The sequence below is a fragment of the Triticum urartu genome, chromosome 7A (genome assembly GCF_056163025.1).
Source record: "Triticum urartu cultivar PI428250 chromosome 7A, HENAU_Tu73, whole genome shotgun sequence".
NCBI lineage: Eukaryota > Viridiplantae > Streptophyta > Magnoliopsida > Poales > Poaceae > Triticum > Triticum urartu.
The window spans coordinates 47,845,059-47,915,891 of NC_141879.1; the positions used below are offsets into that span (position 1 = coordinate 47,845,059).

The 70,833-nt window shown below is 45.1% G+C and overlaps 5 protein-coding genes and 2 pseudogenes across 6 annotated transcripts; 2 read left to right on the top strand and 5 right to left on the bottom strand.

The window, feature by feature from the left end:
• Positions 1–11,837: 11,837 nt before the first annotated feature.
• On the bottom strand, positions 11,838–19,237 carry LOC125525624 (putative disease resistance protein RGA3). The gene is made up of 4 exons (XM_048690633.2): positions 19,096–19,237; positions 18,697–19,025; positions 15,921–18,026; positions 11,838–11,972 (listed from the first exon to the last, which is right to left on the bottom strand). Exons 2-3 carry the CDS (start codon positions 18,977–18,979, stop codon positions 16,945–16,947), a joined length of 1,365 nt encoding a protein of 454 aa, XP_048546590.1. The 5' UTR covers positions 18,980–19,025; positions 19,096–19,237; the 3' UTR covers positions 11,838–11,972; positions 15,921–16,944.
• Positions 19,238–20,149: 912 nt separating this feature from the next.
• Positions 20,150–22,966, bottom strand: LOC147957563 (uncharacterized; annotated as a pseudogene).
• On the bottom strand, positions 22,722–24,017 carry LOC147957564 (uncharacterized). Its single transcript, XM_087531769.1, has 3 exons — positions 23,802–24,017; positions 23,048–23,390; positions 22,722–22,729 (listed from the first exon to the last, which is right to left on the bottom strand). Exons 1-3 carry the CDS (start codon positions 24,015–24,017, stop codon positions 22,722–22,724), a joined length of 567 nt encoding a protein of 188 aa, XP_087387895.1.
• Positions 24,018–43,334: 19,317 nt separating this feature from the next.
• On the bottom strand, positions 43,335–45,500 carry LOC125524471 (GDSL esterase/lipase At1g29660-like). The gene is made up of 5 exons (XM_048689523.2): positions 45,157–45,500; positions 44,841–45,026; positions 44,598–44,710; positions 44,045–44,525; positions 43,335–43,666 (listed from the first exon to the last, which is right to left on the bottom strand). Exons 1-5 carry the CDS (start codon positions 45,458–45,460, stop codon positions 43,467–43,469), a joined length of 1,284 nt encoding a protein of 427 aa, XP_048545480.1. The 5' UTR covers positions 45,461–45,500; the 3' UTR covers positions 43,335–43,466.
• A 1,833-nt stretch (positions 45,501–47,333) lies between these two features.
• Positions 47,334–51,975, top strand: LOC147957565 (uncharacterized). Its single transcript, XM_087531770.1, has 5 exons — positions 47,334–48,513; positions 48,938–49,178; positions 50,663–50,830; positions 51,035–51,218; positions 51,931–51,975. Exons 1-5 carry the CDS (start codon positions 47,334–47,336, stop codon positions 51,973–51,975), a joined length of 1,818 nt encoding a protein of 605 aa, XP_087387896.1.
• Positions 51,976–54,276: 2,301 nt separating this feature from the next.
• Positions 54,277–54,928, top strand: LOC147957566 (uncharacterized). The gene is made up of 2 exons (XM_087537678.1): positions 54,277–54,463; positions 54,582–54,928. Exons 1-2 carry the CDS (start codon positions 54,284–54,286, stop codon positions 54,921–54,923), a joined length of 522 nt encoding a protein of 173 aa, XP_087393804.1. The 5' UTR covers positions 54,277–54,283; the 3' UTR covers positions 54,924–54,928.
• A 7,643-nt stretch (positions 54,929–62,571) lies between these two features.
• On the bottom strand, positions 62,572–67,365 carry LOC125523386 (GDSL esterase/lipase At1g29670-like; annotated as a pseudogene). The gene is made up of 4 exons (XR_015611699.1): positions 67,020–67,365; positions 66,737–66,905; positions 66,489–66,601; positions 62,572–66,414 (listed from the first exon to the last, which is right to left on the bottom strand). The product of XR_015611699.1 is annotated as a GDSL esterase/lipase At1g29670-like (transcript).
• Positions 67,366–70,833: the final 3,468 nt, after the last annotated feature.

Below are 70,833 nucleotides of genomic sequence, written 5' to 3' on the forward strand. Positions count from 1 at the left end.
TCCTTTTTTGGGAGATGGAACAAAACATCCTGATGAGCATCTAATATATGTGGATGAAGTTTGTGGATTATTTAAGCTTGCAGGTGTACCCAGAGATGTTGTTAAGAAGAAGGTCTTCCCTTTATCTTTGAGGGGAGATGCATCGACATGGTATAGGCTATGTGATGATATGGAGTCTTGGAACTACAAACGATTGAAACTGGAATTTCATCAAAAGTTTTATCCTATGCATCTTGTTCATCGTGATCGCAATTATATATATAATTTTTGGCCTCGCGAAGGAGAAAGCATCGCTCAAGCTTGGGGGAGGCTTAAATCAATGTTATATTCATGCCCCAATCATGAGCTCTCAAGAGAAATGATTATTCAAAATTTTTATGCTCGGCTTTCTGATAACAATCGCACTATGCTTGATACTTCTTGTGCTGGCTTTTTTATGATGAAGACTATTGAATTCAAATGAGATTTATTGGAAAGAATTAAACGCAACTCCGAAGATTGGGACCTCGACAATGGTAAGGAGTCAGGTATGACACCTAGTTTTGATTGTGTTAAATCTTTTATGGATACCGATATTTTTCATAAATTTAGCACTAAATATGGACTTGACTCTGATATAGTAGCTTCTTTCTGTAAATCTTTTGCTGCTTATGTTGATCTCCCCAAGTAGAAGTGGTTTAAATATCATCCTCCCATAGAAGTAAAAATAACTGCACCTATTAAAGTTGAAGAAAAGACTATTACTTATAATGATCCTATTGTTCCTACTTCTTATGTTGAGAAACCGCCTTTCCCTGTTAGAATCAAGGATCATGCTAAAGCTTCAACTGTGGTTCGTAAAAGCAATATTAAAACATATACACCTCCTGAGCAAGTTAAAGTTGAACCTAATATTGCTATTGTTAAAGATCTCTTGTCTGATAATATAGATGGGCATGTTATTTATTCCTGTGATGAAACTGCTAGAATTGCCAAACCCCGTGATACAGATAAACCTAGACCTGTGGTAGGTATGCCTGTTATTTCTGTTAAAATAGGAGATCATTGTTATCATGGCTTATGTGATATGGGTGCTAGTGCTAGTGCAATACCTATTGACTTATACAAAGAAATTAGGCATGACATTGCACCTGTTGAGTTAGAAGATATTGATGTCACAATTAAACTTGCTAATAGAGATACTATTTCACCAATGGGAATTGTTAGAGATGTTGAAGTCTTGTGTGGGAAAAATAAATATCCTGCTAATTTTCTTGTTCTTGGTTCCCCACAAGATAGCTTCTGTCCCATTATATTTGGTAGACCCTTCTTAAATACTGTTAATGCTACCATAGATTGCAAAAGAGATATTATTACTGTCGGTTTAGATGATATGACTCATGAATTTAATTTTTCTAAATTTAGTAGACAACACCGTGAAGAAGAATTACCTATTAAAGATGAAATTATTGGTCTTGCTTCTATTGCCGTACCTCCTAGTGATCCTTTAGAACAATATTTGCTAGACCATGAAAATGATATGTTTATGAATGAAAGAAGGGAATTAGATGAAGTATTCTTTAAACATGAACCTATTCTGAAACACAATTTACCTGTTGAAATCCTAGGAGATCCTCCTCCACCCAAGGGTGATCCCGTGTTTGAGCTTAAACCGTTACCGGATACCCTTAAATATGCTTATCTTGATGAGAAAAAGATATATCATGTTATTATTAGTGCTAACCTTTCAGAACATGAAGAAGAGAGATTATTGAAAACTCTGAAGAAGCACCGTGCTGCTATTGGGTATACTCTTGATGATCTTAAGGGCATTAGTCCCACTCTATGTCAACATAAAATTAATTTGGAAGATGCTAAACCAGTTCATGATCATCAACGCCGACTGAATCCTAAAATGAAAGAAGTGGTAAGAAAGGAGGTACTAAAGCTCCTTGAGGCAGGTATAATTTATCCCGTTGCTGATAGTCAGTGGGTAAGCCATGTCCATTATGTCCCTAAGAAGAGAGGTATTACTGTTGTTCCTAATGATAAAGATGAATTGATCCCTCAAAGAATTATTACAGGTTATAGGATGGTAATTGATTTCCGCAAATTAAATAAGGGTACTAAAAAGGATCATTACCCCTTACCTTTTATCGATCAAATGCTAGAAAGATTATCCAAGCATACACATTTTTGCTTTCTAGATGGTTATTCTGCTTTCTCTCAAATACCTGTGTCAGCCAAAGATCAATCAAAAACTACTTTTACATGCCCTTTTGGTACTTTTGCTTATAGACGTATGCCTTTTGGTTTATGTAATGCACCTGCTACCTTTTAAAGATGCATGATGGCTATATTCTCTGACTTTTGTGAAAAGATTTGTGAGGTTTTCATGGACGACTTTTCTGTCTATGGATCTTCTTTTGATGAATGCTTGAGCAACCTTGATCGAGTTTTGCAGAGATGTGAAGAAATTAATCTTGTCCTGAATTGGGAAAAGTGCCACTTTATGGTTAATGAAGGTATTGTCTTGGGGCATAAAGTTTCTGAAAGAGGTATTGAAGTTGACAGAGCCAAGGTTGATGCTATTGAAAAGATGTCATGTCCCAAGGACATCAAAGATATCAGAAGTTTCCTTGGTCATGCCGGTTTTTATAGGAGGTTCATTAAGGACTTCGCAAAAATCTCTCGGCTTCTGACTAATTTATTACAAAAAGATATACCATTTGAATTTGATGATGATTGTGTAGAAGCATTTGAAATACTTAAGAAAACATTGATCTTTGCACATATTGTTCAACCACCTGATTGGAATTTACCCTTTGAAATTATGTGTGATGCTAGTGATTATGCTGTAGGTGCTGTTCTAGGACAAAGAGTTGATAAGAAACTAAATGTTATTCAATATGCTAGTAAAACTCTAGACAATGCTCAAAGAAATTATGCTACTACTGAAAAAGAATTTTTAGCAGTTGTATTTGCCTGTGATAAGTTTAGACCTTATATTGTTGATTCTAAAGTAACTATTCACACTGATCATGCTGCTATTAAATATCTTATGAAAAAGAAAGATGCTAAACCTAGACTTATTAGATGGGTTCTCTTGCTTCAAGAATTTGATTTACATATTATTGATAGAAAAGGAACCGAGAACCCCGTTGCAGACAACTTGTCTAGGTTAGAAAATGTGCTTGATGACCCACTACCTATTGATGATAGCTTTCCTGATGAGCAATTAAATGTCATAAATGCTTCTCATACTGCTCCATGGTATGCTGATTATGCTAATTACATTGTTGCTAAGTTTATACCACCTAGTTTCACATACCAGCAAAAGAAAAAGTTCTTCTATGATTTGAGGCATTACTTTTGGGATGACCCACATCTTTATAAAGAAGTAGATGGTGTTATTAGACGTTGTGTACCTGAGCATGAACAGGAACAGATCCTACGCAAGTGTCATTCCGAAGCTTATGGAGAGCACCATGTTGGAGATAGAACTGCACATAAGGTACTACAATCTGGTTTTTATTGGCCTACTCTCTTCAAAGATGCCCGTAAGTTTGTCTTATCTTGTGATGAATGCCAAAGAATTGGTAATATTAGTAGACGTCAAGAAATGGCTATGAATTATTCACTTGTTATTGAACCATTTGATATTTGGGGCTTTGACTATATGAGACATTTTCCTTCCTCTAATGGTTATACACATATTTTAGTTACTGTTGATTATGTTACTAAGTGGGTAGAAGCTATTCCAACTAGTAGTGCTAATCATAACACTTCTATTAAAATGCTTAAAGAAGTTATCTTTCCAAGGTTTGGAGTCCCTAGATATTTAATGACTGATGGTGGTTCACATTTTATTCATGGTGCTTTTTGTAAAATGCTTATTTAATGACCAACGCGGACCAAGTCATCCCCACGTACCTACGTGCTAGACGTCGTCCACCACCACGAGCCAGATCCAAGCCGCACGCCCAAGACGTCCACGATCTTTCACTCTTACTTATCGAAAGGACTACGATAGATCCCCTATACTTGTGGGTCATCAAGACTCTTTTCTGGCGCCGTTGCCGGGGAGTGAAGCGCCTTTGGTAGGTGGAATTTGGTAAGGAAAAATTTATATAGTGTGCTGAAATTTACTGCCACTTGTTACTATGGAAAGTAATCCTCTGAGGGGCTTGTTCGGAGTATCTTCACCCCGACCAGTAGAGCAAAGAGTTGCTCCTCAACCTACTGAACCTACTGAAAATGAAAATGCTTGCTTCGAAATTCCTTTGGGTATGGTAGAAAAACTGCTAGCTAATCCTTTTTTGGGAGATGGAACAAAACATCCTGATGAGCATCTAATATATGTGGATGAAGTTTGTGGATTATTTAAGCTTGCAGGTGTACCCAGAGATGTTGTTAAGAAGAAGGTCTTCCCTTTATCTTTGAGGGGAGATGCATCGACATGGTATAGGCTATGTGATGATATGGAGTCTTGGAACTACAAACGATTGAAACTGGAATTTCATCAAAAGTTTTATCCTATGCATCTTGTTCATCGTGATCGCAATTATATATATAATTTTTGGCCTCGCGAAGGAGAAAGCATCGCTCAAGCTTGGGGGAGGCTTAAATCAATGTTATATTCATGCCCCAATCATGAGCTCTCAAGAGAAATGATTATTCAAAATTTTTATGCTCGGCTTTCTGATAACAATCGCACTATGCTTGATACTTCTTGTGCTGGCTTTTTTATGATGAAGACTATTGAATTCAAATGAGATTTATTGGAAAGAATTAAACGCAACTCCGAAGATTGGGACCTCGACAATGGTAAGGAGTCAGGTATGACACCTAGTTTTGATTGTGTTAAATCTTTTATGGATACCGATATTTTTCATAAATTTAGCACTAAATATGGACTTGACTCTGATATAGTAGCTTCTTTCTGTAAATCTTTTGCTGCTTATGTTGATCTCCCCAAGTAGAAGTGGTTTAAATATCATCCTCCCATAGAAGTAAAAATAACTGCACCTATTAAAGTTGAAGAAAAGACTATTACTTATAATGATCCTATTGTTCCTACTTCTTATGTTGAGAAACCGCCTTTCCCTGTTAGAATCAAGGATCATGCTAAAGCTTCAACTGTGGTTCGTAAAAGCAATATTAAAACATATACACCTCCTGAGCAAGTTAAAGTTGAACCTAATATTGCTATTGTTAAAGATCTCTTGTCTGATAATATAGATGGGCATGTTATTTATTCCTGTGATGAAACTGCTAGAATTGCCAAACCCCGTGATACAGATAAACCTAGACCTGTGGTAGGTATGCCTGTTATTTCTGTTAAAATAGGAGATCATTGTTATCATGGCTTATGTGATATGGGTGCTAGTGCTAGTGCAATACCTATTGACTTATACAAAGAAATTAGGCATGACATTGCACCTGTTGAGTTAGAAGATATTGATGTCACAATTAAACTTGCTAATAGAGATACTATTTCACCAATGGGAATTGTTAGAGATGTTGAAGTCTTGTGTGGGAAAAATAAATATCCTGCTAATTTTCTTGTTCTTGGTTCCCCACAAGATAGCTTCTGTCCCATTATATTTGGTAGACCCTTCTTAAATACTGTTAATGCTACCATAGATTGCAAAAGAGATATTATTACTGTCGGTTTAGATGATATGACTCATGAATTTAATTTTTCTAAATTTAGTAGACAACACCGTGAAGAAGAATTACCTATTAAAGATGAAATTATTGGTCTTGCTTCTATTGCCGTACCTCCTAGTGATCCTTTAGAACAATATTTGCTAGACCATGAAAATGATATGTTTATGAATGAAAGAAGGGAATTAGATGAAGTATTCTTTAAACATGAACCTATTCTGAAACACAATTTACCTGTTGAAATCCTAGGAGATCCTCCTCCACCCAAGGGTGATCCCGTGTTTGAGCTTAAACCGTTACCGGATACCCTTAAATATGCTTATCTTGATGAGAAAAAGATATATCATGTTATTATTAGTGCTAACCTTTCAGAACATGAAGAAGAGAGATTATTGAAAACTCTGAAGAAGCACCGTGCTGCTATTGGGTATACTCTTGATGATCTTAAGGGCATTAGTCCCACTCTATGTCAACATAAAATTAATTTGGAAGATGCTAAACCAGTTCATGATCATCAACGCCGACTGAATCCTAAAATGAAAGAAGTGGTAAGAAAGGAGGTACTAAAGCTCCTTGAGGCAGGTATAATTTATCCCGTTGCTGATAGTCAGTGGGTAAGCCATGTCCATTATGTCCCTAAGAAGAGAGGTATTACTGTTGTTCCTAATGATAAAGATGAATTGATCCCTCAAAGAATTATTACAGGTTATAGGATGGTAATTGATTTCCGCAAATTAAATAAGGGTACTAAAAAGGATCATTACCCCTTACCTTTTATCGATCAAATGCTAGAAAGATTATCCAAGCATACACATTTTTGCTTTCTAGATGGTTATTCTGCTTTCTCTCAAATACCTGTGTCAGCCAAAGATCAATCAAAAACTACTTTTACATGCCCTTTTGGTACTTTTGCTTATAGACGTATGCCTTTTGGTTTATGTAATGCACCTGCTACCTTTTAAAGATGCATGATGGCTATATTCTCTGACTTTTGTGAAAAGATTTGTGAGGTTTTCATGGACGACTTTTCTGTCTATGGATCTTCTTTTGATGAATGCTTGAGCAACCTTGATCGAGTTTTGCAGAGATGTGAAGAAATTAATCTTGTCCTGAATTGGGAAAAGTGCCACTTTATGGTTAATGAAGGTATTGTCTTGGGGCATAAAGTTTCTGAAAGAGGTATTGAAGTTGACAGAGCCAAGGTTGATGCTATTGAAAAGATGTCATGTCCCAAGGACATCAAAGATATCAGAAGTTTCCTTGGTCATGCCGGTTTTTATAGGAGGTTCATTAAGGACTTCGCAAAAATCTCTCGGCTTCTGACTAATTTATTACAAAAAGATATACCATTTGAATTTGATGATGATTGTGTAGAAGCATTTGAAATACTTAAGAAAACATTGATCTTTGCACATATTGTTCAACCACCTGATTGGAATTTACCCTTTGAAATTATGTGTGATGCTAGTGATTATGCTGTAGGTGCTGTTCTAGGACAAAGAGTTGATAAGAAACTAAATGTTATTCAATATGCTAGTAAAACTCTAGACAATGCTCAAAGAAATTATGCTACTACTGAAAAAGAATTTTTAGCAGTTGTATTTGCCTGTGATAAGTTTAGACCTTATATTGTTGATTCTAAAGTAACTATTCACACTGATCATGCTGCTATTAAATATCTTATGAAAAAGAAAGATGCTAAACCTAGACTTATTAGATGGGTTCTCTTGCTTCAAGAATTTGATTTACATATTATTGATAGAAAAGGAACCGAGAACCCCGTTGCAGACAACTTGTCTAGGTTAGAAAATGTGCTTGATGACCCACTACCTATTGATGATAGCTTTCCTGATGAGCAATTAAATGTCATAAATGCTTCTCATACTGCTCCATGGTATGCTGATTATGCTAATTACATTGTTGCTAAGTTTATACCACCTAGTTTCACATACCAGCAAAAGAAAAAGTTCTTCTATGATTTGAGGCATTACTTTTGGGATGACCCACATCTTTATAAAGAAGTAGATGGTGTTATTAGACGTTGTGTACCTGAGCATGAACAGGAACAGATCCTACGCAAGTGTCATTCCGAAGCTTATGGAGAGCACCATGTTGGAGATAGAACTGCACATAAGGTACTACAATCTGGTTTTTATTGGCCTACTCTCTTCAAAGATGCCCGTAAGTTTGTCTTATCTTGTGATGAATGCCAAAGAATTGGTAATATTAGTAGACGTCAAGAAATGGCTATGAATTATTCACTTGTTATTGAACCATTTGATATTTGGGGCTTTGACTATATGAGACATTTTCCTTCCTCTAATGGTTATACACATATTTTAGTTACTGTTGATTACGTTACTAAGTGGGTAGAAGCTATTCCAACTAGTAGTGCTAATCATAACACTTCTATTAAAATGCTTAAAGAAGTTATCTTTCCAAGGTTTGGAGTCCCTAGATATTTAATGACTGATGGTGGTTCACATTTTATTCATGGTGCTTTTTGTAAAATGCTTATTTAATGACCAACGCGGACCAAGTCATCCCCACGTACCTACGTGCTAGACGTCGTCCACCACCACGAGCCAGATCCAAGCCGCACGCCCAAGACGTCCACGACCAGGATCGCGTCGCTGCCAAACCGAAATAGCTGCACCGCCCCATCGCCAACGAATAGCCCGGGAAATGCCACCACCAACCGCCACCCGGACCAAACCCATCCTCACCTATCCGGAGCGAAAGCTGCGATCCATCTCGGGCCCAGAGCTGGACCGCACAAGCACGAACCCTAGGTCACAACCATTCTTCGTCGCGCGAGCACCCCCGCGCCACCTGCCCGGACCTAGGAGAGCGGAGAATGTCACCATCGCCCACACCCCACAAAAAACAGCAACCATAGCCGCTCGAGCCACCGAGGCCGCGCCGCTGATCGGTGCCACCACCAATATCCAGACGAGCCTGAGCGGGGCAACGCCACCACAACCGCGAGTACCACCCTGCTCAGCTTGTCCCTGGATAAGTCCATGCCACACATCCAACAAGGCCGGAGCAGCGCCTGTAGCCGTAGATCCACCCGGGACCCACAACTGCGCCGCCCCGCCCAAGCCAGTGAAGCGCCACCGGTACCCCACCGCCGATGACCCCGCAGCCACCACGGCAAGAACGCCCGCCCGTGCCACTGCCCCGCCAAGCAACTCACCGCCGCCATGCCCTGCGCCAGCATCTCGCCCCTGCCGATCCACCGCATCTCACACTGGTGCTTCACGCCAGGGAGCATGGAGGAGCCCCGATGCCGCCGCCGCCCGGGGGAAGCGGAGGAAGGGGGAGGCCTGCGGGTGTGGATGCTAGGGTTCGCCCTCGCGAGCGGGCGAATCCATTTGATCCTCTCCCTCGCCCTCGTCATTGCTAGTCCCCCTCCCTACACACACCCTCAAGGAAGCTAGCGACGGTGGGCCCTGCTTCTTTCTCGCACGAGGGTGGTCTATTGGCGATCTGGGCAGCCCACGACGGCTGGTAGTGATGGCTTGCATGTAGCCGCTCGGGCGTTGTGTTGGCCGTGTGGTGGGCCACTTGGGAGGCACCGGGGTAGTGTGGCGGTTGCTGCTCGCGCGGGGGCTTGGGTGGCTAACATTAGAGAAAATTCTTTATTTGACACTACTTTAAAATGTGTTTCTCTATTTGACACTGAAAAAATTTTTCTTCCCTATTTAACACGGGGTCTAAATTTTATGCCTTTCATGACACTTTTGTCCATTTTTTCATCTAACATTGTTAAATTGCATGTAAAAAGACACTTTTGCCCCTCGTATAATATGAACCGGTCATCTGGAATACGTCGATGAGCTGTCGACTACAGTACATGCCCCGTCCCTGTGGTCGAGCTCCTCGGCCGCACGTCCTGGCAAGAGGCAACCTGGGCAAGGCGTCGCGCACGTCTTTGCCAGATAGCAAGACACGCCTGACCAAAATGGACTCAAGCGGATTCCACTCCATACACAAGGACCAGCCCGTGGACTCGGTCAACACGCGCGCATGCAGGGTGCAAGTGCAATGGCGCCGCGCTCCGCATGCCTCCGCCTACTCGACAGCCTTTCTATTTAGATTCGGTAGCGAGCTGCCCCACTCGTTGTACCGGTATGTATATGTCACTTCACAGATGTGATTAATACAAGCAAAGTTACACCATGCAACTCAGAGCACTTGTAGATGCACGTACACCAGAGCTAGCATAAGCGGTTGATTGATTTTTCTTGAAAGTTGGCTGACACAGCTACCAAACCGAGCCGGTTGGATACATACATACATACAATATTAACATTTATCAATTTTTTTATCACATATCATATGAGGAGAAAAAACGTCTTTTCAGATGTCATTTAACACAGTTAAGGCTTAAAATTGACAAAAGTGTCATAAAGGGCATAAAATTTAGACGCATTGTTAGATAGGGAAGAAATTTTTTTGCAGTGTTAAATAGGGCAAAAAGTTTTAAGACAGTGTTAAATAAGGAATTCTCTCCTAACATTAGGGTGGCTCCCGATCCGTTGCTCCACTTCTAGAGGTGGCCTGCTAGCGTCGGGAGGGGTGCAACTAATCTCTTCCCTTGAGGGACGGCACGGAGGTGGCACAGCTAATCTTGTCCCCTATGAGGTGGCACAGAGGCGGCGATGGGTGTAGCGGCGCTGTACACATGGTGGTGGGGGAGCTTGATCTAGGCCCAATCTAGTGGTTCGATCTGGGCATGCAGACGACTGTTCCCAATGGTGGTTCATCGACTTTCATGGCGGTTGCGGGGCTAAGTTGTGGTGTGATATCCTTCGGTGTGTGCTTGTCTCCACAATTATGTGTGGCTCGTTCGGTGGGCTCTCATGTTTGATGGCCTTGGTCTGAAACTATGAGTGCAACGCGTTCTCAGCTTGCTCTCTCTTGGCAGTGGTTGGGCTCTTTCCCCAGGGCTCGGGTTGGTGGAGTAGCTTAGGGATCTGCGCGAAAGCCTTGGTTCGATGGCGGTCAAAGGATACCGACGACGATGGCGTGGTGATGTAATTCCTTGGAGATGTCGCTAAAGAGTGCCTCCTCTTTGCTAGGCCTTGGCATGCATGTTGGTTCGACAATTGCCATGAGGGTTGTTGGTGTGGCCGACCTTTTCCCAAAGTATCGCAAGGTTGTTGTGGCTCGCTCTGGCATAAGCTTAAGTCTTTGACGGATGTCGATGCCTGCGACGACGACACCCTTGGGCGCCTTTATCCTTCTTGAAGGCGTCCGGGAAGAGCCTATCCACTCATTTCATGTTGCTGGCATGTTGGTGGTGAAGCTTTGATCTGGCCGGTATCGACATTGTTGTTTCTTTGTTTTTTTTCTTCTCTTCTTTTTTTCAGGTTTTGCACGATTGTCCCTTTTCGATTGTGTTGTTTTCGGTGATATTTCCCTCGTAAACATTGTCATTTTGTATTTTTGTTTTGCTCTGTTAATGAATTTGACAGACATCCTGCCTTTCTCCTCGAAAATCATAGAGCATGAAATCACCGAGTGTTCAACTTTGAGGGTATTTTAACAGAATTCAAGAGCATTAGGGGTTGAAAATCTGATCTGCAGTACCTCCATGGTTTAGTAATGACTTTGGAAGTTCGAAAGCTGATCATGTAGTCAAGTAGACAACATGTACATTTTGTTCTAGTTACTTCTCTTTTGACGCATGTATATGGTCCTAATAATCATACATGTATTTTGCAACCAATTTGGGTAATATAAATTCGTTGAAGCCTGGTAGGTCATCATCGCTTCTTGAGATGGGCACTGCCAGTGCAAGAAGCACCCATGCCACCGCCATCTAACCGATGGTCGTGGAGCCTACCCAGCCTCTCATTGGCTCCCTGGATGGTATTGCTCTCTCTCAGCCGGCTGTTGAGGCCCAAACGTACGTCGCTCGTGGACGACTACTTTCTGTCAAGAGCACAGACGTAGTCACTTTTTTCTTGGAAAGGGGGGCTTTTCCGGCCTCTGCATCAGACAGATGCATACGGCCACATTTATAAATAAATAAAGTAGTTCAACAATGTCTTGCAAAGTGCTGCAACAAAGGATACTGGCTCACACAGAGCAAGCAAAATAAAACAAGGCCCAAAAGCCACAACCGGCTGGCATAGTAAACAGAGATAGGTAAACTACGCGCCTATCCTATTACATGACCGCCATCCAAACCGGTTGAATAAATCCCGCGCTACCATCTCCCACCGGACAGATCCAGTAACCAAACACGCCCTGGCCTCTGTCGGAGTGAGTAATGACCACGTACGGATTAGCGCAGTAGCCCGGAAGAGAACCTGCAAAAAATGAATAGTTGTTGTTCTGTTAAAAGCCAAGTCATTTCTGCAGTTCCAAATTGCCCATAACAACGCATATGCTCCCACACGAATTTGTCTAGCTGTTTCGGCCTCTATACCAACCAGCCACGTTCCAAACAACGACCTGACCGAATTCGGAGGAGTAATGTTAAAGGCAATCTGCACCGAGCGCCACAACACCCTCGCCATCGAGCACTCAAAGAAAAGATGCTTGATAGTTTCATCCCGATCACAGAAACTACACCTAGTAGATCCTGTCCAGTTGCGCTTAATCAAATTATCTTTCGTTAGAATGACTTGTTTATGCATAAACCACATAAAAACTTTAATTTTGAGAGGAACCTTAACTTTCCAGACGTGTTTGGAACTAGGAATTACACTAGAATTGATGACATCAATGTACATCGACTTGACTGTGAATTCACCAGATTTAGTAAGCTTCCAATACAACTGATCGGGCTGATGAGTAAGCTGAACCTCCATGACTCTACTCACCAGATGAATCCAAGCCTCCCACCGGTCACCCACAAGCACCCTCCTAAATTGGATGTTAAGAGGAGCAGATTGCAGACTCGTTGCGACCAGAACATCCCGTCGCTGCACAATGCGATAAAACGCCGGATACTGGAGTGCCAGTGGTGCATCACCTAGCCAGGTATCTTCCCAGAATCGAGTGTTATTGCCATCACCGACAACAAACTTTGTTCTGTTAAAGAAAGTAGCTTTGACCCTCATTAACCCCTTCCAGAAGGGCGAATCAGTGGGTCGAGCCATCACCTGCGACAAGGTTTTAGAGTACAGATACTTATTACGAAGAATCTGCGCCCAAGTTGCCTCAGTCTCGGCATATAACTTATAAAGCCACTTACTTAGAAGGCATCTATTCTTAACTTCAAGGTTCTCAACCCCAAGACCCCCTTGGTCTTTTGGTCGGCAGATGACATCCCATTTGGCTAGGCGATACTTTCTCTTAGTTTCATCGCTCTGCCAGAAGAAACGAGACCGATAGAAGTCCAGTCTTTTCCTAACTCCAACTGGAACCTCAAAAAAGGATAAGAGAAACATAGGCAAACTCGTGAGCACCGAATTAATAAGAATCAATCGGCCTCCATACGACATAAGTTTGCCCTTCCAGCAGCTCAGTTTCTTCTCAAACCGATCCTCGATACACTTCCATTCACTATTAGTTAACTTACGATGGTGAATGGGGATACCAAGGTAAGTGAACGGAAGAGTCCCCAAATCGCAACCAAACAGTTGCTTGTAAGCATCTTGTTCCTCTTTGGCTCTACCAAAACAGAACAACTCACTTTTATTGAAGTTGATCTTCAGACCGGACAATTGCTCAAATAGGCACAATACCAGCTTCATATTTCTCGCCTTAACCAAGTCGTGCTCCATAAAAATGATTGTATCATCGGCGTACTGCAGAATGGACACACCACCATCTACAAGATGAGGCACCAAGCCACCTACTTGTCCTGCCTCCTTTGCCCTTCCTATCAAGATTGCCAACATATCAACAACAATGTTGAAGAGGATAGGAGACATTGGATCACCTTGCCTCAGGCCCTTGTGTGTTTGGAAATAATGACCTATATCGTCATTCACTTTAATTCCAACACTCCCTTTTTGCATGAAAGATTCAACTTGGCGCCTCCAAGCTTCGTCAAAACCCTTCATACGTAAGGCTTGTTGTAGAAAGGGCCATTTGACTTTATCGTACGCCTTCTCAAAATCCACCTTAAAAACCACTCCATTCAGTTTTTTCGAGTGAATTTCATGGAGCGTTTCATGCAGGACCACCACCCCTTCAAGAATGTTCCTATCCGGCATGAAAGCAGATTGAGTAGGCTGCACCACAGTATGCACAATCTGTGTGAGCCTATTCGTTCCGACGTTGGTAAAAATTTTGAAACTCACATTAAGAAGACATATTGGCCGAAATTGCTCAATCTGCACTGCCTCTGTCTTCTTGGGAATAAGTGTTATCGTCCCAAAATTTAGCTTAAAAAGGTGAAGCTGACCAGCGAAAAGATCATTGAACAAAGGCAATAGATCTCCTTTAATAATGTGCCAACATTTCTTGTAAAACTCGGCCGGGAAACCATCCGGGCCAGGAGCCTTATTATTCTTCATCTGGGAAATGGCCTCAAATACCTCTTTCTCAGAGAAAGGAGCAATTAAGATATCATTCTCAACAGCTGTCAGTTGAGGCACATCCTCAATTCTAGACTCATCCAGCGACACCCAGTTCTCCTCTGGAGGTCCAAACAACTGCTTGTAATACTCAGTGATATACAGCTTTAAGTTTTCCTGACTCAGAATCGTTCCCTCATCTTGCTCAAGCTGAAAGATTCTCTTCTTTCTATGCTTGCCATTAGCAATCATGTGAAAAAATTGTGTGTTCACGTCCCCCTGGACGACCCGTCGGACCTTGGCCCGAAGCGCCCACTTTAATTCTTCCTCACGAAGTAGCTCTTTCAGCCTCATTTCCGCATCGAGCTTCGCCTGGAGCTCCGAAGCTGGTAGGATCATGTTCTCAGCTTTTACATCCAGGGACTGAATAAGCGAAAGGAGCTGTTCCTTCTCAATCTTATAAACCCCACTAAGATGTTTAGCCCACCCTCGTAGGAAGCTTCTCAAGTGCCTAATTTTATTCTGCCAGCGCTCAAGTGCAGTTTTACCTCCTGCATCCTTAGCCCATACTCTGGCAACAGTATCTAAGAACCCTTGTCTCTCGAACCACGCAAGCTCGAACGAGAAGACATTCTTATTACCCACATGAGTGGCCTCGCCAGAATCAATGAATAACGGCGTATGGTCCGAAATGCCCCGTGTAAGTGCCTGCACCGTTACACAAGGGAATTTCTGCTCCCATTCGACGCTAGCCAGAACCCGATCCAGCTTCTCAAACGTCGGCTTAGGTAGTGCATTAGCCCAAGTAAACTTCCTTCCCGAAAGCTCAATCTCACGCAGATCCAGACTTTCAATGATGGTGTTAAACATGAACGACCATCTACCGTCGAAATTATCATTATTCTTCTCATCACGCCTTCTGATAATATTAAAATCACCCCTACTAGGATAGGCAGTTTCTCAGAACCACAAATCCTAACCAAATCAGTCAAAAAATCTGGTTTAATCTTGGGCTGTGCGGCTCCATAAACCGCCACCAAAGCCCAGTTAAACCCATCGGCCTTCGATCTCACCCTAAACTTAACTGCGAAATCCCCCATGACCACGCTTCGGACTTCTAACGAGTCGCATCTAACTCCGAGTAAAATCCCCCCTGATCTTCCTCGCGACGGTAGACAATGCCAATCAAACTAAATACCTCCCGACAACGTATTGAGAAATTGAGGTGAAAAGTCAGCTCTACCAGTTTCCGATAAAGCGATAAAGTCCAACTTATGCTCAATAGAAGCCTCAGCAAGAAACCTTCTTTTAGCCAAGTCTTTCAGACCTCTGCTATTCCAAAAGATTCCTTTCATAACTCGTCATGGAATTTTTTAGCTGTTCTAATCCGCGTGCTCCTACACACTGCGGAAGTCGGGTAAATCTTCCGCTTCCATTTGCGTTTAGGAATATTAAAACTCTCCAGCTGGTCCTCACAACCAGTCTCAGAGGCTCGCACTTCATCAAAGTCCACTCGCTCATCTTCCTCCTCAGGAGCGAGATCCGCACACAAATTATCGAGGGCCCTAACCCCCAAAGCATCAATCTCAGAGTTATTCATGGGTTTAACCGCAGCTAAGTTACGAATCATCTCAAGCGCCCGCTCAGCCTGTAAATCCAATAAATCATTAACCGAATTTGAAATTTCACTATCATTGCTACCTAGTGAAATTCCTAGCTTATTTGCATTATTAATAATCTCATCATCGAAAAAATGCAGAATAGAATTAGAAGTATTGACAGACATACCCGTAGTGACCTCCACGTCACGAAGCTTGGCCGCCCTTATAGCGCATCGCTGCTGAATGTCGTCCACCTCCAGATGGTCCTGGAGACGGCTGCTCAACCGTCGCCCCTCAGCAACCGGATCCGGGATACCACCGAAAGCAATCACCTCCTCCCGAGAGGCTCTGTTGGGGTGCACCATGCCGGGGGACGGAGGAGCCATGGCCTCCTGCCCGAGCTCCCCCACTACCCCGACCAAAGGGCGAACTGTCGGCACCGGCGCCGCCGGCACACAAGGCCCTCGAGGCGCCACAGGAGAAGATGCCCCCGAGGCCACCTGCCCCGAGCCCCGTCCGGGCTGTGACTCCATCGCCAGCACCGCCGGTCCAGAAGAAGGAAGTAAAGGTGTCTGGTAGAGCAACCTCGGCCTCCCAACCGAAGGCTCAAGCTGCACCATCGGAGGCTCCCCCACTGCCGGCCCTGATGAGGGAAGCGCGGCCACCTGCCCCACGCCCCCATCAGCAGCAGGCATCCTCGGCTGTACCTGCACAGTCGCGGCCGCAGATGAAAAATCCAAAGCCCCCATCTTCAGACTCTCCCCCGCGCCAACGACCTCCTCCGCCCCAATCCTAACCGGGATCGGCGACTCCCCCAAAGGAGGAAGCACTAGCTCCTCAAACTCCAGTGCCGGAAGCGAGCGCTCAAACACCTCATCCGACTCCACCCGATCACTCCACAGTCTCAGGGGTGCAGATGCCGGCTCGAAAGAGCCGAACCTGAGGGTAGTCGTCGGCACGAAGAAGGAGTAACCGTCCCATCCGCAGATGTCTGAGCATCAGCACCCTGCGTGGTGGACAGCTCACGTCCACTATCAGCAACTGGTGCCTCCTTAAGTGCTGAACTATCACCATCCTCGTGCAAATCAGAATCAGACCCGTTGGCCATCCCGGCAAATATACTCTCATCCTCGAACTCAATAACAAGGTCATATATGTGGCCTCGATATGCCCACTTAACCACCTCCGGCACAAACTCGATGTTCAGCACACTAACTAGAATGCCAATTAGAGAATGTACTAGATGCCTCCACGAATCCAAGAGCAATCCATTGATGAATCAGATCATATTTAATCATCTTGTGACCCTTTGGAAAGATTGCACAATAGGCAAAGCATAACTTCAAGTATGGAGGCATGAAGTTGTAGCTTAACTGCAAGGATCCAAGCACTTCATTTCCTGGTGATGCATCTGTAGAAGTAGATAGATCCCATATGTGATTGGCTTTCACCGAATTCCATTCTCTGTGCGGCCTGGACTTCAACATGTGTCCAAGTGATTGAGCAGCTAAAGCTACACCTCTGCACTTCTTTGCAATATCCCTTCCAATCGGCTCCAACCTTTCTTTGTCATCCCTTGTTTCAAATTTACTTTTCTGCCTAATTTTATCCCAGCACATCTCATCTGACAATTGAGGCAAGTTGTATGGCTGAACAGTACCAATCTCATTTGCAATACCTTCATCCTGTGTGGTAACTACAACCGTCACCTTGCATCCCTCACCCTGCTTCAGCATATCCTTTAATTGTTCTAGTTGAGAAGGATGCTTCTCCCACAGGTCATCCAAAATGATCAAAATATTCTTCTTCTCAGTGAGTAGCTTTTGCAAGCAAATGTTAATACTATGCAAATCAGGTGCCGGCTTGCTCTTTTGTTCTGGTTCTGGTTCTGATAGTTGCGATATTATAGTTTTTCCAAAAAATTTCAAGTCAAATATCTGGGAAACATAGACCCATACCCGAGAGTGATTTTTAAACTCAGGGTCGTTGTAAACTGATCTTGCCAAGGTGGTCTTTCCAATGCCTCCAAAGCCCCATATGGGGAGGAAGGTGGTTCGTTCAGTGGTGCTCCCAGATAATCGAGCCAAGATTTCCAGTTTTTCCTTGGCCCTCCCAATAATTTCTGCTTCCTCTATGGTCCCTGCATTTTCCCTGATATCTGGAAGTTGGTGCTCGTTGGTATGAGTTTCTGGCGGAAGACAGTAGTTCTGACGGTCTTCTGTTATCTTCTGTAGACTCTCTTGCATCTTCTTCATCTTGTCTGGCATATTAATCTTCTTCCTCATAGCTCCGACTGCAAGAGCATGACTTGATCTATCAGGACATGCACGTTGCCATAATTTAAATCAAAGAAAAGCGTACGTATGGTTAAACAAATGAGTGCTAACTTTCCCAGGTTATGAAGACCCATTACATGGCCTGTCATCGTAGATACGCTGGTCCTGACATTTTGTACCCAACTAGTAGAATGAAAATACAAAGGTTCGCTGCAAGAAACATGATACGGTAAACAAGGGGAAACTTGCTAAAGATGCTTGCACTCTGAGACAACGCCTACGAGACAAAAAGCTACTAGCACTAACAACAGTAGTCTAATAAGGTTTACAGGACAAGGACATAAAGCTCAGGCTTCTCTGAACAACAGCTGATCCTCTCTACGAACAACATATCTGAATAGCATACCTGAGTAAGTTCAGATTCATTTAGTAGGACAGCTACAGCTGATCCTCTCTGTGAACAACATATCTGAATAAATTCAGATTCATTTAGATAAGTTACATCACTATGCAAATTCAGATTTTTTTTAAGATAATGAATTTGTTTGCATAATTTACTTTACTACATAAAAATATATTCAGATCTAGTTCATCATCTAAAAGATCGGTTCCACCAGTTCATATCCTAGAAAATAAACAGCAACATTCAGATCCAGATTGATGGCAACCAAATGGAGGGAATCTTGCATACCAGGCCGGCGTCAGATTCGTAGTCATCAAGCATGTCGGAGATGTCGTACATAGCGGCCTTGAGCCGGTTCACCCACAGGAGCGCCGATCTGTCCGTGATGGACCGCCTCTCGGCGTCGCTGAGCGCGGCCTCCACCGACTCCAGCGTCATCTTCAATTTCTCCAGGTCTTCGGTCAGTTTCTTGTGCAGCTTGATCTTGCCCACGATGGCGAATCCGAGCTGCTTGATCACCACCTTGATCACGCCCGAGGCGACCATGCCCCCGATGGCTGCCGCCATTGCTGGCCCCGGCAGCAGATCCGACCAATGCTGATGTTCTCGGAGCCTATTGCAGAGTCAGTCAGCTAGGCAGAGGACGCCGGAGAGAAACTGACAGGGGAGAAAAAGAGACTGACCTGTACCAGTCGCCGTCGTGGACACGGAAGCGGCGAGGGTGATGAGCTCTGCACTGGATGTGGCAAGTGTGAGGGTGAGAGCGTGACTCCACTCCATATAGGTGAAAATAGGTTTGCAATTTGGAATATATTTACCAAAAAGAAACATGGAATACATCGGAGTTGGCAGTTGCGCGGTACCGACTCAAGTGTTTAGTATTACTCTTTGCTTCGTGGATCTCCATGCATCAGTGGTGTGCAGCTCTGCCACCTGTATTATAATGTGATCTAGATCTAAGCATCTTTTAATCAGGCCATCCCATGGCCATTAGCCCATTACCTACTATGCATAAAGCAAACACCGAGTCTGAATTACAAGTTTACAACACGTAGACCGGAAACTGAGACCCTCAACTGTACTAGAACAGCCAGACACAAGTAGCAGAAAGCAACCGCGTTGCAAGACAATATCAAACGGCATCCCAGAAACAGCACAACGACTCCATGTACGTAGCAAATAACTCAAAATGTGCATCGCTGCTCCACGGATGCTCATCGGATTCATAGCATTGGTCCAAAGAAGTTCTTCTGTATATTTGTTTTTCAGCATCTTTCCCTTTGGATTCGGAGGGTTTTATATGTTAGATAGATCAAGGTGTGCATGCCTCAGTTGCTCTCTCCACTTAATAAGCCCACTTCCATTAGGTCGACACAAAGTACTGATGAAGGCAGTATATTAGTCCCCGGCCTGGCCACTCTTCATTATAGTAGCCCTATTCCCTTGCTACCCAAATGAGACACACTGCACCAGGTCCAGGAACCTTTGCTTTACAGCAAGACCGATACACGGTACGGTGCTATTGTTTTTTGAAATGTTCAAAGGAATCTCTATTCACTTTCAGCTTGGCTGCATCGAGACATCGTAGATAGTAATAAAGTGTCTAGCTTGGCTGCAAGTAAACTAGTCCTAACCCCATCATGCCTGACTGCTGCACCCGTCTTCACCTAATCTTCATTCGTCATTATTTTAACTAGCGGAGATTGCGCCTGTCCACTCTCTCATTTTGCACCTGTTTCAGCTCTGCTTTACAGCTATGTTTAAAACCCTATCAGGCCATGTTGGTTTAACTAGGTTTAGTGATTTCTCCTATCAATAAAGCAAGAAAGATACAATACATTGAAGATGGAATTGTCAGTGTAAGGTTCAGACTATTGCCTTCTTGCCGAGTCAAAGATGCCAAACTGCTAGCTCTCTGACTCCAAAACTAATAACCAAACGACAAGTGCTCTTTATAAGAGGTTGAATCACATTTTTCGTTGTCAAGGGAAGCAGATAGCAGAGTAGCACGATATCTACTGCCGAATCGAACATACCGGAGTACGTTGAACTCTTAAATGCGTGCTTGGAATAGGCTCGATATTTTATAATTCCAGGCACATACCGGAACTGCGTGCTAGTAATCACTATGGAGTTTTGGTTCAGATGGACGTGGGCTCAACCGACTCGATCAAGCGGCCTAAATCTTGATTGACGCCTCCGCTTTCTTTACAGCAGCATCAGTGTTTATCTTCGTGGGCTAGCGGGAATGACTGCCCTGCTCGAGGCAGAACAACAGACAGGCTGCCAAAATATAAAATAAAGGAAAAGTCAATATTATCATTTGGGCAAAATAGAAGAATTACAAGCCAAAGGACATGAAAAGTATAGACGTGCTAAAAAAATACTCATCAACAAAGTGAAGAGCAGAAAAAGATGTGGTACTACCAATGGCAGAATATGTTGAAAGTGCAAAATTAATAGGAATACCTATATCTATCTATCTATCTATCTATCTATCTATCTATCTATCTATCTATCTATCTATCTATCTATCTATCTATATATATATATATATATATATATATATGGCAGGGCACATACCTTTTGTACTATGTGAGCAAGCTTCGTCTTGTTCTCCTCTGCTTCTAACCACGGCTTTAAGTTAAGGCAGACGGGAATTTTTAATTCTTGGAGATTTATGAGCTGCTCTATGCTGTTTGGCAAAGTTGTGATTGCAGAGCAGTTCGAAATTACAAGTTTTTGGAGAGAGGTAAGTTCTCGTAACCACAGCGGCAGCTGTCTCAAGCTTTGACAGGTACCCAGCGTTAATGATTGTAGCTGTTTGAGTTGCCTCATGTTATCGGGCAATTCGTCTAGCTTCAGGTATCGTGTTATCACCAGTTGCTGAAGATATGTCAACTCGCCTACCCATTTTGACAGTTTTGATTGGGCTGACATCTCCAGTGTCAATGATTTGAGGGACTAGAGGGCCCAATTGATCTCTGGTGAGCTTGTCAAATCACTGCAACATTCGATGTGCAAACCACTGAGGGCAGGTAGATGGTGAAGCAATCTCCACTGATGTAGAGGCACCTTACTGCTTTCAACTGTCAGATGAGTTGATACTCCTGGAGAAGACAAGGAAACACCATTGTGTGACAAGCTCTCTGCCCATGATATGAGAACATTATCACTTCCCTTTATACTCCAAGATGCAGCTCTAGGAAGGTGTGGTTTTATCCTCAACTTGGGGCAATAAACTATGTCCACTTCTTCGAGCTTACGGAACATGAGCTCATTCACACCATCCTCACCACTAGAGTATGTTGTGTTCCATTCTTCCAGGCTGACCATGTCTTTCAGAGTAAGCACTCTGAGGCTTTGTAGTTGGGCGATGGGTATATTTTACATATATAGGACGCCAGTATGGGACACCTAAGTGCCTGGGCACCTTGTCTAAAAACCGTTGGATGACACTAAGATGTGTGCATGTGTAATTACTATTCACATTAATTGATAAATTAATTAGTTTTGTATTAGGAAAGAATTTTTGCTAATTATTGCTTAATATGGACACTTAATACCCACCAAATTAAGCCCATGCATGTCTCATACGTCACGTAGCCGGGAATTCTTTTGCGTATAATGGATATCATTTTTTTTATTTGCTCGCCTTTATTTTTCACCGAGTATCTAATACCTTGAATAAATTACTAGGTATATTTAGACATAACCCAAAATACCTTAAGTATATTTTTGTACTCGAAATATGTTGGGTATATATTAGATAGACGTACATCATGTAGCCATATTTATTTTAGGTATATACCTCGACTGATTATGTACAATATTTTTTATGATTTTTTTCGTACACCCGGGTATGCAAGTGTGCAGATACCTTGGGTATTTCCACTTGAAGTATATTATTGGATGTATAATATTTTCCTACACTTATTCACATAGTCGGGTATATATGTCGACCGGGTATATATAATATTTTTATACCCTTTTTCATATAGCCGGTTATATACATCAACAGGGTATTACAATATTTTTGTCGGTAGGTATTATATAACCGTATTGGATAGTTAGGAAACAAAAATAAAATGCAATTAGTCAACAAATAAATTATTGTATATATACATACCCGCGTACGTACATATATTCGTTAGTAAGTATATGATACCCATTTTAGATAATTAGGAAACAAAAATGTAATAGTTGAAAAAAATAAATTATTGAATACATACATACATGCGTATGCATATAATTTCATCGGTAGGTATTAGATACACGTATTAAATAGTTAGCAACAAAAATACGCACATTATATACCTGCAGGAATTTTAAAAAAGTCAACATTAATAGTTTGATTCTATGACAAGTCTTGCATGTCCAATTGTTAGAACCAAAAATAAAACGTAAGCATGGAAAGTCTTGCATGAAGAATAGTTAGGAAACAAATTAAATATATCACGGTTTCCAAAACGATCAAGGTGCCCAAGCACCTAGGTGCCCCATCTATTTTACCTATATATATATATATATATATATATATATATATATATATATATATATATATATATATATATATATATATATATATATATATATATATATCACAAACTTCTGTAAAGTGGATGGTGGCACTACCTCCCTCAGGATGGTTGTAAACCGATCTTGCCAATGTGGTCTTTCCAATGCCTCCAAAGCCCCATATGGGAACGAAGGTGGTCCCTTCAGTGGTGCTCCCAGATAAACGAGCCAATATTTCCAGTTTATCGCCGGTCCTCCCGATAATTTCTGCTTCCTCCACATTCCCTGCATTTTCCCAGATATCAAGAAATTGCTGGTCATTGGTGCGAATTTCTGGCGGAACACTATGATTCTGATGGTCTTGTGTTATCCTCTGTCGACGCTCTTGCATCTTTTTCATCTTGTCTGGCATATTGATCTTCTTCCTCATAGCTCCGAGCTGCAAGCAGCATGACTTGATCTGTCAATACAGTGGAAGATATTAAAAGCACATGCACGCTGTGCCAATTTGATGAGGTGCTGTTGTAATTTAAATCAAGAAAAGCATAGGTGTGTTTTTTTACCTCTCCTTGATCGACGGTAAAAGTGTGTCTACCACTGGCTTTGACTTCTATCAAGTAGTATTATACTATCTAGTAGGAAGCTAATGCACGTATGGTCATACACGTATAGCAGGACAACTGATCCTCTCTGCACCAAGGTTTCTATCCCGAAAAAATTCAGATCTGCTTCAATATCTAAAGAAATTCAGACCTATTACTTCACTACATTTAAGAAATTCATGTCCGTCAGTAAGTATCTTAGAAAAGAGCAACGACACTCAGATCCAGATTGATGGCAACCAAGTGGAGGGGATCTTGAGCCGATTCACCCACAGGAGCGCCGAGCTGTCCGTGATGGACCGCCTCTCTGCGTGGCTGAGCGCGGCGTCCACCGACTCGAGCGTCATCTTCATCTTCTCCAGGTCTTTGGTCAGTTTCTTGTGCAGCCTGAGCTTGCTGCCGATGGCGTATCCGATCTGTTTTATCACCACCTTGATGACGCCCGAGGCGATCATGCCCCCGACGACGGCTGCCGCTGCTGCCATCGCTGGTCAGGTGAATCTTGCTGACATAGCAACGCTGTCGTGGTTCCCGGAGTAGAAAGTGGCGGCGGCGGCAGATAGGAGGAGGAAAAGGTCGATGGATTGTAGGGTTTCGGTGCCACCGGTCGACTTAAATAGCCGGGCAATGCACTACATGCCCGTCGGAGCTGCGCCACCGGTCCGACGAAGGAGACGAGCTTCAGATCGCCGGGTTTGAGGGTGTTTCCGCGTGGGACCGCTTCTTCAGTCCGACGTGGCGGGCATGTCCGGGCGCCCCCATATCCGAACAATATTTGGGCTGGATATGGGGGTGCCGATCAGCCCGGGTGTTTGAGGCCCGTTTGAGGCGTCCGTTTGAGTTGAAAAAACGTGACCGGTCAGTGACCGGACGGCCATCCGGCTCGCCCGGGCGTATGAGACGGGTTTGAGGCGCCTGGCTGTAAATGCTCTAAGTTTTGAGCAGGGGGCTGCTAAATGACCCGCTGATTCATGTACAATTTTTTGAAAAAGTTGGCTACAGCCCGCCTACAAAACCGTCGCTACATGGCAATAGTCCGCTATTTAAAATAATGGAAATTAGAGAGGAGGAATTAAGCAATCTCCAACACTGATCCCCAAAACAAACACGGTATTCACCTGCGGACATTGATGTGGGAGATGGCCATCCAATCACATCCCCTAAACGTTCGTCCAGGTCTGGCCAATTTGAAATTCAAATGCATGGTGACAGGTCACATGGATGTTGCTCCACTCCCGACATCCATGACCAGACAAGTTGCCATGACGTAGACTCGGAGAAGGGGGGGGGGGGGGGGGGGGGCGCCGCATTGACATTGACGCAATAAGGCACGTGCCCCATGGTGGATGTCGAGGACTGCCTGCCGAGCTGCTAGGCAGCATAGAAGTAGGGAGGCTTCTATTGATCCAACCAGGACGACGTCTACATGGACGTCGACGCCCGCCCCTGCACCACGCCCGCATCTACGGTCACCCCTGCACGTCCACCAGCACAGCCGCCGCCCTACTTTTTGTGCACCGTCGCCTCCTTTGCCTTCTGTTCGAGGCGGCGGACTTGTCATGTCATCGAGTTGACCTTATGGGCGGCCGCCTTTGTCGGATCCTCCACCACAGCCATCTCCGGCAGCTTTTTGTACGCGCCCATGCGGCGGCGGTGAAAAGGGACGAGAATTGGGGTGGAAGGCAGCGGGATGGTAGGGTAAAGGGTTGAGAAAGTGGGTTTTGCTGTAAAAATAGTGCGGCCAACTCCAAATGCGCAGGCTCCGCTTCATTTTTGAGTGGGCCGGGTGTGTCGGAGTCCTATGTGGCTGGTGTCTGAACTCTCGCAACGCCTCCTTGTTTGCTTTCGGTTTGTGGAAAAACAGACACTCGGACTGGTCCGCCGACAAATGCGGGACACTGTTGGATGGCATGCGGCATCTGGACAGCTTGGTCCGGACGCTGGCAAGAGGTTTGGGGTCGGTGTCGGAAATGCCCTTACTCCTATAGGGAAACTCCAATGGGATGCATGAAATCAGACACATAAAAAATCAACGGGCATGCTTGGATGGACGTGTTCGTGGACATCACTAGAGTCTAGAGGAGTCAGTCGTCCAAACCAGTGCATCGAATGTTCGCCTCATGTCCGATCTCCTTTGTTTGACATGCATATGTAGATGAATAGCAATTTAGCATATGTATAAAACTATAAATAGATACAAATATATACAATCACAACAAAAAAGCATCAGATGTTCAATAAGTTTCTACATTCAACCGATCTCAAAAGATGGCAGTCCGGTTGTCTATGCAAAAGATGTCAATTTCTTTCCTCCCAGTTCGTCTGCCTGTGCCAAAGTATTCACTCTTCGGCTAGCTACTCTGAAGCGCCCGTTTAGCGCTTCAACATGCTAGCACGATACACTTGCAAATGTGATCTTAAATCACTAAAATGTAAAATCTAAGTCCTTGGCTTGGTAACACTTGTCTTCATGAAATTTTGTGGGCTTCACCTTTCAATCCCTTTGTTGCAACTAGTTGGAACTTTTCTTGACATAAGCTAATTAATGCATTAATTCTTTGAGATATGTTGATATAATTACGAAAATCAATCAAGAGGATTAGATGCACTTCCAATTTTCGTTACTCGGTTCTGAAAAAGCCAGTTAGTCCTATACAGTTGCAAGAAAAATAAAATTGGGATCATTGGTATGAGTTAGTGATGAAACAAAGATCAACATCACATAACCACCTCATAAAACTAGAAGATGGCAGGCAGATTGGTTTCTGAGCCAATTTGAGCTTCTCACTGAAGGAAATATGGCCTAGAGGCAATAATAAAGTTATTATTTATTTCCTTGTATCATGATAAATGTTTATTATTCATGCTAGAATTGTATTAACCGGAAACATAATACATGTGTGAATACATAGACAAACAGAGTGTCACTAGTATGCCTCTACTTGATTAGCTCGTTGATCAAAGATGGTTATGTTTCCTAACCATAGACATGAGTTGTTATTTGGTTAACGGGATCACACCATTAGGAGAATGATGTGATTGACTTGACCCACTCCATTAGCTTAGCACTTGATCGTTTAGTTTGTTGCTATTGCTTTCTTCATAACTTATATATGTTCCTATGACTATGAGATTATGCAACTCCCGTTTACCGGAGGAACACTTTGTGTGCTACCAAACGTCACAACATAACTGGGTGATTATAAAGGTGCTCTACAGGTGTCTTCGAAGGTATTTGTTGGGTTGGCTTATTTCGAGATTAGGATTTGTCACTCCGATTGTCGGAGAGGTATCTCTGGGCCCTCTCAGTAATGCACATCACTCAAGCCTTGCAAGCATTGCAACTAATAAGTTAGTTGCGGGATGATGTATTACAGAACGAGTAAAGAGACTTGCCGGTAACGAGATTGAACTAGGTATTGAGATACCGACGATCGAATCTCGGGCAAGTAACATACCGACGATAAAGGGAACAACGTATATTGTTATGCGGTCTGACTGATAAAGATCTTCGTAGAATATGTGGGAGCCAATATGAGCATCCAGGTTCTACTATTGGTTATTGACTGGAGACATGTCTCGGTCATGTCTACATAGTTCTCGAACCCGTAGGGTCCGCACGCTTAAAGTTCGGTGACGATCGTAATTAGGGTTTTTGTGTGTTGATGTACCGAAGGTTGTTCGGTGTCCCGGATGTGATCACGGACATGACGAGGAGTCTCGAAATGGTCGAGACATAAAGATTGATATATTGGAAGCCTATATTTGGATATCGGAAACGTTCCGGGTGAAATCGGAATTTTACCGGAGTACCAGGGGTTTACCAGAACCCCCCCGGGGGTTATTGGGCCTACATGGGACCTAAGGGAGAAGAGGAGGGCCGGCCAGGGCAGGCCGCGCGCCCCCTCCCCCTAGTCCGAATAGGACAAGGAAGGGGGGCGGCGCCCCCTGTAACGCCCCGAGACCGATGTGCCAGGTGTCCTCCAGTGATTCGCTGTTGTTGCCTTGTCATTGCTTGCGTGTCTTGCATTGCATATCATGTCATCATGCACATTTCATTTGCATACGTGTTCGTCTCATGCATCCGAGCATTTTCCCCGTTGTCCGTTTTGCATTCCGGTGCTCCGTTCTCCTCCGGTGGTCATTTCTACCTTTCTTTCATGTGTGGGGATTAAACATTTCCGGATTGGACCGAGACTTGTCATTCGGCCTTGGTTTACTACCGGTAGACCGCCGGTCAAGTTTCGTACCATTTGGACTTCGTTTGATACTCCAACGGTTAACCGAGGGACCGGAAAGGCCTCGTGTGTGTTGCAGCCCAACACCCCTCCAATTTGGCCCCAAACCCACCAAAACCCTCTTCATCATCTAGAGCGTTCGATCACGATCGTGTGGCCGAAAACCGCACCTCATTTGGACTCTCCTAACTCCCTCTACCTATAAATATGTGCTCCCCTCCCGAAATTCGCGGATTAACCCTAACCTTCGTCCTCCTTGCGCCGCCGGACACGTCCGCCCGGCCGCCGGACATATCCACCCCGTCCGTCCACCTCACCCGACCTATCAGCTTCCGCCACGTCACTCCGCCATCGACTTCCACCAACCAGGCGCCGCCACCTCATCCGCGCCTACCCTCCTCTCTCTCCTCCCCGCGCCAGGCCCGCCGTGGCCCATCGCGGACCCACCCGGGCCCGAGCCGTCCGCCGCCACGCCCGAGGCGCCTGAGCCCCGCCGCCTCCACGAAGCGCCGCCGCCGGAGTTTTCCGCCGTCCACGCGCCGCCCTTCGTCCTCCTCCCCACGCCTCAAGTCCGGCCCGCCGCCGCTCATCTCCGGCGAAGCTCGCCGCCGTCCGCCGAGCTCGCGCCACTCCGACCCGCCGCCTCCAAGCTCGCCGCGGTCGCCGCTCCCGCCGTCAACCTTCTCCGGCTGGAGTCCCCAAGTTCGGCGACGTTCCCGAGCTCCCTCCGGCGATCCTCGAAATCCGTGCGTCGCCGGAACCCTAGCCGACCCTCTCCTCCATAGATCGGGATCAGATCCACCACCTCGCCGATTCAAACGCCCGCGCCCGTCCCCGGATCTCTCCGTCCCGGATATCCTCATCCCGCGTTGATTTTTGCGGAGGTATAATTTCACCAAGTCCCCAAAATTCCCAGATTCATATGCACATGTTCATCATGCCGTAACTTTGCATTCGTAGCCCCGTTTTGGGCATATAGCATATCAAATTGTTCGTCTCAGAGAGCACATCATTTCATCTCATTGCATCATTTTCATTTGAGTTCATCTTGATGCCCGAAATGCTATTAGAAGAGTGCTACTTGAGATAATTGTCAGATCTGCTGCTCCATTTAGATAATTGTCATTTTTGCCATGATTATTGTGTGCATGATATGCCCATGAGCTCTACATGTGTTTTGTTAAGGGTTTTGCCATCTTTCCATAGGTGCAACCCATGTATTTTTGTGATGTGTGTGGTGACTAGCACAAGCTTGCAAAGTGAGGCACTTGGTAATGCTGATTTCAGGGACTTAGCATTTCCACTAAGTCCTTGATCTGTTTATCTCATATGGCCATATGTTCACGTTGTTTCCTAGTGATCCGTGCCTCTTTTGAGGATGATCAGTAAGGATGTTTTGTTAATCTTGTAGTGCTCTATCCATACATGTCTTTGTTTGCAATTATGGAGCACCATAGCTTGAGTCAATCGAGCTCTACTTTTGCTATTTCGTGAATCTGGGCAGATTATCTACTTGTTAGCAATTTTGCCGGGGATGTTGTAGTTGATCCGTGCATGCTATGTTATTGTTCTTGCCATGTCTAGCTTGCGTTTTGTGTATTCTTGATTGGTGTATGCTTAGGTTGTCATGACTTGCTCTGTAGTGAGTGCATCGAGCTCGTAAACATGCCTACTTTATCTGTTTTCAGCATGCTCCAGTTTTCACTAAGTCTGAGAACTGATTATGTTTTTGCCATGTTTCACATGCTTGCAATTGTATTTTCTGATCCCTTTTGGCTCAAGGTCACTAAGGGGCTTTTGTTAAGCTCTTTGAGTAGCTCCATGCCATGCTTTACTTTGCCATGTTCAGGTCCTGTAGCATATAGTTTTCATGCTCCAAAGAGTGCTATCTGATCTGAAATTCCAGACAAGTGTTAATTTCACTAAGTCTGAAATCTGTTTGCCATATGCATTTTTGCCATGCTTGTTTGAACCTGTTAATGTATGAATTGGCCGTAGCTCAGTGCTAGACTTTTGTTAAGCATCATGAATGGATTCCTGCCATGTATTTTGTTTCCATGTTTGGGTGATGTAGCATCTTCATCTTGTTGCATTTAGATGGCTACTTGCTGTAAATCGCAGACCGGTGTCACATTTGCATTGCTTGCCATTTCCAAACCGTAACTCCGATTCCGGTGATCTTTATATCGTTTTCAAGCGATTTCATCTCACCTTTCCAGTTGGCACCCTTGGATTTCCAAGTTGAGGCCAGTTTCATTCATTCCTTTGTAAATCATGCATATGCATCGCATACCGCATCCCGCATATCATACCATGTTCATGTGTTGGTTGTTTACTATGTTGTGTGCTTGTTTTCGGTGTTTGCTTCTTCGGGTTGGTTCTGGTAACGTCGTGTTTGTGAGGACCCGTTCGACTACGTCTGTTTGTCTTCTTCATGGACTCGTTCTTCTTCCTTGCGGGATTTCAGGCAAGATGACCATACCCTTGAAATCACTTCTATCTTTGCTTGCTAGATGCTCGCTCTTTTGCTATGCCTATGCTGCGATACCTACCACTTGCTTATTATGCCTCCCATATTGTTGAACCAAGCCTCTAACCCACCTTGTCCTAGCAAACCGTTGTTTGGCTATGTTACCGCTTTGCTCAGCCCCTCTTATAGCGTTGTTAGTTGCAGGTGAAGATTGAAGTTTGTTCCTGTTTGGAACATGGAGATGTTGTTCCTTATTGGAACATGTTTACTTGTTGGGATATCACTATATATCTTATTTATTTAATGCATATATATACTAGGTAAAGGGTGGAAGGCTCGGCCTTATGCCTGGTGTTTTGTTCCACTTTTGCCGCCCTAGTTTCCGTCATATCGGTGTTATGTTCCGGATTTTGCGTTCCTTACGCGGTTGGGTAATAATGGGAACCCCTTGATAGTTCGCCTTGATTAAAGCTTTTCCAACAATGCCCAACATTGGTTTTACCATTCGCCGCCTAGCCTTTTTTCCCTTGGGGGTCGCGCGCCCAAGGGTCATCATTATTTTAACCCCCCGAGCCAGTGCTCCTCTGAGTGTTGGTCCAACCGAGCGATGTCCGGGGCTACCAGGGGCAACTCTGGGCTGGCCTACCCGACGTCTGGCTCATCTGAGTGTGCCCTGAGAACGAGATATGTGCAGCTCCTATCGGGATTTGTCGGCACATTCGGGCGGTGTTGCTGGATTTGTTCAACTTGTCGAAGTGTCTTGAAGAACCGGGATACCGAGTCTGATCGGAATGTCTCGGGAGGAGGTCTATTCCTTCGTTGACCGTGAGAGCTTGTCATGTGCTAAGTTGGGACACCCCTGCAGGGATTTGAACTTTCGAAAGCCGTGCCCGCGGTTATGGGCAGATGGGAATTTGTTAATGTCCGGTTGTCGATAACTTGAACCTTAACTTAACTAAAATGAATCAACCGCGTGTGTAACCGTGATGGTCTCTTTCCGGCGGTGTCTGAGAAGTGAACACGGTGTTGGAGTTAGGTTTGACGTAGGTTGTTCTAGGATCACTTCTTGATCATAGTTTATCGATCGTGCTTTGCCTTCTCTTCTCGCTCTCTTTTACGTATGTTAGACACCATATATGCTAGTCGCTTGCTACAGCTCCACCTCATACCTTTTACCCTTCCTATAAGCTTAAATAGTCTTGATCGCGAGGGTGTGAGATTGCTGAGTCCCCGTGACTCACAGATACTTCCAAAACCAGTTTGCAGGTGCCGATGTTACAGAGCAGGTGACGCAACCAAGCTCAAGGAGGAGCTCGATGAAGATCTTGTCCTTTGTGTTGTCCCATTTCCAGTTGATCAGTAGTGGAGCCCAGTTGGGGTCGATCGGGGACTTTGTCGCATTTGGGGTTCTTCTTTTATTTTGGTTCCGTAGTCGGACCTTGTTTGTATCTGGATGATGTAATGCTTTATTCATGTAATTGTGTGAAGTCGCGATTGTAAGCCAACTATGTATCTCTTTCCCTTATGTATTACATGGGTTGTGTGAAGATTACCTCACTTGCGAAATTGCTTTCAATGTGGTTATGCCTCTAAGTCGTGCTTCGACACGTGGGAGATATAGCCGCATCGAGGGCGTTACACCCCCTTTCCTCTTTCTCCCTCCCCCCTTCCTTTTACAACAAGGCAAGAGGGGGAGTAGGACTCCTCCAGGCGCACCCCTTGGGCCGGCCGCACCTCCCCCTCTCCCTCCTTTATATACGGGGGCAAGGGGGCACCCTAGGACACACAAGTTGATCTTTGTGATCATTCCTTAGCTGTGTGCGGTGCCCCCTTCCACCATATTCCACCTCGGTCATATCGTAGCGGTGCTTAGGCGAAGTCCTGCATCGGTAGAACATCATCACCGTCATCACGCCGTCGTGCTGACGAAACTCTCCCTCAACACTTTGCTGGGTCGGAGCTCGAGGGACGTCACCGAGTTGAACATGTGCAGAACTCGGAGGTGCCGTACGTTCGGTACTTGGATCGGTCGGATCAGGAAGACGTACGACTACTTCCTCTACGTTGTGTCAACACTTCCGTTGCCGGTCTATGAGGGTACGTAGACAACACTCTCCCCTCTCGTTGCTATGCATCACCATGATCTTGCGTGTGCGTAGGAATTTTTTTGAAATTACTACGTTCCCCAACAGTGGCATCCGAGCCTAGGTTTTATGCGTTGATGTTGTGCACGAGTAGAACACAAGTGAGTTGTGGGCGATATAAGTGATACTGCTTACCAACATGTCATACTTTGGTTCAGCGGTATTGTTGGATGAAGCGGCCCGGACCGACATTACGCGTACTCTTATGCGAGACTGGTTCTACCGACGTGCTTTGCACACAGGTGGCTGGCGGGTGTCAGTTTCTCCAATTTTAGTTGAACCAAGTGTGGCTACGCCCGGTCCTTACGAAGGTTAAAACAGCACCAACTTGACAAACTATTGTTGTGGTTTTGATGCGTAGGTAAGAACGGTTCTTACTAAGCCCGTAGCAGCCATGTAAAACTTGCAACAACAAAGTAGAGGACGTCTAACTTGTTTTTGCAGGGCATGTTGTGATGTGATATGGTCAAGACATGATGCTAAATTTTATTGTATGAGATGATCATGTTTTGTAACCGAGTTATCGGCAACTGGCAGGAGCCATATGGTTGTCGCTTTATTGTATGAAATACAATCGCGCTGTAATGCTTTACTTTATCACTAAGCGGTAGCGATAGTCATGGAAGCATAAGATCAAGGTGTCGCGCCGGTGACGATGGTGATCATGACGGTACTTCGGAGATGGAGATCACAAGTACAAGATGATGATGGCCATATCATATCACTTATATTGATTGCATGTGATGTTTATCTTTTATGCATCTTATCTTGCTTTGATTGACGGTAGCATTATAAGATGATCCCTCACTAAGTTATCAAAGTATAAGTGTTCTCCCTAAGTATGCACCGTTACGAAAGTTCTTCGTGCTGAGACACCACGTGATGATCGGGTGTGATAGGCTCTACGTTCAAATACAACGGGTGCAAAACAGTTGCACACGCGGAATACTCAGATTAAACTTGATGAGCCTAGCATATAACAGATATGGCCTCGGAACACGGAGACCGAAAGGTCAAGCGTGAATCATATAGTAGATATGATCAACATAGTGATGTTCACCATTGAAACTACTCCATCTCACGTGATGATCGGACATGGTTTAGTTGATATGGATCACGTGATCACTTAGAAGATTAGAGGGATGTCTGTCTAAGTGGGAGTTCTTAAGTAATATGATTAATTGAACTTTAATTTATCATGAACTTAGTCCTGATAGTATTAGCATATCTATGTTGTAGATCAATAGCTCGTGATGTTGCTCCCAGTTTATTGTGTTCCTAGAGAAAAATTATGTTGAAAAATGTTAGTAGCAATGATGCAGATTGGATCCGTGATCTGTGGATTATCCTCATTGCTGCAAAGAAGAATTATGTCTTTGATGCACCGCTAGGTGATAGACCTATTGCAGGAGTAGATGCAGACGTTATGAATGTTTGGCTAGCTCAATATGATGACTACTTGATAGTTTAGTGCACCATGCTTAACGGCTTAGAATCGGGACTTCAAAGACATTTTGAATGTCATGGACCATATGAGATGTTCCAGGAGTTGAAGTTAATATTTCAAGCAAATACCCGAGTTGAGAGATATGAAGTCTCCAACAAGTTCTATAGCTAAAAAGATGGAGGAGAATAGCTCAAGCAGTGAGCATGTGCTCAGATTGTCTGGGTACTGCAATCGCTTGAATCAAGTGAGAATTAATCTTCCAGATAAGATAGTGATTGATAGAATTCTCTAGTCACCATCACCAAGTTAGTAGAACTTCGTGATGAACTATGATATGCAAGGGATAACGGAAACAATTCCCAAGCTCTTCGTAATGCTGAAATCAACGAAGGTAGAAATCAAGAATAATATCAAGTGTTGATGGTAGACAAGACAACTAGTTTCAAGAAAAGGGCAAAGGGAAGAAGGGAAACTTCAAGAAGAACGGCAAGCAAGTTGCTGCTCAAGTGAAGAAACCCAAGTCTGGTCCTAAGCCTGAGACTAAGTGCTTCTACTGCAAAGGGACTGGTCATTGGAAGCGGAACTGCCCCAAGTATTTGGCAGATAAGAAGGATGGCAAAGTGAATAAAGGTATATTTGATATACAGATTATTGCTGTGTATTTTACTAGTGTTCGTAGCAACCCCTCAGTATTTGATACTGGTTCAGTTGCTAAGAGTAGTAACTCGAAACGGGAGTTGCAGAATGAACATAGACTAGTTAAGGGTGAAGTGACGATGTGTGTTGGAAGTGGTTCCAAGATTGATATGATCATCATCGCACACTCCCTATACTTTCGGGATTAGTGTTGAACCTAAATAAGTGTTATTTGGTGTTTGCGTTGAGCATGAATATGATTTGATCATGTTTATTGCAATACAGTTATTCATTTAAGTAAGAGAATAAATTGTTGTTCTGTTTACATGAATAAAACCTTATATGGTTACACACCCAATGAAAATGGTTCGTTGGATCTCGATCATAGTGATACACATATTCATAATATTGAAACCAAAAGATGCAAAGTTAATAATGATAGTGCAACTTATTTGTGGCACTGCCGTTTAGGTCATATTGGTGTAAAGCGCATGAAGAAACTCCATGCTGATGGACTTTTGGAATCACTTGATTATGAATCACTTGATGCTTGCGAACCATGTCTCATGGGCAAGATGACTAAGACTCTGTTCTCCGGAACAATGGAGTGAGCAACTGACTTATTGGAAATAATACATACTGATGTATGCGGTTCGATGAGTGTTAAGGCTCACGGCAAGTATCGTTATTTTCTGACCTTCACAGATGATTTGAGCAGATATGAGTATATCTACTTAATGAAACACAAGTCTGAAACATTTAAAAAGTTCAAAGAATTTCAGAGTGAAGTGGAGAATCATCGTAACAAGAAAATAAAAGTTTCTACGATATGATCGCAGAGGTAAAATATTTGAGTTAAGAGTTTGGCCTTTAGTTAAAACAATGTGAAATAGTTTCACTACTCACGCCACCTGGAACACCACAGTGTAATGGTGTGTCCGACCGTCATAACCGTACTTTATTAGATATGGTGCGATCTATGATGTCTCTTACCGATCTACCACTATCGTTTTGGGGTTATGCATTAGAGACAACTGCATTCATGTTAAATAGGGCACCATCTAAATCCATTGAGACGACACCGTATGAACTATGGTTTGGCAAGAAACCTAAGCTGTCATTTCTTAAAGTTTGAGGTTGCAATGCTTATGTGAAAAAGTTTCAACCTGATAAGCTCAAACCCAAATCAGAGAAGTGCGTCTTCATAGGATACCCAAAAGAAAATGTTGGGTACACCTTCTATCACAAATCCGAAGGCAAGATATTCGTTGCTGAGAATGGATCCGTTCTAGAGAAGGAGTTTCTCTCGAAAGAAGTGAGTGTGAGAAAAGTAGAACTTGATGAGGTAACTGTACCTGCTCCCTTATTGGAAAGTAGTACATCACAGAAACCGGTTTCTGTGACACCTACACCAATTAGTGACGAAGCTAATGAAAATGATCTTGAAACTTCAGATCAAGTTACTACCGAACCTCGTAGATCAACCAGAGTAAGATCCGCACCAGGGTGGTATGGTAATCCTGTTCTGGAAGTCATGCTACTAGATCATGATGAACCTACGAACTATGAAGAAGCGATGGTGAGCCCAGATTCCGTAAAATGGCTAGAAGCCATGAAATCTGAGATGGGATCCATGTATGAGAACAAAATGTGGACTTTGGTTGACTTGCCGTTGATCGGCAAGCAATTGAGAATAAATGGATCTTCAAGAAGAAGACTGACACTAACGGTAATGTTACTGTCTACAAAGCTCGACTTGTTGCGAAAGGTTTTTGACAAGTTCAAGGGATTGACTACGATGAGACCTTCTCACCCGTAGCGATGCTTAAGTCTGTCCGAATCATGTTAGCAATTGCCGCATTTTATGATTATGAAATTTGGCAAATGGATGTCAAAACTGCATTCCTGAATGGATTTTTGGAAGAAGAGTTGTATAGGATGCAACCAGAAGGTTTTGTCGATCCAAAGGGAGCTAACAAAGTGTGCAAGCTCCAGTGATCCATTTATGGACTGGTGCAAGCCTCTCGGAGTTGGAATAAACGCTTTGATAGTGTGATCAAAGCATTTGGTTTTATACAGACTTTTGGAGAAGTCTGTATTTACAAGAAAGTGAGTGGGAGCTCTGTAGCATTTCTGATATTATATGTGGATGACATATTATTAATTGGAAATAATATAGAATTTCTGGATAGCATAAAGGGATACTTGAATAAGAGTTTTTCAATGAAAGATCTCGGTGAAGCTGCTTACATATTGGGCATTAAGATCTATAGAGATAGATCAAGACGCTTAATTGGACTTTCACAAAGCACATACCTTGACAAAGTTTTGAAGAAGTTCAAAATGGATCAAGCAAAGAAAGAGTTCTTTCCTGTGTTACAAGGTGTGAAGTTGAGTAAGACTCAATGTCCGACCACTGCAGAAGATAGAGAGAAAATGAAAGATGTTCCCTATACTTCAGCCATAGGCTCTATCATGTATGCAATGTTGTGTACCAGACCTGATGTGTGCCTTGCTATAAGTCTAGCAGGGAGGTACCAAAGTAATCCAAGAGTGGATCACTGGACAACGGTCAAGAACATCCCGAAGTACCTGAAAAGAACTAAGGATATGTTTCTCGTATATGGAGGTGACAAAGAGCTCATCATAAATGGTTACATTGATGCAAGCTTTGACACTGATCCGGACGATTCTAAATCGCAAACCGTATACGTGTTTACATTAAACGGTGGAGCTATCAGTTGGTGCAGTTCTGAACAAAGCGTCGTGGTGGGATCTACATGTGAAGCGGAGTACATAGCTGCTTCGGAAGCAGCAAATGAAGGAGTCTGGATGAAGGAGTTTATATCCGATCTAGGTGTCATACCTAGTGCATCGGGTCCAATGAAAATATTTTGTGACAATACTGGTGCAATTGCCTTGGCAAAGGAATCCATATTTCACAAGAGAACCAAGCAGATCAAGAGACGCTTCAATTCCATTCGGGATTTAGTCCAAGTGGGAGACATAGAAATTTGCAAGATACATACGGATCTGAATGTTGCAGACCCGCTGACTAAGCCTCTTCCACGAGCAAAACATGATCAGCAGCAAGGCTCCATGGGTGTTAGAATCATTACTGTGTAATCTAGATTATTGACTCCAGTGCAAGTGGAAGACTGAAGGAAATATGCCCTAGAGGCAATAATAAAGTTATTATTTATTTCCTTGTATCATGATAAATGTTTATTATTCATGCTAGAATTGTATTAACCAGAAACATAATACATGTGTGAATACATAGACAAACAGAGTGTCACTAGTATGCCTCTACTTGACTAGCTCGTTGATCAAAGATGGTTATGATTCCTAACCATAGACATGAGTTGTTATTTGGTTAATGGGATCACATCATTAGGAGAATGATATTATTGACTTGACCCATTCCATTAGCTTAGCACTTGATTGTTTAGTTTGTTGCTATTTCTTTCTTCATAACTTATATATGTTCCTATGACTATGAGATTATGCAACTACCGTTTACCGGAGGAACACTTTGTGTGCTACCAAACGTCACAACGTAACTGGGTGGTTATAAAGGTGCTCTACAGGTGTCTCCGAAGGTATTTGTTGGGTTGGCGTATTTCGAGATTAGGATTTGTCACTCCGATTGTCGGAGAGGTATCTCTGGGCCCTCTCAGTAATGCACATCACTCAAGCCTTGCAAGCATTGCAACTAATAAGTTAGTTGCAGGATGATGTATTACGGAACGAGTAAAGAGACTTGCCGGTAACGAGATTGAACTAGGTATTGAGATAGCGACGATCGAATCTCGGGCAAGTAACATACCGATGGCAAAGGGAACAACGCATATTGTTATGCGGTCTGACCGATAAAGATCTTCGTAGAATATGTAGGAGCCAATATGAGCATCCAGGTTCCGCTATTGGTTATTGACCGGAGACATGTCTCGGTCATGTCTACATAGTTCTCGAACCCGTAGGGTCCGCACGCTTAAAGTTCGATGACGATCGTAATTAGGGTTTTTGTGTTTTGATGTACCGAAGGTTATTCGGTGTCCCGGATGTGATCACAGACATGACGAGGAGTCTCGAAATGGTCGAGACATAGAGATTGATATATTGGAAGCCTATATTTGGATATCGGAAACGTTCCAGGTGAAATCGGAATTTTACCAGAGTACCGGGCGTTACCGGAACCCCCCCGGGGGTTATTGGGCCTACATGGGCCCTAAGGGAGAAGAGGAGGGCCGGCCAGGGCAGGCCGCGCGCCCCCTCCCCCTAGTCCGAATAGGACAAGGAAGGGGGGGGGCGCCCCCTTTCCTCTTTCTCCCTTCCCCCTTCCTTTTCCAACAAGGCAAGAGGGGGGAGTCCTACTCCCGGTGGGAGTAGGACTCCTCCAGGCGCACCTCTTGGGCCGGCCGCACCTCCCCCTCTCCCTCCTTTAAATACGGGGGCAAGGGGGCACCCCAGGACACACAAGTTGATCTTCGTGATCGTTCCTTAGCCGTGTGCGGTGCCCCCTTCCACCATATTCCACCTCGGTCATATCGTAGCGGTGCTTAGGCGAAGCCCTGCATTGGTAGAACATCATCACCGTCATCACGCCGTCGTGCTGACGAAACTCTCCCTCAACACTTTGCTGGATCGGAGCTCGAGGGACGTCACCGAGTTGAATGTGTGCAGAACTCGGAGGTGCCGTACGTTCGGTACTTGGATCGGTCGGATCGGGAAGACGTACGACTACTTCCTCTACGTTGTGTCAACACTTCCGTTGCCGGTCTACGAGGGTACGTAGACAACACTCTCCCCTCTCGTTGCTATGCATCACCATGATCTTGCGTGTGCGTAGGATTTTTTTTGAAATTACTACGTTCCCCAACACTCACCCCACAACCATTGATGTGCCTATATATTAATCGAGAGTAGACCGGGCCGTGAACTGAAATAACGGAGATTAAAATAAAAAAATCTTGTTAACTGCTGGTCATTATTTTTTGGAGAACAGAATTTAGTTTTGAAATTCAATTCCTACCCTAGGGGCTCGTATTAACCAAAATAACTTATAGGGCCTCTTTGGTTGTGGGAAGTTTATAACATACTGGAGGATTTGAATCCTAACGATTTTTTTTCATGAAATCCCTTTGGATTATGGGATGTGACTACTAAATTCCTACGAAATCCATTCATATGCCCCGATTCTATGTGAAACTCGACATTAAAGCTCATTTTATTTGTACTTTTAGAATTCCAATATACTTACATTTTCTCTCTATACTATCTCTCCTCGGTCCTCTAATATTCATGTGTTTATTTCTTATGCACCATCCATAGGCACTTGTCACAAAATTCCTATGTTTTGAAATCGGGTTCAAATTTATAGTGCATGGCATCTCAATGTACATTTTTCATATTCCTATGTTTTCAAATTCCTGCAATCCAAAGGAGTATCATTACTAATATTGTTATTATTATTTTTGTTTCTTGAGAAAAGTTCATATGTGATTGCACTACTATTCTTTTGCATCTATTGCTTGTGAAAAATAGATGAAAAAAAGGAATTGTTGGCAAACAAATTTCAAAATTTTATTGCCAATTGTGATGTTAGTCTACTGGCGTTATGTTAATTTAAGCCAAGAACCGTGTCAAACTTTTGGTTCTACGAAATTTGGTCCTTGATGTGTCATAAACCGACTGTTAAGCAACTTGGAAAGATCGACTTCCTTTAAAAATCGAAGAACCTACCCGACTGGTTCGGTCTAGTTTTAGCTTTGCCCTCTAACTTGCTTTACATAGTATATAATGTTATTAAAATAGTTGTTGGCCTAAAACCTTTTATTACTCATCGTCTCACTTAGTATTTGTGCCAATTTCCTGTTTCTAGATTTATGGCTTCAGTTTGTTTTTGTGTTCCTAGTTTAGTTTACCTTACCGTTATTCTCGTTATTATCTCATAGAAGGGCGATATTAGCGAGTGTGGCGTTGCAAAGGACAAGCTCCATGGAGCTCGTTTTGCAAAAAAAAAAGTTTAAAAGTTTCAAAAAATGCCAATTTTTTTCTAGAAATACATATGCATATTCTTCAAGTATGTATAAATTTTCATCCACCAATTTGATTATTTGCATGCTACACAACAAAACACAAGTATCTGACACAAATACAACAAAGAAAAAGCCTATTTCAATCCGTGTATTTGTCTTTTTTGTGTACATCACATATGAATATATATGTTCATGAAAATTTATACATGTATACTAAAAGTATATGTCTACATGAAAACATTTTCTCAGATTTTTCGACATATGGAAAAGGTATTTTGGCTGGAAAATATATATATAGCTCAATGGAGCTCGGACTCTGAGAGCACTTTTCGGATATTAGCATGCTATTTCCATGTGATGACTCACGTGAAAATGCTGCTATTCATGCTCAATCTTTGCTCCCGTGGTTTGAAACATCTATACTACGGCGAACCATGCGTTTGTGATCATCAAGATAATAGGGTGACCCTTCTTGCCGGCCTCATTACCCATCCCAACCAATCCGCCTTCATCCAAGACCGATATATCTTGGATGGGGTGCTAATTCTTTACGAAGTCCTACACGAGGTCCGATCCAAACACCTCAAGGCGGTCTTCCTGAAGATTGATTTCCATAAAGCCTACGACACTGTGAGTTGGCCCTTCTTCGAGAAGTCCTGCTCCGGAAAGGCTTCGACGAACGTTGGATTACCAAAGTGATGCAGATAGTCTCTTGCGGTCGCACCGCCGTGAACATCAATGGGGAGATTGGCCCGTACTTCCCCACCCTGTGTGGGGTCAGACAAGGCGACCCATTCTCCCCATTCTTGTTCAATATGGTGGTGGACGCGCTTGCTGCCATCCTGGATAAGGCGAAGGCCGCGGGCCATATTCAGGGGATCACCCCCAATTTGGCCGGTGGCGTCGGGATCTCCCTGCTCCAGTACGCTGACGACACCATCATCATGGTAGAAGGCTCGGACGCGGACATCACGAACCTGAAGTTTCTCCTCCTCTGTTTTCAACAAATGTCTGGCCTGAAGATCAACTTCGACAAGAGCGATGTGATGGTCTTAGGCTACCCCCCGACTCAGGCCCTTGACATTGCGAACCGCCTTAACTGCCGCCTGGGCGCTTTCCCCACGACCTACTTGGGCACGCCCATTAGTGACTCTCGGCTCACAGTCGCGGACTTGCGTCTGTTTGTGGCCAAGTTGCAGACTCGCATTGAGCCTTGGCAGGGTAAATGGTTGTCGAAGGCGGCTTGGACGATTCTCATCAACTCCTCCCTCTCCAGCCTCCTCTTGTTCCTCATGAGCTTCTATAGCCTTCACGAGACCCTTCACCATGAGATCGCCAAAATCCAATCTCGATTCTATTGGGCTGGCGATAATAATAAGTAGAAGTACCATATGGTTAGCTGGCCGGACATCTGCAAGCCCCGTGATCAAGGAGGCCTCGGTATCATGTGCTCTAAGCGCATGAATATTGCCCTCCTTTCCCGCTGGCTTTGGCGCATTTCGCAAGGGCATGGAGGCCTATGCTTGGACATCATCCGGAATAAGTACCTACATGGGCAACTGCTGGTCTTCTGTCAAAGGTCCGGTGGTTCCCAGTTTTGGCAGTCGGTCATCCAACTGCTTCCCGTCCTCCGCAATAGGAACGTCCATCTCAGTTGGATCGGGGGCGGCTACTTTGTTCTGGTTCGACTATTGGGCGGGTGACTCCCCCTTCGCGGGCCGCTTCCCCGACCTCTTCTCCATCGCTGTCGCCCCCACGATCTCTGTAGAAGGGCCCTTATTGACTTGGGGCGCCTCGCCTTCCGGAGGCCATTTGGTCTTCCGGAGGCCGCCGCCTGGCAGGAGCTGCTTGACTGCATTGCCCTCCACGAGCCGGTTGTGGATTCTGGCACACGGATGAGGTTCGGTGGCGTCTCGAGCCTTCGGGCCAATTCTCCACCAAGTCCCTCTATCTGGCCATCGCTCCCTCGTCCGCTCCGCTCCCCCTTTCGGCGGTGTGGTCCATCCGCTTGCCACTGAAAATCCGGATATTCATGTGGCAATGGATCCGTGGACGACTCCCGTCTGGGGTGGAGGTTCGCAAGCGCAATGGTCCTGGATCTGGCCTCTGCCCGCTTTGTGGTACCCCCGAAGATTCCAATCACATCTTCTTCTCCTGTGTGTCCGTCCAATTCATGTGGAGCTGCTTTAGAGAGGTGGTGGGAGGTGGTTGGTGCCACACCAACTTCCCCGACCTCTTTGCTGAACTCCAGGACTCCCCCTGCCCTCTCGCCACATTAGGTGGCTCAAGATTGGGGCACTCGCGTGGACCCTCTGGACGATCCGCAATAAGCTTGTGATTCGACATGTTCCTCTTTGGTGGGCTACTGATGCTCTATTCAAATTGTCTGATTTCTTGGAGCTCTGGCGGCCGCTTAGCCGCCCCTTAGGATCGGGACGCCATCTCCACCTTCATCGCCGACCTCCACTCGATGGCCGTCCGCCTATCGCCGCCGCTTCCTCCGCCACCCCCAGAGCCTGATTAGACGCCGTCGTGTCTGTCGTCGCCGGCTGCGGCCGCCTTTGTTTTGTTGTTTTGGGGCTTGTTGAGCTGTGCCCTCAGCAGAACCTTTGTACTTCGTGTTGTGTGAACTGGGTGTGTGTGTTCTAAACTAGTCTTTGTATGCGTGCTCTTGGCGGTTTGCTTTATTTATGAAGCGGGGCGAAAGCCTTTTTCGGTAATCATCAAGATAACTTTCTTGGTCCGTTGGAAGAAGCACAGGGCACAAAGCTAATTTTGGACGTAGACAATGGTACAAAGAAGATCAATAGGAGTAACCTTTATTAGTATCATAGGTACTAGAAAGGTCAGAATGACCTATTTTATTCTCCATGGCATACTTATTGCGTATTCCAGTTGCTCCAATTGCACAATCGGAGTGGAAACAAATACGTACTACTAAAATACCACAAGAAGAGATTATTTTTTCCCCAACAGAGCCTTAAAGGTAACTGGAAATGTAAACTGGGGTGGACCATAGTAGAACGCAGCGGCTGTCAGCTTGGCGGCCCTATCCGTCATGAACTCCGGATCCCAGAACCAGTAACCGTCTGGGTTGTAGCAGTACGTCCAGTCTGGGTAGCCCCGCTGGCTGCACGAGTCCTTGGTATTCACTAGCCCTGCATGCCATACAACAAAACAATTATACTCCCTTCGTCACGGTTTAGAAGACGCGCTTGAAAATTCTCTGCGACCTAGGTGGTTATCTATTGGTTGTGGGATGGACTAAAAAATAGCATTCACACTATGCATGAATATAGAAATAGTATATCGAAGTACTAATTAGCTACTAGAAATAAATGCAATGCGCCTTAAACCTTGTCTATTGTGGAAACGCACGCAAATTTAACTGTGCCTTCTAAACTGTGACGGAGGAAGTACAATGAAACAAACCACAATTAAATGAGCATTGGACACACATGTGCTTTATGGTAAATAGAGCATCGGTGCTTGGTTAATTTTCAACAAAAAAGAGTTTTTTTTTATGTGCTATGTACCATAATTTGCTGGGTGGGCGAAGACGGCCGTGGTGAAGCCATAGAAGTCGCCGATAGAGTAGGAGAGCCCCGGTTTCTTGGACGAGAGGCTGGCCATGAGGGGCTTGAGGGCAGAGTCAAACGCGGTGGCGTTTTCGTTCAAGCTCTTGTCGCAGACATAGTTGTAGTTGTAGGGCTGCGGCTTGCAGCCGATGAGTCCAACATTGACCATGGCCATCTTCCTGGCGCCCATGTCATAGAGGGACGATATGGCTCCCCCGTAAAGGGTGATGAGCTCCTGGAGCTCGGTCTGTGACCTTGGATATCCAGACTCAACGTTCCATCTTGGATCAAGGTCCTGGCCACCGGTGCCAAGGAGGAAGAAGGACTTGAAGAGGAGCTCGCGCACTTTGGCGTCGCCACCCAGCTTGGCCTCCATCTGGGACCGCGTCGCCTTGAAGTGCTCAAGCTGCTTCGGCAACGAGATGGACCGTTCTCCATTCTGCATGTATCTCTCATTTCAAATGTTGGTAATTTCCCACAAGTGCAAATTTAGTGCAATGGGTTTACTTACAGTGGAGATTTTGATACCGGAACCCGCTGAGGCGTAGTTGGCGCCCCACATGTTGAGCCCACCGTTCAACGACATGTAAGCTGGAGGGCTCTGTTGGAAGCCGATGGATGTTGCTGGACACCATAAAACCAACCAGCCAATCAATGATCCATGAGTAGGCGTATGATGTGTTAATGCAGAGGCCGGGGATATCCTCTTTTTTCTGAAAAAAAAGGATGTATCATGGGTTTGGCGTGCACATACCGACGGTGTCAGCCAAGTTGGCTCCGTTGCTGAACCTGCCGCTGCTAGATTGGGAGACTTGAGGGGGGTACCCCTCCTCCGTTTCGGTCTTGGGCAAATATGCATTGTTGCCGACGTCCAACACCCCGTCTCCAAACACGAACATGGCCGGTGGAGGCACCGGCTTCGCCGGCTTTACCTCGTCATCTATTCTCACCAGAACATGCATTATACTCCGTATATCATACTATTTCAGAGCAAAAGCAAACCCAACACCCAACCAACAAATTCAAAATTAAAGATTACGTGTACTCTCGAAAAATTAAAGAGTACGTACGGCAGAATGTCTTGCAGTCGGGGCAAAGGACGATGCATTGCTGGGGGCAGCGGCCGGGGCAGGTGCTCGTGCACCCCGGCCGCTTCCCATCGGTGTCCTTGCAGGTGACGTTCCTGGGAGGGACGACCTCCCCCTCCCCCTCGTAGCCGCCCGGGGAGCCCGGAGATGGGTATGAGCCCGGGGACGGATACGAGTCCGGGGAGCTTGGGGACGGCCGGTATTGCATCGACGCCGACGCAGGGGACGGATACATCGCCAGCAAGCAGAAGAGGCCCACCCTGAGCACACTGACGCGCGCCGCCATTGCTGCTGCCAACTGATCCAAGCTAATCGATGGAAAGACAACGTAAGCTGCTGCTGCTGGCCGTTGAGATTGACGGCCTCAAGGATATCTATATATACTATGGTTAGCCAGCAAGCTGGGTGAATGGCGAGCGTTGACCCAGATTGCCGGAGTAGCAATGTGAGTAGTCGATCTGTCTTACGAACGACGACAAGTATGGAGCAAGATTTAATCAAGATACTCTTCGAATACAAGTATAGAACAGATCAAGTCGGCAACTCATAAGATTCTCCGGTGCAGTCGAGGCCAGTGCCTCGGGGTGAGGATATATATATACTAGCAAGATGCCTGTGCTACGCTACGGAGGGAGTCACAAAAGATCGGGTGGACAATGTTTACTCAATAAGTGGAGCCTACTGAACAATAAAAGATGCACCAAGATATCAATCAAAGTGATGCCATATTGTACTAACCACCCCGTCACCAAAGTCCCCTGGCGGCGTACGTCTAGGTTTTTAGTTTTCCTCCGGTGGCGACACCGTGAGGCCGATCGGGACTCTACCACCAAGCCCAATCCTTCCCGTCGTGGTTCTCGGGCTGACTAAGGGGATAGCCTCGCTATCTACCCGGCCTTGGTTCCTGCTTCGGGTTGTTAGGACGTGGCGGCGGAAGCACGAAGCTTGTTAGGGTTTGGCCATGGCGGCAAGTGGATCGCAATCATCAGCGGGGAGTGCGACGCCGGGAGGAAAACCGATCGGAGTCAAGGAGATGATCGGGAAACTGAATCTGCAGGAGAGAGAGGAGGATGATCTGGATTTCGACGAGGAGTTTGCGGATGAGATTGAGGAGGCGGAGTTCATGGCGCTGGCAACGGTGCATACAGATAAGCCCTTCAGTAGGAGTTCTTTCTATGAGACGATGAGACTTGCATGGAGCTTAGCACAGGGAGTTAACTTTAAACCTCTGGGCGAAAACCTATTCTCCTTAACAGCTAATTGCATGGGAGATTGGAAGAGGGTCACAGAGGAGGGGCCTTGGTTGTTTCGTGACCATGGTGTGCTCATTGAGAAGTACGACGGATATTCTCGATATGATGAGTGGTGTTGGATAAACTTGCAGTATGGATACAGATCATGGATCTTCCTCCACTCTACAGGAGGGAAAACGTTGTGTGATCACTGGCAAAGAAAGTAGGGATTGTGGAGAAGGTAATGTTAAACCCTAGATGGGGCGAGGGAAGGATTGTGAGGATAAAAGTGAAGCTTGACATCCATGAGCCTCTGATGCGTTATGTCTCTATCACAAAAGATAAGAAGAAGGTTTACTACTCAGTCCTCTATGAGAAGATGCCGGTATTCTGCTATGCGTGCGGTCATATGGGCCACACCTATCTTGAGCATGGTAATGGGAAGCATGATCCGAGGACTATGGAGTGGGGCGAGTTCATACTTGCACCACGACCAGGAGAGAGAAGGCAAACATGCCAAGGGTCGCAGGGATGGAAGAAGGACAGGGGATCTATGGGTGGTAGGGGGAGAACCAATGTCTCGGATGATGATGATCTGCACGACACCGGTACCAGCCCTATAAAACCTATTAGCGGGGGGAGGGGTGCTGAGGTCAAACCTCCTGGCAGGAAAAGGCTTGCTTTCGATGACAAGAGCACAGATCCGGCTGCAGCAAAGGAGGGGCTTTCAGCACAGCAGCCCCCGGTTGATATGTTAACTGCTATGGTAGTTCACTCGCAGGCGGGGTTGATCACAGGGAAAGTAGATGAGGAGGAGGGGGACACGTCCTCGCACGATTCGAAGAGGTCGAAGAAGGAGAACTCGGCTGTGATGGATACCAGCCACAACTTATCGGCAAGCTCCGAGAAGGGGCTCGACCGGTCACAATGAAACTCCTCGTGTGGAACTGCCGCGGGATGCGTAAACCTGCGGCAGTTCGAGCGCTCTTGAGGGTCCAAGAGCGAATAAAACCGGATGTGTTGTTCCTGTCTGAAACACATCTAGATAAGGCTAAGGCAGGAAAACTGAAGAGGAGATTAGGGTTCGATGGGATGGAAGTTTCGGAAAGCGATGGTAGAAGTGGAGGTCTGATCATGTTTTGGCACACCAACCTGGGAGTCTCTTCCTGGGAAACTCATGCAAATTCCATTGATATTCGAATAAAGGAGACAACACCGGAGGGCTGGCGGTTCACAGGGTTCTACGGTGAACCAAGCAGCGACCGGAAACACATGTCCTGGGAGTACATGCGTGCTCTTCGCACAATGGCAGATCTGCCATGGCTAGTAGCAGGTGACTTCAATGAAATACTACATGCTCATGAGAAAGAAGGAGGGGCTGCACGCCCCCAACGCTGTATGCAGGCCTTTAGCAGTGCATTAAGTGATTGCGGGCTTGATGATCTTGGTTACTCTGGGGATATTTTCACTTGGCGAAGAGGACGCATAAGAGAACGCTTGGACAGGGCTGTCTCAAGTGGTACATGGGCAGACTTGTTTCCATCTTATGGTGTGTCCAACGAGCTTTTTAACAAGTCGGATCACCGACCAATTTTGATTGACACTGAGTTCCAGCAAGGCCTGCAACCAAGGGGTCCGACAGGGCCAAGAAAATTCGAAGCAAGATGGCTTGCCGAGGAGGACGTTGAGGTTATTGTTCAAACTGCTTGGGACCGAGCCAAAGCGAGTGGAGCTGGGCCATACTCGCAGGTTACAGATGACATACATGCTGCGTTGCATACATGGGATAAAGAAACACTCAAGGGTCCCATGACTAGGTTGAGGAAACTACAGAAAGAGCTAAATGATGTTCTGACGGGACCGTTAACGGATGATGCAGTTGCGCGACAGCATGAGTTACACTTGCAGATTGAAAACCTACTCGAGCAGGAGGAGATATATTGGATGCAGAGAGGCCACGCTGATTGGCTATGCCGTGGTGATCAAAACACGGATTTCTTCCATAGAGCTGCTACTGGAAGACGTAAGAAAAACTTTATTAAGAAGCTGAAGGGAGAGTCAGGAGATTGGATCGAGGAGGAGGACCTCCTAATTAAAGAGTCATGTGGCAAGTTATTTTGAGGGACTTTTTTCTTCGGAAGTACATGACCCAGACCAAGCTGTATTGGACAAGGTCAAGGCAAGAGTCTCGCCAGAGATGAATGTTGAGTTGATGAAACCCTACACTAGAGAGGAAGTGAAAAGGGCTATGAATAATATAAGGGACTTGAAGGCACCGGGACCTGATGGTCTTCATGCGGTTTTTTATAAGAGATTCTGGCATATCATTGGTGAGGACTTAATCGATGAGGTGTTGATGGCAGTGAACAATAGAAAGATACCAGAGGGATGGAATAATACCACAATCGTTCTTATTCCAAAGGTGGAAAATCCGGAAGTCATTACACAATTCCGTCCAATTAGTCTGTGTAATGTGGTCTATAAGGTGATCTCAAAACTGCTTTCTAATAGACTCAAATATATGCTACCAGAGATTATTTCACTAAATCAAAGTGCCTTTGTCCCCGGGCGCTTGATTACTGACAACTTCTTAGTTGCTTTTGAGTCTTACCATGCTATTAAGAGGAAGAGGACGGGGAAGTTTGGAACATGTGCGGTGAAGCTAGACATGCACAAGGCCTATGATAGGGTCGAGTGGGTGTTCCTTGAGAGGATTATGCTGAAGATGGGCTTTGCATCAGACTGGGTTGCACTCATCATGGAGTGCGTTCGGTCAGTGAAGTACCAAGTCCGACTCAATAACTCTCTGACAGAATTTTTCGTTCCTTCTAGAGGCCTTCGACAAGGAGACCCGTTATCGTCTTACTTATTTTTACTCTGTGCGGAAGGCCTCTCAAGTTTGCTCATTCATGAGGAGGAGGTTGGGAACTTAATGGGGGTGCGAGTCTGTAAAGACGCCCCGGCAGTCTCGCATCTCTTTTTCGCAGATGACCCCCTTATTCTGATGCGTGCAGATGCCACTAATGCTACAAGCCTTCGCCGGGCTCTTGACGATTACTGTACTGCCTCTGGCCAACTTGTGAGCGAGGCAAAATCGAGTATTTTCTTCAGCCCCTGTACCCCTGCGGAGGTCCGAGCAGAGGTGTGCTCTATTCTGAATATAATGGTGGAGGCCATATCAGATAAGTACTTGGGACTGCCACCAATCGTTGGTTTGGACCGAACTGATTGTTTTCAACATATTGTGGATCGGATTTTGGCCAGGATGAGAGGCTGGAAGGAGAGGATGCTTTCTTTTGGGGGGAAAGAAGTGTTGTTGAAGGCTGTTATTCAAGCCATCCCATCGTATGCCATGCTTGTGTTCAAAGTCCCAAAACAGATTTGCAACGCAATAACTTCTGCTATGTCTCAGTTTTGGTGGGGAGATGAGGATGTGAAGAAGCACATGCACTGGTTTGCATGGTGGAAGATGTGTGTACCTAAGAGCATGGGTGGAATGGGTTTCAGAGATGTGCATTGTTTTAACCTGGCCCTCCTAGCGAAACAATGCTGGCGACTGCTCGCAGAACCAGAATCACTATGTGCGAGAGTCTTGAGAGCAAAATATTTCCCAGATGGTGATCTACTTAACTGCACTCTTAAAAAAGGTAGTTCTTTCACTTGGCAGAGTCTATGGAGTGGTATTCAGACTTTCAAGAAGGGTCACATTTGGAGAGTTTTAGATGGTACGCAAATAAATATTTGGGATGATCCTTGGGTCCCTAGCAGCCCAAGCAGGAAAGTGATGACCCGAAGAGGTAATATTGTTCTCACAAAAGTTTCTGAACTTATTGATATGGAGAATAGATGTTGGGATGTGAAGAACTGATCCGACAGGTGTTATGGCCTATTGATGCCAATAGGATCTTTAATATTCCTCTTGCTATAGGAATGATGGAGGATTTTGTTTCATGGCACTACAACAAAACGGGGTTTTTCTCGGTTAAGACGGCATACCACATGGAGTGGGATCACCAACATGGACGAAAGTTGAGACAAACAAATACCATATTGTCTTCAAGTACTAGTCCAGTTTGGCGCACTCTTTGGAAACTTCAAATACCGGCAAAGATCAAGGTGCATGTTTGGAGAGCTTTGTATGGTGCAATCCCTTGTCGGGGAGTCCTGGCCAATCGACATATGATAACAATCTCCGACTGCCCGATATGTGCCACGGATTGTGAGAGTATTCGTCATTCTTTCTTTAGATGCAACAGAGTGCAAGAGATTTGGGCAAAATTGGGCTTGCTTCCCACCGTAAGTGAGCTGTGCGAAACTGAGATGGAGGGATCTTTGGTCCTTGGTGACCTGTTGTTAATGCCAAGCGTTGATGTTCCGTCGCTCCCGGGTGTGCCCATGAAGGAGCTGGTGGCTGTGGCGGTTTGGTATATATGGTGGGAACGACGAAGATTCACCCATGGTGAGCCCATCCAAGAACCTGGAAGATCGGCCCAAGCCATTGTTACTTTGACCAAAAATTTCTTGAGGGCAAGGAAGCATGGTGCGGGCAGGATACGAAGACATGGATGGACGAGACCAACAGAGGGATTTGTTAGCCTCAATATCGACGCCTCTTTTGATGCTGACAGTGGCACCGACGGGACCGGGGCCATCATACGGGACTCTACAGGTTCTTTCGTTGCAGCATCCACGAGCAACATCCCGTTTGTCCAAGACGCAGCGACAGCCGAGGCACGGGGCCTCAAGGATGGGCTGGTTCTGGCAAACACCATCGGCTGCAACAAGGTGGAGATCAGGGCGGATTGTATGGAGGTCATCCAGATAATGCAAGACGGAGGCAATTCCTTAGGACCAGCTGCAGCCATCTATGAGGAGTGTACTTTCTTGTGTCATAATTTTATCTCTGTTAGTTTCTGTCATTGCCCTAGGGAAGCTAATATGGCGGCTGATCTTTTGGCTACTAAGTCGGAGCCCTCGCGAACTATTGTGTGGCAGAACGAGGCTCCAGACTTTCTGCTCGATGTAATAACAAATGATGTAGCCCTATTTTCACATGAAATATAAACCGCCATGATGGCATTTCCCTCAAAAAGTGATGCCATATTGTTGCTAAGTACATATCGAGCAAAATCAAACATATGGAAACCGACCGATGAACCCTGTCGTCCAAGCCAAATATTTTCTTCTCAATTTTCACCTTGCAGAAGACTTGTTGTTCTCCCTACCTAGCTTTACATTGCTCTCGACAGAGAACATGCGGAACATGAAAAATATGTCCACACACATTTGGCAATTGCGACGACGCCAACCAGCTTTTATTTAACACATGCTTCTGTAGTATATTTATTAGACGAAGGAAAAAAAATAGACATCACTTGCATACATTTTGTATGGAGCAATGAAACAAAATGCTAGTGAAAGATGCTCCTGAATCATATGTATATAGAAGGGGTGAGTGCGCATATACGTACGTACAAAACTATTAGTACTGGATTAATTGTAACTTTCTTACATCTGGATGTAGCTTGAAAGATTGGATGTGGAGCTACCAAGCAAAGAAAGGCGCTGATGACAAAGAGACTTGCTGTAGGCAGCCTCCGATTTTTTTTCAATCAGAGAGAGTAATAAAGACAGCTACTAAAAACAATTCAAACACACGTATGAATATTTTTACAAAAATAGTAATCATGAATGCTAAAGCAAGTGTCTAAGTTGTCTTTCTGAAAGTCCTCTCCACTGGGAGCAAACATGCTTCTCCACATATGCACAATCTGAAGTCCATACAAGCAACGGACATAGAGAACCATAACATATAACTAACGCAGAAGTAACACTTTTCTCATAAAGGAAGGAATGCAGAATTAACAAAACAAACGCTGCAACCACAACATTTTTCAGTGACAATTTACTCGCTGCATCTATCAAGGATGAAAATGATACAATAGGCATATGGTACAACTACAGTCCGGCACACAGAGGTAAATGCTAATTATTTTCTCTCTAGGGCATAAGCCAACAATAATGAACTACAATAGTGCTGCTGTACTTGGGTGCTTGCGATGAAATTACATCTATTGGCAGCAAGGACACAAATAAATAGAACTTGCCGGAGTGCATTACTTGTATTAGTAATTTAAACAGAGATCATCCACCTAAATACTGAAAGTAAAGTGGCATCTCTGAACTATTGGAAACGCTAGTTTACAGAATTTTGAAGCTCACCTTGCAGATAAAAAGAATAACCTGACGATATAATTACTCATGCATGAGCTTTTACATGGTCAAGCATGTCAAGCATACAAGCTTCCTCTAAAGGTATTTATAAATTTGTACTTTGATTATCCGGAACTTTAATTATGTGCATGAAACTTATCTCCGTGCAACAATGAGCTGCTCGTATGTGTTGGAGCACAGAACAACAACAACCAACAATTATAGAAGAGAACCTAATGATCTATTTACTACTGTGATCCAAATTCTGAGCATAGGCTAGAAAAAATATAGAAGTATAAGCAGAGATCCATGCTGTGTTCGACATATAGCTATAGACGAGTATCCGCTCATTGCATTCACTGAAGTAAGCAAGGAGGCGGAAAACATTGTCGTGCCAGAACCTAGCCATCACCTCCATTTCTCTTGCGAAATCACTATTGCATTTCCTTGTCAGCAGACTGCCTAAGCCTCTTCAACCATCGTTCTCCCTGTCTCCCATCAGCTAATTGGCCGTAGTGATTACAAGTTATTAAGCTACTTGATTAGTCTATATCTCTAAAAAGAGCTGATTAAACTATTGCAGACCCGAAGTTGATCAAATAAGCAATATTGGGGATGAAATATATGTGCGTACACACCAGCACTGACATTGGGCACGGTGCACCAATGGAGGCCAGTGCAGCTCCACGTCCTTGGCAACGACAGCCCGGACATCCTGCAGGGTGGCCGGGAGCGCAGGCCAGGACGACGCGGCCATCTTTCTTGGTGCGATAATTTGGGATATCACTGAGGAAGAAACCTATTAGATTTAAGAAAAAAAGTGTATATGACCCTATAAGTATTACATTTTGGCCACATAGCCCCCTGAGGCCCTGACCTCTAAAACCGGGATCTTAATCCCCTCTACTTTCTAATACCAAACAAATCAACCCTGATGCTCTGGTAGGTGGTTTTGCTCACGTGGTGGCAAGGTGAGATGGGAAAGCACCAATGTGATAGCCATTCCGTCGTACACTTTATGTGCCCCCATTAGCGTGCTCCCAGCGTACATGTCAACCGCATATGCTCCAAGACCTGCCACAGGATGAACCTGGTGAGCACCGACGCACGACTAACTCTACAGACTACAACCCATACACATGCCTCCACAAAGCCTACCTCAATGGAAGCCATTGGAGGACACAAGGAGCCGACGGGCAGCACACGTTCGAAACCGGCGGCACGAGCGTCTACCTCACTTTCAACCCACTGTCGCCTCGGGGCAAATAGCTCCCATGCGACGTTGTTGGTGTGAATTGTCTATCATGTGACGTTGTTGGCTGTAATAACTTTCATGCGACATCTGCGTTGGGAAAAATAGCTCCCATGCGACACTGCTGCCTAATCCAAAGACACATGTTTAAAACTCGAATCAGGTGAGCGGGACCCACAGCATGGGACCCACTAACTTATCCAACTCAGCATTGGTCAGGTGAGCAGGACCCACTGCGTGGGACCCACTAACTTATCCAGGTCAGCATTGGTACAAGAGGACACCGAGCCGTGGCCCGAGCCGTGCAGCACCCGAGCCCATCCTCCCCCCCCTCCCCCCCCTCCCCAACCGTTGTTGTTCTTCTTCTCCGGCGACGACGCGCAGCAACGCCGTTCCGGGCCGCGGCCTAGCAATGTCGAGCTCCGCTTCAGCCTCCCGCCGCTCATGGCCGCGCTATGGCGCAGTGCCCATGACAAGGTGCCCTGCATGCCCATGTATCGCACCCCTGAAGCGGCTAGTCACAACGACCGACAAGAATGGCAACCTTGGGCGGGAATTCGTGAAATGCGAGAGCAAACCAGAGCAGGGAAATGTGAGATTTTACTTCTCAATATGCCAATTTTGGTTTTTGTCTCCCAATTTCATATTTGCCCAATTTTTCCCCATTTTTCATCGGATTTGGGATTTAGGGTTCATCTTTCCAATTTCAGAAATTGAAGCAATGCACCCATTTTGAGTGGCTAGATGAGTACATAGAGCGGATTCAACTGGAGGGTGCATCAGGGGAGCTCGATTTACCGTTGGAGGCGGAGAAGTTGGGCAAGTTTGGATCGGGCGCGTCTGGATCTGGGGCCCCTGGATCTGCCCATTCCATTGGGGCTACTGTGGGGGATGCAGTAGTGACGGCAGAGCTGAAGAAGCTGAACAAGCAGATGAAGAAACTCATCGAATTGCAGAAGCAGGGCAATTTGATGGGGCTGATGGCCGGACTTTTTTATGTTTGTGTAATTGCTCTCGCATTTGTTTATGTGATGATAATTAGTCATAAGTGAATAGATTGGGCGTCATTTGTAATCGTAATGATATGTATATTTGAATAAAAAGTGTTGGCTGTACGAATTCAGCATGTCCTCTCCACTCTGTTTCGGCCCCGTATTTTTAGTTCTTCAGTTCGTCATCAGTTTCAGTTTCAGTGATAGAGGGAGAAAAGGAAAAAAAAAGATTCGTCCACAGCCCGTTGCCCAAAAAGGCCAGGCCCATATCGAAGTTAGGCAGGGCCGAATAGAACATATCTAGGCCCATTGATAAAAGAAGTGTAGCCAGTGCAAAAAAAGTGCACACGGTCATTGACATCGATATATCTTTTCGGCTTTAGGTTATTTCACAAATTTTAAGTTTCCTGCAGTCACCTTTTTTGAGATAACTCATCTGATAATTATTTGAGCTATTTTTATGCGTAAGCTATCGTGTCCGATGGTAGGGTCCCGTGTTGTTTCGGCTAAAACAAAATGTTGGTTCTAGTTAGCAGTCCAACTTGCAGTCTTTGTGAACCAAAAAAGTTGCAATTGTTTGGTTCTAGTTTATTTCAACCAAGCACCATTTTTTAATATTTTTTCTGACTTGTGCTATGGTGTTTTTAAAGTTTTTACTCGTGTGTTTCAACCGAAAAAGGTTGTGCCCCTCTCAAAAAAAGAAGACATCTAGTGTGCCCCTAGTAGCATCTCCTTACAACATAGAGGGGCATCCCCTTACAACATATAGTGCATAAAACATAAAAGGAAGATAATTAACTAGACACGTGCTAACAACAACTTATATGATTGGATCATGTTTTAGTGCATTTTTTAGTACACATGGCCACATAAATAAAATGCAATGGAGAAACTTTAGGACCGAAAAAACATATAGATAGATAGAGGGGCATCGGGTACCCTAGTAGCATAGATAGATAGAACATATAGAGGGGCATCCCCCTACTACATATAGTTTATAAAACATGAAAGTAAAATAATTAAAACTAGATATATAGAAGACACGGGCACACACGCCCAAACCAACACAAACACAAACTAGATAGATAGAAGACTCGCACTTGAACAACCCCTTGAACAACTCCTTGGCCCCTCCTCCTTGCCACTCCTTGGCCCCTCCTCCTTGGGCCCCTCACTCGTCGTTCTCCGGCATCTGGTAGGGGAGGGTGTGCATGCCGTTGGGGTGAGGGAAGATGTGGTGGAAGTTGGTGAAGATGTTGTAGGTCGTGAACGCGATAAACTCGCATCCACACTAGAACACCTCCCCGAGGAGGTGGTGAGCGTCGTAGGGGTTGGTGAAGGTGACGTAGAGGCCGATGACGAAGCCATTGGCGTTGCCATCGTACTGCTCGTGGAGGTGGAACATGGGCGGAGTGCCCGGAGGGAGGTGGCGGTACCCGGCTTGGAGGAAGAAGCGAGCCAACTCTCTAGGGCCCCTCTACCTAGAGATGGCCCACACCCTCAGGCTATTCTCGACGACGACTCCGGCCGGGTACTGCCTCTCCGGCACGGTGCGAGGGCGACGGTAGGTAGAGCCGTTGAACTGCATGGTGGCTTGAGTGGTGGATTTGGCTCGAAAAGAAGAAGGGGAGGAGGCTTGAGAGATGAGTGTGAGGGGATGAGGAAATAGTGCCCTTTTATAGCCGCGTTGCAGCCGTGGTCAATGTGTACACGGTGCCTTCTCGATCGTTTTCTCTTCTCCGTTCGCACTGGCATAAGTAATTGCGGGCATTAATTCAAAAAACGGCGGGCAGAGCATCCAAAGAGGCACGGGCGGCACAGGCGTGGGAAACAGGCCCGTTCATCCGCGCGTGACACTGAAAAAGGAGCTGCACCACCGACGCGTCCGTCTCGTTCAAACATGCATTTGTTAAAATAGCTTAGATGCGACGTACCTATACGCTGCGCCCCTGCCGTGCTTTACTGCGTCGATGCGTGCATGCAAGCCCGCATGCAAATGGCTAGGCGTTCACGAGCAAAGAATAGCTAGGCTGCGACGTTGCATGCATGGCATGCATGGGATAGGGATGGCCCACATGTCATTGACCCTCTCGCATGCAGCCCATCCCCCCTCTCGACGGCCGTGCACACGCACGCCAGGCTCTGCCGGGCCCGATCCGCTCGGCCCAACGGTCACTTAGATGCTCCCCCGCTCAACGTTATCTGTTCGTCAGAGAAAAAACGGTGGCCAATCAGATTGGAGCCCACGGATCGCCCCTGCGGAATCCTTCTAGAAGGCCTATCCGACGGCCGCAGTTTGGCGTTAGGGTTAGATCGACGGTGGCCGTTTGGCGCTAGGGTTACAAGGTTTTGAGGCAGTCAACGGGGTTTTGAAAGGTTTGACCGAACATTCAAATGTGTATAACTAATTCAAAAAAATCTAAAAAATGAAAAACCTGCGCATATAGCCTTTTTATGTTACATAGTTATGATATAAAATGATAAACTTGATCTAATGATCTTTGCATGAAAAAACCTTCACAAATTGGACTATCTCGACTGAGGTTGCATAGAGTTCAAAGGAGTGAGAAGAGGGTTTGAGGTTTTGAAAATGCAAAAAAATCAAAAACATCACCTTACCTTCATGTTAGAGTGACTAAGGAGGATCTGAAGTTATTTTTGCATTTAAAATTTTTAAACTTGTTTTATTGCTGACTTTGTATTAAAGGGTGTTTTTTCAAAAATAAATTAAATAATATGAATACTTATTCAAAAAAAGGTGAGACTTCGTATTGATCCTATATAGGTATAATATAAGCTAAGAAAATCTTTTTTGGGTGATTTTGAGAAGGTCGAAAAAAACTTGCTTAGAAATGGGGCAGTTTTCCCTTACTTTGGAGCCTGTTTGGACAACATTTTCAGTGACTATGAGTTGGACTTCACAAAAAGGGTTGGATTTATGAACTAAAGTGCATAGTAGTACATAAAACGATGCAACATCACAGAACAAACAAATGAACTCAAAAAATATTGGAGATAGGTTCAAATTTGAATGTCGGTTCAAATTTGAATTTTATTTCAAGTCAAATCAACATCATAGCACATAAGTTTTCACATGAAAGAACATAAGTTTTCACATCAAATGACAACAAACTTAAGTTTTCACATCAAATTTGAATGATTTCGACTCTATTTCTTTTGCTTCTTTCTACCACTCGATTTCTTCTGCTTTTTTCCACCGTTTGGTTCCACGGCGCATAGTTTGTTGATGCTGATGCTCTTGCTTTTTGGCCCCTTGCAAACTCCACTAGGCCCCCTCAACTTTTGCACCTGACCATGTCCCACTTCTTCAGTTTGCACTTCTGCAGATTGAGTAGATGGCACACATTGTTCAACTACTTCAGTTTGCAACTCAACACTTGGCAGCATAACCTCCAAACATGGCAACACAGTTGTCAAAGCAGATTCGCATGGCAGCACAACAGTTGCTTCATCTGCAACAGTTTCAGATTGCCCTAGCATCTGCAAAACAGATTCAGTATGCATCACATCGTCAAAAACAGAAACACTTAGCTCATGTTCAGTAGTAACAGTTTCAGTTAGCTCCATATCTTTGTCACCAAACATTATCTGCTTAGTGCTCTTCCGTCTATAGCCATTGAGTCTTGCTTTTTTCACTGGCCAGCATTGTTCAACAACAAGAGGTGGGGCTTTTTCTGCACGCTTCCTCCTAAAAAAATAAAGCATTTGACTTGGTTAGATACTAGAACAAGTAGCAAAATCAAAAACTTGCAAAAACAGTAACATAAACATACTTTGGCCTCTGAGGAGTGTAGATGCACTTGGATGAACCAATTCTGTGCCCAAGTACCTCACACAACTTGCACCTATTTTTGTTACCTTTTTGAGCCATTTTGGGCTTATCATTCTTTTCCTTTTCCTTTTTCCCCTTCTTACTACAACCACCTTTCTCAAACCAAGCTTTGAATCTGCTCTGTTTAGGCAACCAACCTTTCTTCTAGTGACAGGGGGACACAAGGTAAATTCTATTTCCACCTCAGGCCACTGAGATTGGCCAGTCAGTGCAGGAATTGGACTTGCATGTGCAGCTTTGAATTTTTGTACTGAATAATACTCATGAAAATATGGGTGCATATTTAACCTGGGTTTAGATGCCAAAAAAAGTATGGAATGCTCACATGGTTTTCCAGTGTGTTGCCACTCTTGGCAAGTGCACTCATGCAACTCAGTATTTACCACATGCCTCTTGCCACTCTTTGTATCTCTAACTTCAGCACCCCACAAGGAAGATTTCTCAACAGATAGATGTGAAAGATTTCTACTCCTGTTGACCACTTGTTGTACCACTGCTGGAAGCTTGTCCCCTTCCAAAATATTAGCAATTTTTCCTCTCAACTCCCACAAACGCATGATCATGATCCTTATTTGGTCCACCATGTCATGCACATGCAAGTCTTTCAAATCCTTCACTTTGTTGTTAAAACTTTCTGCCAAGTTGTTATTGATATGATCACATTTTATGGCAGTATTAAAACCTGATCTATACCACAACAGAGAATGGTGGGTGTTCAACCATGAAGCAAATTCATTATCACTACATGATGCCAATATCTTACCAAGGTGATAGGAATGTGTCTGTCTGGTGTAGGATCTTGCTGCTGGCCACATGCGCCCAAATTCATCTCCTCTGAATTTTTTTATCAGATTCATCCACATATGTCCAAAGCACTCTCTCTGCTCAGCATGGGGGAAAACATTTTTTACTGCATTTTCCAACCCTTTACATGCATCTGTGTGGATGGCTAAAGGAGAAACTGGCCCTATGCATCTTTTCAATTGCATCATGAACCATATCCATGATGCCTCTGTCTCTGATTGAAACATTCCTATTGCAATTGGGAACATCCAGTTGTGTCCATCTAGAGCATTGCATGCAGCCAACTGACCATTCCACTTTCCAGTCAAAAAAGATGAGTCTATGCTCAAATATGGACGACAACCTGCTTTGAATCCATCTATGCAAGGCTTCAAACACATAAAAAACTTGCTGAATAAAACCTTGCCATCCTCTGTTACCTCTGTATCTATCTCCACCACACTCCCAGGTGACCTCTTCTCCACCTCTGCTTTAAAACTATACAACATCCTAAATGTATTTGCCCAGTCACCATACAATGATTTCATGGCCCTGTGTTTTGCTTTCCACACTATGGTATATTGCAGCTGGATGGGGTACATCTTCTCCAAGTCAACTTTAAGCCTCTTTGCAGTAGTGTTTGGAGTCTTGGCTAAAATAGGAGTAATCTTCTCTGTAACCCAAAGCTGTGATGTCATCTTTGAAACTCTCTGTGAAGTGGTCATACATGTATGCTGGTGTGGTATTTGATTTACCCTTACTGTACTTCCATCAGGTTGTAGTCTGGCAGACAAGTACCATTTGGAAGGATTGCCACCACCATCATAACCTTTACACCGAGCATAAAATTTCTTTCGATCAGTCCACATAGTCTTGGCATCAAACTCTTTTTTCACTACATAGGTCCTGAAAGACATCCTAAACTCCTTCATGCTTGGCCACAACTTTCCCACCTGAATAACTGGGTTCTCTTTGTCATACAAACAAACCAGCTCATTATCATCTGCATCATCCACATCATCTGCAGCCTCTCTCATCAGCTGTTCTTAATTCTCATTTGCATTTCTAGGGCCTGTGTTACCTTCAGCAGGCAAAGAACTGTCATCCTTCTCCTTATCTTTGTCATCAACTTGAATGCCAAACATTTCGGCCATATCAATGTCAGATATTGGTGTAATGACCAAATCTATTTTTTCATTCAACTCTACTACATTCCAGTCAACAACAATCTTCCTAGCACCATGGGTTCCCTCCTCTCCATCTGCATCAATCCCTGTATCTTCAGCTACTACAGTCGGTTCAGTCAACAATGCCAACATCTTCTTTTGTGAAACCCACTCATCATCTTCCATCTGTGCAGCCCTCTTTGATTGCACATAACCAACTCTGGAATGAGTTTGCAGATCAATTAGCTCTGCATAAAATGTTACTTGTTTGCTTGCCTACCCTTCTTGCTGATCAATTTCAGCAACCATGGATTCTCCATCTTCAATTCTCACATATTCACCATTATAGTTATCGAAACGTTGCAGAGATACCTCTTGTTCTGGACCCCAAACAATAGTCTCCCCAATTCTCTTCACCAAATTGCCCACGGCCTTCTCCTTCATGCTCTCCAATTCCGGGGGATCAACATCTGCAAATTCGACATCCAACCTCACGGTGGTATCTCTATCAATGTCTTGGACACTGCCATCACTGAGCTTGGCTTTACAGGGAAAAAATTCCACTATAATTGCGAATGTGGTGGCAGAACCTGAACCTCCCCTGTTTTGTCAATGGCAGGCAGCGGCGACAGTCACTACCAAATCGAGTTCGATTCTAAATTGCCAAGAAAAGAGGGTGGCATTACCGATTTGAAGCACTGTCTCCTCGCTCCATCTCATCCAGCCCTCGCTCCATCTCCTATCCAATCGAGATTCTAAAACGCCAAGAAACAGGGGCAGCATGAGGCCACAGATTTATCCAAAATTCAGTGGAATGGGAGTAGTGTTTGGAAAATACTCACTCGCAATAGCCGCTGCAGAGATAGGCGCTCCACCACCGGGCCGCGGAGAAGAAACAACCCCCGGATCCAATGGAGCCCGATTCTAAATCGCCAAGAAACAGAGGGCAGCATGAGGCCACAAATCCCCCAAAATTCTGGGGAGTGGGACTAGGGTTTCGGGCTCACCTCGCAATAGCTCTGCCGCTGCCGAAAAATGCGCTCCACCACCGCGGAGAAGAAACCGCTGCCGGAGAAGATGCTTATGGCGGCGCCGCTCGCCCAGTCCAGCACGGGCGAGTCGAGCACGGTCACACAGTCCCAGGTCGAGTCGTGGACGGTTGACTCTTGTCTACGTGGCCATAGGTGGACCCTACCAGTCAAAGCACATAACCCCCAGTGTCCTAACCAAACCTCAGCCTAACTAACAGCCAACTAGCCGCGTAAATGGTGTGTCGCATGGGAGCTATTTTTTCCAACGCAGATGTCGCATGAGAGCTATTACAGCCAACGACGTCGCATAAGAGACAGTTCACACCAACGACGTCGCATGGGAGCTATTTTCCCGTCGCCTCGAGGGATTTCGGCTCTCATGAGCAGGGCCGGTCAAGAAATTTCGGGGGCCCGGGGCAAGGTAACACAGAGGGGCCCTGACACCACATAAACATATGAGTATTCATATTACTGTTTTTTGCAAAAAAAAAACTCAGTACACTATAATCTATGTTGCATTGAGTATTCATATTACTATTTTTTGCAAAAAAAAACTCAGTACACTATAATCTAAATGTTGCATTCTGATCTAGAGTATGAAAAAACGAGATCATAAACATTGAAGGTAAAAGTTGTTCGCTCTTGTCCATCGAAACTTATATTTGGAATATTAGGTAAATGCGGTACACTTTCGTATCCACTCAAATTATTATCATCCTTAATTTTTCACAGGTTGTTTTTAACAGTAACTAAAGCTAATTATTCAGAATTACAAGCAGTTGCATCTGTTCTAAAAAAGTGGCAATAGCTCATTTCTATGACTCCATCAAGTCATTAGCAGATGGATACATTCTAGATGACATCTTGGTAAATTAAGAGCAGTCTTGTTAGTTACTGGAGCAAGGCATGGAATTAGTCTCTCATTTTGCACCTATTTCAGCTCTGCTTTACAGCTATGTTTAAAACCCTATCAGGCCATGTTGGTTTAACTAGGTTTAGTAATTTTCCCTGTCAATAAAACAAGAAAGATATATTACATGGGAGATGGAATTGTCAGTGTAAGGTTCAAACTATTACTTACTTGCTGAGTCAAGGATGCCAAACTGCTAGTTCTCTGACTCCAAAACTAATAACCAAACGACAAGTGCTCTTTATAAGAGATTGAATCACAGTTTCGTCGTCAAGGGAAGCACATAACAAAGTAGCACGATATCTACTGCCGAATCGAACATACAAATATCCCAGCACCTTGAACTCTTAAATGTGTGCTTGGAATAGGCTCGACATTTTATAATTCAGGGCACATACCGGAGTATGTCGGAACTGCGTGCTAGTAATTACTATGGAGTTTTTATTCAGATGGATGTGGGCTCAACCGACTCGATCGAGCGGCCTAAATCTTCATTCACGCCTCCGCTTTCTTTACGCCAGCATCAGTTCTTATCTTCGTTGGCAGCAAGGGCCACCGCAGTGTGCTAGATCGGCAGTGAGAGGAAATGGCAGCCCTGCTTGAGGCAGAACAACAGGCAGGCTGCCAAAATAGAAAATAAAGTTAGTCTCCCTGTTTTGCTTCTTTGGTCTTAGCTGTTTAAGCTTTTGAGACATGCTCACATATTGCTGGTTGTTCGGTTTCATTATGATTAATGGAGCCGGGGGTGACTCCCTGTTTGTCTAAAAATATATTATCATTTGGGCAAAAAAGAAGAATTATGAGGAAAGGACATGAAAAGGACGTTTCTCAAAAAAGAAAACTCATCAACAAAGTGAAGAGCAGAAAAATATGTGGTACTACCAATGGCAGAATATGTTGCAAACGCAAAATTAATAGGAATAATTATATAACATATATAATTATATATATGGCAGGGCACATGCCTTTTGTACTATGTGAGCAAGCTTCGTCTTGTCCTCTTCTGCTTATAACCACGGCTTCAGGTAAAGGCAGGCCGGAATTTTTAATTCTTGGAGATTTGTGAGCTGCTCTATGCTACTCCCTCCGTCCGGAATTAATACGTCTAGATACATCCATTTTCATGACAAGTAATTCGGGGCGGAGGGAGTATTTGGCAAAGTTGTGATAGCAGAGTAGTTTGAAATTACAGTTGGACGAAGGGAGTACAGCGGCTGTGTCGGCCTGGGATGGAGCCGATATAAAGCAAGGGGACGGGACAGAGTGAGAAAGACGCGGGCTGCGGGTGGGGTTTTGCATCTAGTTCTACGTGGCAGAGGTCCGAACTACCACAAACCTCCACTAGCTTTGCATCCGGTTTGCGGCAGACGCGCGGAGTCAAGGAAGCCAAACAACTAGCTCTCTCACTCCAGGACTAACCAAAAAATAAGCGCTCTTTGTGAGAGATTGAATCTTTTTTTATTGTCAGGGGAAGGAGATAACAAAATGGCTTGCATTAAATCAGACACACCAAATGTCAACGGAGATGCTTGAACGAACCTGTTCGTGGACGACAGTAGAGATGCCGCCCGTCCAAATCGGTGCTCCAAATGTTCGCCCTAGGTCGGATTTACTTCATTTGACATGCGTATGTAGATCAATAGCAATCTAGCATATATATAAATAGATGCAATCACAACCAAAAAAGCATCGGATGTTCAATAAGTTTCTACATCCGACCGATCCCAAAAGATGGCTGTCCAATTGTCTATCCAAAATATATCAATATTTTTCCTCCCACACCATTTGTTAGTGCCAAAGTATTCACTCCTCGGCTAGATAATCTGAAGCGCCCCCGTAGTGCTTCAAGATGCTAGCACGATACACTTGCAATGTGATCTTAAATTCATAAATGTAAAATCTAATTCCTTGGCTTGGTCAAACACTTGTCTTCATGCAATTTTTTGGGGTTCACCTTTCAATCCCTTTGTTGCAACCTGCTGGAACTTCTCTTGAGATAAGCTAGTTAATGCATTAGTTCATTGAGATATGCTGATATTAATTATCAAAATCCACCAAGAGGATTAGATGCACTTCCAATTTTCATTACCCGGTTTTGAGAAAGACAACGAGTGTTATACAATTGCAAGAAAAGTAAAATTGGGATCATTGGTATATGACAGACAGAACAAACATCAACATCACATTCCACCACACCAAGGATAAACTACATTATAAAACTAGAAGATAGTAGGCGATTGGTTTTTGAGCCAATTTGAGCTTCTCACCCCACAAATGTTGATGGGCATATTAATCAAGAGTCGGGGACATGAACTGAAATAACGGATATTAAACAAAACAAAAATTTGTTACCTGATGGTCATTATTTTTTGAGAACATAAAATAATTTTGAAATTCCGTTCGTGCCCTCGGGGCTTGTATTAACGAATGAAACCAAAATAACTTAGGGCCTCTTTGGTTGTAGGACTTTTATAAGAATATTGGAGGATTTTTTTTCTTGAAATGCCTTTGAATTATGGGATGTGACTACTAAATTCCTACAAAATCCATTGGTATGCCCCCGATTCTATGTGAGACTCGACATGAGCTCAAAAGCTCATTTTATTTTGATGTAGAGAAGTGCAATATACTTACATTTTCTCCCTGTACTCTCTCTCCCCGGTCCTCCAATATTCATGTGTTTATTTCTTATGCACCGTCCAAAGGCCACAAATTAATGTGTTTTGAAATCACATTAAAATTTATAGTGCATCACATCTCAATTTACTTTTTCCATATTCCTATGTTTTTCAAATTCCTGCAATCCAAACAAGTCGTTGAAGGGTCTCTAATCAATGTGATGGCATGATAATGATATTCTTACTACTGTTATAATTATTATTAATTTCTTGAGAGGAGTTCATATGATGGTACTACTATTCTTTTGCTTCTATTGCTTGTGAAAAACAGATGGAAAAAAGGAATTGCTGGCAGACAAAATTTCAAAATATAATTGCCAATCGTGATGTGAACCAACGTTAGTTATGTTCACTTATGCAAAGAAATGAACCAAAATGTTGGTTCTACGAAATTTGGTCCTTGATGTGTCATAAGTTGATTGTTAAGAAACTTGGAATGATCGAGTTTCTTTAAAAATCAAAGAACCAACCCGGCCGGTTCAGTCTAGTTTGAGCTTCACCCTCTAACTTGCTTTACATAGTATATATTTGCATGTTAAAATAGTTATTGACCTAAAACATTTTATTACTCATCGTCTCACTTAGTATTTGCATCGTGTATTTATTTCCTGTTTCTAGATTTGTGGCTTCAGTTTGTTTCTGCAGCTATTTCTGGTAACCTTATTGAAGGGCGATAGTAGTAAGCTATTTTGATGTGATCACTCGGGTGCAAATGGTGCTAAGTCATGCTTAACCATGGCCCCCATGGTTCGAACCGTGTGTTTGCGGTCATCAAGATAATTTTCTTGGTCCGTTGCGGGAGGCACCGGGCACAAAACTAATTTTGGTTGTAGAAAATGGTACAGAGAAGATTAATAGGAGTAATCCTTATTAGTATCATAGATAGAAAGGGACGAGATGGCTTCCCCGTAGAGAGTGATGAGCTCCTGGAGCTCGGTCTGTGACCGTGGATATCCGGACTCAACGTTCCATCTTGGATCGAGGTCCTGGCCACCGGTGCCAATTAGGAAGAAGGACTTGGAGAGGAGCTCGCGGACTTTGGCGTCGCCACCCAGCTTGGCCTCCATCTGGGACCTTGTCGCCTTGAAGTGCTCAAGCTGCTTCGGCAACGAGATGGACCGCTCTCCATTCTGCATGCATCTCTCATTTCAAATGTTGGTAATTTCGCACAAGTGCAGATTTAGTGTGCAATGAGTTGACTTACAGTGGATATTTTGAAACCGGAACCCGCTGAGGCGTAGTTGGCTCCCCACATGTTGAGCCCACCGTTCAACGACATGTAAGCTGGAGGGCTCTGCTGGAAGCCGATAGATGTTGCTGGACACCATGAAACGAAACAGCCCATCAATCATGGATGATCGACGAGTAGCCGTATGATATGTTAATGCAGAGGCCTGTGATATCCTCCTTTTTCTAGAAAAAGGGTGTATCATGGGTTTGTCACGCACGTACCGACGGTGTCAGCTGAACCTGCCGCTGCTAGATTGGGAGACTTGAGGGGGGTGCCCCTCATTCGTTTCGACATTGGGCAAGTATGCGTTGTTGCCGACGTCCAACACCCCGTCTCCGAACACGAACATGGCCGGTGGAGGCACAGGCTTCGCCGGCTTTACCTCATCGTCTGTTTTCACCAGCACATGCATTATATTATACTATTTCATCGCAAACCCGATACCCAACAAACAAATCCAAAATTAAAGAGAACTTCAAAAAGATCAAATTAAACAATACGTACGGCAGAATGTCTTGCAGTCAGGGCAGAGGACGATGCACTGCTGGGGGCAGCGGCCGGGACAGGTGCTCGTGCACCCCGGCCGCTTCCCATCGGTATCCTTGCTGGTCACGTTCCTAGGGGGGACGGCCTCCCCATCCCCCTCGTTGCCGTCCGGGGAGCCCGGAGACGGGTATATGAGCCCGGGGATGGATACGAATCCGGGGAGCTTGGGGACGACGGGTATTGCGCCGACGTCGACATCGCCAGCAGGCAGAGGATGCCCACCACGAGCACACTGACACGCACCGTCATTGCTGCTGCCAACTGGTTCAAGCTAATCGATGGAAAGACTACGTAAGTTGTTGTTGCTGGCCGTTGTGATCGAGGGCCTCAAGGATATCCTTATATGGTATGGTTAGTCACCACAGCAAGTTGGGTTAATGGCGAGCGTTGACCCTGATTGCCAGACTAGCAACGTAAGTAGCCGAACTGTCATATGAAGGGCGACAAGTATCAAGCAAGATTTAGTCAAGATGCTCTTGGAATACAAGTATAGAACAGATCAAGTCGGCAACTCATAAGATTCTCCGGTGCAGTCGGGGCCGGTGCCTCGGGGTCAGGATTATATACTTCAATAGGTATAATGCAACTGCAGCTGGGGAGATAGACAGTAGGCTGTGCGCGTGATCGGGCTGACGGCAGACCTACGCGTGCATGCTTCATATTAGAAACTACGGAATGCAGGAGACTAAGTCAAGGCCTTACAAGTCAAATCTTGAGATGATATGCCTCCTCACGTGCTCATGCTTGAAAATCTGAAATCTTCAAAACTAAGTGGGTCGCCACAAAAGTCAGAGCGCGCAATTTTTGTATTTTTTTTAACACGTCAGAGCTCACAACAATGACTTACCTAGTAGCCATGGAGGGCGTCTTAGCGATTGGATTTCAATGGAATCCAATTTTGTTGATGATCTCGATTTGTGGCTGGGTGCATATCTCGTTTATATTTGCATAGGTTTTGGTTTTGCTGCCTCAGTAAAAATCGATAAATCTTATTTGAGAAAAAAAACTACACCCACCTTCGGTCCTGGAAATACAAGGGCATGTGCAACGGTAGAGAAATGCTTCCGACTAGCCGACATAAGGAATACTCAGCAAACCATTTGTCGAGATGATATTGGCCTTCGCCGAGTTCTCATTGCACTCGGCGAAGAAGCTGTTTCCAGCATCGGGGAAGCGGGCGACGTGCATGGCCATTTGCATGCAAGTGTGCCCATTGGCGCTGCCGATCTGCCACCGATGGACCAGAGGGCGGAGCGCGTGGGGGCCTCCACCCATGTGGCGGCACCCACTCGGCAAGATGGAGATGCGGCGACTGCGGAGGTGGTGGCGTTTGGGCCGCACTCGCCGCGCACGAGCCCGGCTTGTGAGGGCCTGGCCCTTATCGAGGGGGCGCTAGACCGTGGCGGTGCGAGGAGCGAAGCCCACCACAGCCCGGGGCCTTGGCCATGGCCGGTCAACCAGATGCGGCCCAGGATGAGGGTCGTGATCTTGTGGTGCGGGGCGAGCCAGTGGACGGACCGACGGATCCACTTCTCTCGTTCCTCATAAGCTGCTCCTCCCCCCCGGCGGCGGCCCTGCTGGCAAACCCGGTGGCCGCCTGCGAGCTGGAAGGACGGCCGGCAGTGAAGCCCTCCAAGAGAAGTAGCGGCCGGCTGGCGGCTAAACCAACTGCGGGGTGGTCTACTATGGACAAGGTCCAAATGGTGCTGCTGAAGAAGAGTGACATCTGGGCGGGGGACGCGCCACAGGTGGCAGCGTTGAAGGCTGAGCTCCAGAGGTACATGGAGATGTACAAGAAGCCACTGCCTGGGAAATTTATCGCCGCGGTTGAAGCCCTGCTCGATGCTTCTAGCGGCCAGAGAGCGGCGTGGAAGTCAGGGCCGGTTGTCTGTACCTGAATGTTGTCTATCAGAGTTCTGCTCATTGCGTGCCCTGGTTAGTTTCCTATGTTAGAGCTGCTAATGTGCTTGGCTGTTAGGTGTTGGGAGGGGTGTTGGAGTCAAGGATCTGTTTCCTTTGGGATGACTAGTCATCGATTGTACTCTGTGCGTTGGATTGCTTGTTCTGTACCCGAGTTGGCCCAGTTTGTTTTATGGATTGTTCTTTCTTGATTGGAATGTGAGGGGCCTAAGCAACCCAGCGAAGAGAAGGGCGATTTAGATTTTTGATGCTGAGCTTAAGTGTAGTGTTGTCTGTCTTCAAGAGACGAAGATCAGTGTCATGGCTCGAAGCATTGTGGTGGACACACTGGGGCTGCGCTTCGCCGATAACTTCATCTCACTACCGGCTGTTGGCTCAAGGGGGGGGGGGGGGGGGTATTCTCATTGCATGCTCCGACGACTACGAGATTGCGGCAGAGCCCCTAGCGGCCGGTGAATTCTCGATCTCTAGGACAATTAGGAGAAGGGCTGATGGAGTTTGCTGGTCGATTACCGGCGTTTATGGGCCACAATTGGAGGCGGACAAGGTCTGCTTCATTGATGAGCTGAAGAGAATCAAGCATCATATGCTGCCGCAATGAATGATGATGGGAGACTTCAATATGATCACCCGAGCAAGTGACAAAAGCAACAACAACATCAACAGGTGGATGATGGGCAGGTTTAGAGCAGCCATTGATGACTTGGAATTGATTGAGTTTCCGCTGTTTGGGAGAAGATTTACTTGGTCCAGCGAGCGCGAGAATGTAACCCTCACCAAGATCGACCGGGTCATAGTGTCCGGCGAGTGGGAAGCGGCGTATCCCCACTATCAACTGTCTCCTGCCTCAACAAATATATGAGACCATTACCCGCTTGTGCTCAAACGAATGGATGCAGCCCCTCACAAAGCATTCCGTTTTGAGAACCACTAGCTAAATTGCCCAGACTTTGAAGACATTGTGGCTCATGCATGGGCAAAAGAGGTCAAGTCCAGAGACCCAATCACGGCACTACACACCAAAATGTCAAGGACAACAAAGTGTTGGGGAACGTAGCAGAATTTTAAAATTTTCTACACATCACCAAGATCAATCTATGGAGTCATCTAGCAACGAGGGAGAGAGGAGTGCATCTACATACCCTTGTAGATCACGAGCGGAAGCGTTCAAGAGAACGGGGTTGATGGAGTCGTACTCGACGTGATTCAAATCACCGATGACCTAGTGCCGAACGGACGGCACCTCCGCGTTTTCAACACACGTACGGTTGGGAGACGTCTCCTCCTTCTTGATCCAGCAAGGGGGAAGGAGAGGTTGATGAAGATCCAGCAGCACGACGGCGTGGTGGTGGAAGCAACGGTGATCTCGGCAGGGCTTCGCCAAGCGCTGGGAGATGGAGGAGTGTCACAGGAGGGAGAGGGAGAGGCCAGGGGCTTGGGTGCGCAGCCCTCCCTCCCCCACTATATATAGGTTGCCTAGGGGGGGGGGCGCCGTCCCTAGGAGATCCAATCTCCTAGGGGGGGCGGCGGCCAAGGGGGTGCCTTGCCCCCCAAGGGAAGGGTGGCGCCCCCACCCCTAGGGTTCCTAACCCTAGGCGCAGGGGGAGGCCCAAGGGGGGCCACACCAGCCCACTAGGGGCTGGTTCCCCACCCACTTCAGCCCATGGGTCCCTCCGGGATAGGTGGCCCCACCCGGTGGACCCCCGGGACCCTTCCGGTGGTCCCGGTACAATACCGGTGACCCCGAAACCTTCCCGATGGCCGAAACTGGACTTCATATATATAAATCTTTACCTCCGGACCATTCCGGAACTCCTCGTGGCGTCCGGGATCTCATCCGGGACTCCGAACA

What these genes read in the sequence shown, in the direction of transcription:
- LOC147957564 (XM_087531769.1), bottom strand. Translation starts at nt 24,017, where the DNA reads ATGGCAGCAGCGGCAGCCGTCGTCGGGGGCATGATCGCCTCGGGCGTC. An exon ending in ACAGCTCGGCGCTCCTGTGG is followed by an intron (nt 23,391 to 23,801) that starts GTGAATCGGCTC and finishes CTGTATTGACAG; the next exon opens with ATCAAGTCATGCTGCTTGCA.
- LOC147957566 (XM_087537678.1), top strand. Translation starts at nt 54,284, where the DNA reads ATGTCGAGCTCCGCTTCAGCCTCCCGCCGCTCATGGCCGCGCTATGGC. An exon ending in GCAAACCAGAGCAGGGAAAT is followed by an intron (nt 54,464 to 54,581) that starts GTGAGATTTTAC and finishes TTCCAATTTCAG; the next exon opens with AAATTGAAGCAATGCACCCA.
- LOC125524471 (XM_048689523.2), bottom strand. Translation starts at nt 45,460, where the DNA reads ATGGCGGCGCGCGTCAGTGTGCTCAGGGTGGGCCTCTTCTGCTTGCTG. An exon ending in CGACTGCAAGACATTCTGCC is followed by an intron (nt 45,027 to 45,156) that starts GTACGTACTCTT and finishes TGGTGAGAATAG; the next exon opens with ATGACGAGGTAAAGCCGGCG. An exon ending in CGCCCACCCAGCAAATTATG is followed by an intron (nt 43,667 to 44,044) that starts GTACATAGCACA and finishes TATGGCATGCAG; the next exon opens with GGCTAGTGAATACCAAGGAC.
- LOC125525624 (XM_048690633.2), bottom strand. Translation starts at nt 18,979, where the DNA reads ATGGCGGCAGCCATCGGGGGCATGGTCGCCTCGGGCGTGATCAAGGTG. An exon ending in ATCTGACGCCGGCCTGGTAT is followed by an intron (nt 18,027 to 18,696) that starts GCAAGATTCCCT and finishes ATGCTCTTGCAG; the next exon opens with TCGGAGCTATGAGGAAGAAG.
- LOC147957565 (XM_087531770.1), top strand. Translation starts at nt 47,334, where the DNA reads ATGAAACTCCTCGTGTGGAACTGCCGCGGGATGCGTAAACCTGCGGCA. An exon ending in CTCATCATGGAGTGCGTTCG is followed by an intron (nt 49,179 to 50,662) that starts GTCAGTGAAGTA and finishes TAGATGCAACAG; the next exon opens with AGTGCAAGAGATTTGGGCAA. An exon ending in TCAGGGCGGATTGTATGGAG is followed by an intron (nt 51,219 to 51,930) that starts GTCATCCAGATA and finishes ATCTGGATGTAG; the next exon opens with CTTGAAAGATTGGATGTGGA.